A 72,089-nucleotide genomic window follows, 5' to 3' on the forward strand; every position below is an offset into this window, starting at 1 on the left:
GCGGCTTTAAGCTGAAACAAATTGATTTCTTAAACCATTTAAAACAACAACAATTATTTAAAACTTAAGAAAGACACCTACCTCCTCCGTACATCTTGTCGTGAATCAGCTGTACAAAAATGGCAATTAACTCACTGTTATGATCTAACATAGTTTAACAGACAATAGTGCATACTTGTTTTGGTTAACTTGCGCCCATATCAGATTGAGTGTTTGCTCTTAACCCCTTCACTGCGGCGGCTATTCCGCCGCAGTGCTAAGGGGCGGGGCGGAAGAGTGGCGGGCGCATGCTGGTGATGGAACCTCTCCATCACCAGCGTCGGTTGCGCTGTGCTTATGACGGAGCGGTTCCGTCATGGCCCCGCCCGCTCAATAGAACGCTCAGCGCAGGCGCGGAATTCACGCCGCGCATGAACGGCGGGGGCGGGCCATGACAGAACCGCTCCGTCATCAGCACAGCGCCACCGCAGCTGATGACGGAGCGGTTCCGTCATCAGCATACAAGGGGTTAATTACTGAAAATATATCTTTTGGGGGCAGTGGCGGCTCGCAGTGGGAGGGCTACGGGGAAGTAAGGCGGGGGGTCGGGGTAGTGGAGTCTCTTGATTTACTCCCCTGCCTCATCAACTGCTGGGCCATCCATAATTGAGCCGAGGGCAGGAGTGTTCAGAGAACAGCTGCAGGCCATCTGCTTGGAGGCATAAAGATGAAACATCCACAAAAAAACATAGGCACTGTAACACAGTGGCAGTCATGATGAGCACTTAAAACATAACATGTGCGCTAGCGGCATCACGAAGAGGCCGCCATGGTTAAAGATGAAGCTTGCACCACACTTATGAAGAGGACCATGTGTGAAGAGCTCTGAGCAGCTGTTCAGACCAAGGATGGAAAGTAAAAAAAAATTAAATCAACAGAGGCGGTGGGGGTACACCGATAAGAAGTGCCTGAGGACAGGAAGAATTGGAGGGCAGGCAAGCGGCACATAGAGTGGAACTGAGCACAGCACTCTGAGGGAGGAATAAAATTAAAACACTAGCTTGGGCGTTGTAAATGGGATGGATGAACCTTGATTTACTGCCCAGTTTACAGAAACATTGTTGCAGCGAAGCTAAGCTCATAGCAAGATTGCTCTGTAATGAAAGGGTTGAAGCTTTTGCCAAACACAAGCAGGAAAGTAAGAAGAAACAGTCCTCCAAATAACACTTAAACATGATAAAGCGAAATTAAATTGTAGTTATGCTCTGCTGTGTGGGAGGAACAAAATAGAAAAGGATGGACAAAGATGCAGGACTGACCACTAGTGAGCAATGACTTTTAAAAGACACTGAAACAAACAAATCAAATGGAGGGGGATGGCTTTGAGCCCACAGGAGAAGTATACTAAAGTATACAAGAGGTTGAACGCTTACGCTCGATCTAAAAAACTTAGACAAATAAGAAAGTGATGCAGCCAGTCTTAACTACGTCTCTCTGCCATCATTGTAAAAAAGTTACTGTGAGTTTGATGTGAGGATGGTACTGTTCGCCTGATAACTTATTCTCGGTAAAGTGGAAAAAATATGTGACATGGGTAGCTCTCCTGATAGGCCTTGAAATGCCTCACTACACTGCACTCTTTTAGCTTCACACACAAAATCCCTAATGGTCGTGGTGCAGACTATGACAAAAAATTTAAATATTAGAGCATTTCACTATTTTGTTTTTTTAAAGTCCAGAATTAATTTATTGTTCATTCTATTATAGTATACTTGGCAGCATAGAAGTAGGGGTGAGACACCTCGCCACCTAGTAGGGCCCAAAACAATCACTTGCCAGCTTCTACCAGGTCTTTAGCATATTGTTGTTAAATAAACAACCGTTCATGAACGGTTAATATGGAACACGGCTGAAAGGGACAGGGCAGGATTATGTAGACTTCTGCACTGTTACACCAAGGTAGAGGCAAGCAGAGGGTCTGCCTCCAACCTGAAATAGATGTAAAGTGTGTGCAATTGGATAGTTACCAATTCAATAAGCTGCTTGGGTCTGAAGCCAGTATATGCCTTGTACTGATTATGTCAATTAAGGCTTCATGGGAACAAAGAAGTATTCTTCAAGTCAGAAAATGTGTCACCAGGTGAGTTGTGGAGTGCATCATTCTTATGAAAAGTTTGCACTAGATGCAATCTGATGATTTTATTTTAAGTGTTACATAGCGCGAACAAGTCCCGAGGCATCGGGTATCAGAGCGCTTTACATGAGCACACCAGTTTCGTTACAGATGTACACATTCATTTTTGTTAGGCACGGGGAGATTGAGTGATTTGCCCAGAATCACAGGATGTTGAGCTTTCGTTGCTGAGACTCTAACTCCGTTCCCCAGGTCCGAGTTCAACTTCTCTAGCCGTAAGGCTACATCCTCTCCCCATTAAAATATTATTAATATATATGCTTTAAAAGGACCTGTTTTTATCTCTAATGCTAAACATTTTTGCTAATTTTGGCAGCACTTCATTGTAATACATTTTTTAAAACAATGACTCGCATAATTGCATGACTGTAGTACTTTTAGTTGCTGGCTGCTCTCATAACACTATTCCCCACGGTGCCAACCAGCTTGTTGTAAGCTAGGCCTACTTAGTGCAAGGGTTCGCCCTTCTCTGCACAGAGCCCTCAGACCTTAGGAAGAAGTTGGTAATGAAACTGGAAAATACAAAAGCAACGTTTATTAAACCTTTAAAGGTGGTACTACAACCCACACAACACCCTTCGGTATTGTATCGAGTAGCACACCGGACTAAAGCACAAGGCCCCTTTTATACACAATGAGGGGGCTCAAGAAAAGGCGGTACAAAAGACAAGAGCAGATTTATGACCATACAAGGACATTTTGGAAGGCACAATCGATGAGTGGGCGGAGTTAACAGTCTCCCATAACTGGTAGGCACCAATTAATAACGGTCACTGATCCTACTGCGCATGTCTGGGCATGCTGAAAACGGAGATTACTAAAAATTGTCTGTTGCAGGGCAGACTCCAGGCGCGATGAACAAGAAGGTAGGACCAAGCACATGACGAGCACATGGCAATGTATGGCATACAAAATGGCCTCTACAAATACAAGATGGAGTCAGCACATTTATCTACAATAATGGTTAAAACCGAAGCATGTCTTCTGCTAATGCTTAATCTAACCGCTGCTGATTTACAACAGACGACCCTTTCAGCATTAGCTGAAGACATTCGACTTCCTAGGAAAGGCCAGATATTCATCTCTTATATCAATGGACATCATACTAGCTGTTTCCTTTTTCAGATCATTTCACATTTTGACTTCTGTAATATTATTTTTTTTTTGGTATACAAGCATTGACACACATAGAACAAATCATCAGGCTGCATTGTATACAGACACAACAGGTAAACATTATTGCAATTATTATACATAGAACTGTTAATACTTTCCAGCCCCAAGCAGAAATCAAAGTCCAAAGCCACCCTGTAAAAGTCCATGTACCATTTTCTGTGTGAATGTCTGCAGTGATTTTATGAAGTTTATTAATTGCTTTATACACTGATGGAGTATGATCAGGGATACACATATAGCAGCTACTACCTATAACACAGCATGCACCACCTCTATCTGCTAACATCACGTCCAGAACCATTCGGTTCTGCAAAGCTACAATTCTTGCAATCTGCAATTCTTCAGTAATATTTCCTAAAGCTGCTGCTGTTTGATCGGTAACAGCTTCCACTACTCTAGTCAATCGTCGCACTTTCCTGCTATTTAATGCAGAACCTACAAAAAAGAACAATCCTAAATTGAAATCTATATATTGTTGTAGGCTAGTGTCAGTCTGATCAACATTATCAGTAGTCAATGTTCTTTTATACCTGTTCACAGTAATATTATTGAACAATTTAAGATTTCTGTGATACAGTGGAGGGGCTAAAAACACAGGGGGCAACAGAAAAGAAACATAACAGATACCAGTCCATCCGGCTGGCAATCGATAATATCCACGATTTCCACATATAAAATAGGTGTTATGTGAAGCTAAAAAAGTACTATTATTTAGACCATCTATATTCAATACAGTGATACAGTCACTAATTCCCACAGGGATATGTCCAATGCTCTGTACACATAGTTCTGCTTGCGTCTGAGTAATAGAAATAACAAAATGTTCAGCATTAGATGAGAGTCTCATGTTGGTATAGATATATGGTGTTGAAATATTGTCCGGTCGATATTCTTCCCACTCCCATTTTGTTCCATTCGCTTGGGGGTACCCATTGTTGTCCTGATGGCACTCTTTATTTAACCAGAAAAGCAGTCTGCCCACTGTAGGCTTCCTAGTCGCAAAGAGCAAAGTATACCAGGCTCGACAAGAGCCATTATGCCAAAAAGGGAGAGGTATAAACGGTGTACCTCCTTTCTTTTGGTGTGCAGGCATCATCCCACAAATCCAACAGTTTGTCGCATTAGCAGCGATTTGGGTAAGATGTAATATTTTAATGAATGTGTTATTTAGATACGATTGTCGATGTTTCAATTCTGGATATGGGAGCGTAAAGAAATAATGCTCCTCTGGTGCAGGCGTAGAAATTGTTTCCTCAACAGACCATGTTATTGTTGCCACAATCATCAAGGCAACAATGAACCCTATAACACAAAAAATCTTCTTCTTCTTCTCCATTCTCAGTCACAACACAAAAAAAATTCTTCCTGAAACTAAAGTAGTTGTCAGAGCTCTTACCACTGGGTAGCCATTGATTTCTTCACCACGGGCCAAGACGGGTGTCACTACTCTAATGCAGGGCTGATCACCCCCCTTGCCACATCGGCTCTCCGTTTCACTGACCCAGTGAATGCTCAGACAACTTTCATAATGCTTCAGATTTCTCGCTCGGCCTCAAATTATATCTTGTTGCTCCAGGGACTGTTTGGTCCGGGAAGAACTCCTCAGATCCATCAGGCGTCACAACAGGACCTCTTTCTGCAGTCAGAACCTCTCGGTGGTCGGTCAATACAGCAGGCTCCACCAAAGTCAGGAGTACTCGGCGACAATGGGTTCCGTGGACCCAGTTCTTCCGATTCGTGACTTGAACTGTTGTTCTTGTAGCAAGTAGCACCTGCTCCGGCCCACGCCACCTCGGTTCCAAACTGCTTGACCTCTCGAAAGATTTCAGAAGGACGAAGTCGCCAGGTCGGAGGTTATGACCCTCTCCTGCGGATCTGTCGGGAAGTGCTTCTCGAACCTGTTGATGAATAGAAACCAAATTATCAGTTAATTGTGCCAAATAGTCATTCATTAAGACACAAGGTACATCATACACAGAACTTGGTTTAGGAATTCCCCAGACATTCATGGGTCGGCCAAAAAGAATCTCATAAGTTGTGAGACCCGTTCGAGAATGAGGCACTGATCTGATTGACAACAATGCCAGTGGCAACGCATCTGGTCAAGTCAGAGAAGTAGACGTCTGTATTTTAGCTAATTTTTGTTTCAGAGTTGCATTGTATCTCTCCACCAAACCAGCTGATTGTGGGTGGAATACTGCATGAAACTTCTGTTTGATCCCTAATCCTTTCAAGACAAACTTTATAACGTCCCCTACAAAATGAGGTCCATTGTCGCTCCACAAAAATCTGCAAACATCATAGCAAGGAAAAAATTCCTTCAAAAGCACCTTTGCCGTAGTAATTGCAGTATTGTCCTTGGTGGGGTACGCCTCAATCCATTTACTAAAGGCACATACCACCACCAAGACGTACTTCAAATTATTACAGCGTTCAAGATGGATATAATCCATCTGTAAAACCTCAAAGGGTGCAGTTGGTGTAGCAAATCCTCCTGCTGGAGTTCGTGTCCCTTTTCCAGGAATAAATTGTAAGCAAATCATACAGGACTGTACTACTCTCTTAGCCGTGCTAGCAATTTCTGGATGCTCCCAAACTTGTGTAAGCAATTTCACTATTGCTGAAGCTCCAACATGTGCTAGCCCATGCGCCATCTGAACCATAGGTTGTACAAAAGCTATAGGCAACTTCCATTTATCTATCTGTTTGTTTCGCCAACAACCTTCATCATGCAACTCTCCATCTATGGACCATTGCTCCCGTTCTTTGTCAGAAGCGGTCCTTTGTATCTCTAATACTTCTTTCCTGGCATCGTGCCACCGCTCAGCTTGCGATTTCACTACATACATAGAAGTAGTATCAGGCTGCATACCAGTCTCACGTGCCACTCTGTCTACAAAGGCATTTCCTTGTCCCACATTATCAGTCACTTTCTTGTGTGCACTATATTTTACTATAGCTATTTTCTTTGGATATGTTAATGCAGTCAAAAGATTATGCACTAGTTCTCCGTGCATTATCTGCATCCCGTGTGATGTCAAAAAGCCTCTTTCCTTCCAGAGCAGGCCAAAATCATGGGCCACTTCAAAAGCATAGCGGCTCAAAAGCATAGCGGCTATCTGTATAAATATTCACACACAATCCTGTACTAAGCTCACATGCTCGTGTCAAAGCTATCAGTTCTGCTGCTTGAGCTGACTTCTGTGGTATACGAGCTGTCTCTACTATCGTGTGAAGTGTAGTAATTGCATATGCGGCTGAGGTTGTACCATCCGGTAACTTCAGACAAGATCCATCAACCGACAGTTCTCCATCCACATCTGGAAGGGCCGTATCTTGCAAATCAATACGACCCTTTGTCTGTTCCTCAGTCAGAAAAATACAATTGTGTGTTTCCTGCGCCTCAGGGTGAGTCGCCGGAAATGGCAACAACGTGGCTGGGTTTAGCGTTGCACATCTCTTCAATGTAATATGAAGAGCCAGCAGCGTCAGCTCATATCCTGTCAGACGAGCACTAGTTAAATGCTGCAGCTTTGTTTGATTCAAAAGAGCATCAACAGCATGAGGTACCAACACCAACAGTTTATGTGACAGGACTATCCCTTCACTCTGGCTTATTGACACAGCTGTTGCTGCAACCGAGCAAAAACATCCAGGCATCGCTCGAGCAACAGGATCAAGTATTGCTGAAAAATATGCACATGGGCGTTTCTTATCGCCGTGTGTCTGTACTAAAACTGACAATGCACATCCATCCCTCTCATGTACATACAATGTAAAGAGCTTTGTGTAATTTGGAGTACCTATCACTGGCGCTGAACAAAGGGCTTGTCGTAACTGTCGGAAAGCATTCTCACATTCATCTGTCCAGGGGAGGGGTACTGGCGTATCTTTTGTCAATAGTGCTAACAAGGGTTTAGCAATATGTGAAAATCCTAATATCCATTGCCTACAAAAAGAAGTAAGACCCAAAAATGCGCCAACCTCTTTCTGTGTGGAAGGTACTGGTGTATCTAGAATTGCTCGAAGAAAAGGCGGTACAAAAGACAAGAGCAGATTTATGACCATACAAGGACATTTTGGAAGGCACAATCGATGAGTAGGCGATAACTGGTAGGCGCATTCCTATCTAGAACCAATTAATAACGGTCACTGATCCTACTGCGCATGTCTGGGCATGCTGAAAGCGGAGATTACTAAAAATTGCCTGTTGCCGGGCAGACTCCAGGCGCGATGAACAAGAAGGTAGGACCAAGCACATGACAAGCACATGGCAATGTATGGCATACAAAATGGCCGCTACAAATACAAGATGGAGTCAGCACATTTATTTACAATAATGGTTAAAACTGAAGCATGTCTTCTGCTAATTCTTAATCTAACCGCTGCTGATTTACAACAAGCTCTATGACTTCCTAGGTATGCACAGGAATCTACCTTAACCAAATGAGTGTTTGAGACAATTTAATTAGAATTTGTTTCCTTAAAAGTGTGCCCCTATAATTTATATGCCTTTACCTTTCAGCTGATTGGTCAATAATATAGTGTTAAAATAATGCATTAGCTGCATCTCTAACCCCTTGTACATTGTACTCAGATACACCATACTTTTTAAGGACAATAACCACTGGGCTTTAAGGGAATCTGCAAAAAGCTCTGCAAAAATACCTCTGTTAAGCCTCTTGCTTTGGGTCTCTAAAAGTTCAGTAGGGTGGGGAACACAGTTCATCACATGTCAAACAACCAGGCTATTTCAGCAGCACTGGGCTATTTCAGCAGCACTGGTCTATCAGATTTCTTTCTGACAGCCTGAGTGCACCTTGTGGTTTATATTACTGACTTGTTAGATCAGATAATAAATCAATTAGCAGCTTGAGTAAGCCTAGATGTGGAGCTATATGACAACATATTTAGGTTAATGTCAGGAACTCAGAAATATACAACAAAAAGAACAAGAATATTGACCACCTAACATAAGACAAGTAAATAGATCTTTGAGTATTTGTGCACAGTGAAGAAGAGAAATCTTACTTACAATCACAGGAGTATTTCAAATGTTTCCTAGCACTTTATACTTCTGCAGTCCTGTAGCACTGTTGCAAACCCCAAAGCCTAAGTCACAATATTTGGGCTATGTCTTCAGTATGCATGGCAGTCGGGCTCACTTGTAAGCAAACTCACCCACAACTTTTACTCCCTGCCACTTTGAAAAGTCACCAGCCACTACTGGTCTCCGCCATCAAAATATTGAAGATTGCCCGGACTCTAAACGAGGATGGGGGATCTTCATTTTGGCAGAGAGCATACACTGTCGCCCCTGGAATGGTGTACCATCTCTACCAAACTATAAATGAAAAACTAAAGACTTTAAGTCCTGTACGTCAGTGCTAATTTATAAAAGAATAAGTGTAAATGCCCCAAGATTTGCTCAGAAGCAAGTGGCTGGCGCTATCAAATGTCGGGGTTGATGAATATCAAGGCCTCATAGTCTTGATTTTGACTCATGCCTCTTTATCCCACCAATGGACACTGCCTGCCACTTTATCTCTATCCTGTAAGTTCTTATTCATCCATGCTTCTCCCTTTGACAGTGTTTTTAATCCTTCTCTTCCTCCTTCATTGCCCCCTTAGTCTCTTTCTCTCTCTTGCTCTAGGTCAAAGTCTGATGAGGAAAGTGAAGTGCAGGTTCCCAGAAATGCGAGCTAGTGGAACCCACATACAACCACCACCTTAAAGTAAGCACTGGCTGTACTGTACATACATTTGCTATTTGTAATATAGCAATAAAATCCCTTTCATTAGCAAAGAAGTCCAAAATTTAATGATATAGAATATTTTTTTCTGTATTTAAGTGCATCAATCTGATCCTATTTCCTAATTGTTATTTAAGAAAACCCCACAGCAACTATTCTCTGGACAACAGTATTACTAATACCTATGTACCACACAAAGTAACTTTCCTCAGTGACAAAATGTCCCAGTAATTAACATGGATGATTTTTGACCCTTGATTGAAGAGCCTACATTTGCATATATTTTCACAAACAGTCAATTTTTCTCTAGTAATGCCTAAAACACACATGTTATGATTTGACTACAAGTGAGTGACTGATGACAGCGGAATCTTCCGATTTGCTCTTGGCGGTCACTATTAAAAAAACGTGCTTCCTCCACACTATATATAGGAATCATATAGACCTCTGCAGTAGTATGTTGCCGCAAATGAGGATGGTACTCATTGGAAAAGGTTAAAGCTGTGATCAGAAATTTTATTTTTAAAGGAAACACTACCTAAAACTTAACTACACAGTCGGTATTGCCACAGTATAATATCTAAACTGTGTACTTATGTTTGAGGCATTGTTGCCATTGAAAAGGTAGCTTTTGATTTGCTTATAACTTTTGATTCAGTTGACAATTTCCACTAAACTTGGTAGTCTACTTTCTCAGTCAGCTAAGTTTTGTTGGTGGAAAAAAAAGTTAATGAGAGATTGAAAAAGCTTAACGTTAACACATATTTTGCCGAAACATAGAGCAACAAACATTGAACATATTTAAATATGCCATGAATATAGTACTTTACTCAAAAGCATATTTGATATATCTCCATATATATATATTTATACTCACAGAAAATACCATAGGATTCAGGGGTGTTATAGTTAGCTGGACATTTCACTCGTACAAAACCATAGAAATACTTCTGTTAAAGTTAGTTCTGTTGTAATATGTGACATCATCATCAGTGCATTTCGGGAGCGCAAGTTATAGTTAGCAGAACTAACTATAACGGAGGAATTTCTATGGTTTAGCATGAGTGAAATGTCTAGCTAATTATAATACCCCTGAAACTTACGTTTTTCTGTGAATTTCTAAGGTTTTTTTAAATGCTAATTTCAAAGTATAACGTCTCTGAAACCTATGGTTTTTTCGGTAAATTTCAAAGCTTTTTTAAATGCTAATTTCTAACTATAATGGCTCTGATAATTGTAATATTATTATTTTTTTAAATCAAACTGAAATATTGTTACATTTTTTTTTTATTTTTTCATGTATTTATATTATTTTCTTTTATAATAAATTTTTTTCCAAATTTTTTTCTGAGTCACCCACCCAAAGCGTACACATCACGGTGGGTGCACGGATTCTAGCCACCATTTTAGAAAAGTCCTGAAGGGTCTGTGTACGGTGTCCGGCTGCGTGTTTTTCAGTTACATCATATACATTCAATATTACATGATGTGCGCGATTGGTATGTGACCAGTCCGCGACTCCTGCTCCGGCACATTCGTGACCCATGCGCATTACGGTACGCGACGCTTGCGCGGTGGTGGGTCCCGCGTGACGTCATATACATGCTGGGGCACGCTCGGTGCGCGACCTCGCACATTTTTTTATGTTCTAAAATGATATGTATGTGTCTTTAATATACATATTAGGGCAGGAGATTATCTAAGATATTCATAAAATGATATATTTGTACTTATAATAAACATATTATTTTTTAATATATTTTCAGGAAGTCGCGTCGGGTGCGTGCTTCATGAGTGCAGAGTGTGCGGATCCCATGTGACATAAAAAAAAAGATTTCATTGGTTCATAACATTTCCCACTGTAACTATTGAAAGACCCCACACATTTTCATCATTCTTGTTGAAGCATCGTTAGAGAGACATCTCTTTTCCCACAAGAATCCTTTTTGCTTTTTTTTTTGGTGCTTTTCAAAACATATCACACAAAATGGCATCTAGACAGCAGCAGGAGGAAGTATCTTCTAAAGAAGAATTCTTGCAGGAGGCATCACGTCCACAGAGGCCGGAATCTATTGTGTGGAAATTCTTCACTTTTCCACCTGGAGAGAAGAAAGTATATGCGAGAAAGGTGACGTGCAAAATTTGTGACCGAGTACTGTGAAGAGGCAGTAAAAAAAAAAATACTCTTGTGGCACTGCTTCTATGTACCAGCATCTCCAGACCAAACATCATCTCAAACTTGCTCTGGAGGAAATGAGGCGAGCTGCTTTGAACCCCTCACCTGGTCTGGCAACTACATCTGGAGCGTTCTAAGGAACACCTGCAATGAACATTAGGCCAGAATTCGCCTTTCTCGAGCAACACTGCGTGAAGTGTAAGAAATGTATATGCTTCGGTGAGCAGTCGGTGGATGCAGCTTGTGCTGCACAACGCAACTATGGTTGTTAATTTTGTTTTTGGAATGATAAATAATTCCAAAAGTTTCCTGTTTTATTAGTTCTTTTTTTTGTTCATTTTTGAAAAACACCAAAAAAATATATGTTTACAGCATGATTGACTGAAATAATGCATTAGTAGTGTATGGTGAATTTATAGGTGCAGAGTAAGTACTGCAGCATGACACTGCAAGCTCTTTAGCTGCACTGCAGTGTGGCACTTCCGAAACACAGGGATGTGACATATGTACATGAATATGTTGCAACTCTGTGCTTCCCTCTGCACTGCTGCACAAACTGCAGCCATGCGGTGACACAGGCACCCTTGCACCTTGGTGCAAGGAAGTCTGTGTCGTGCAGAGATTGTTTTTGTGCAGGAAGGGATACCTTCCTGCACAAAAACAATTAGTAAAGGCATTTTTCTCTTTCAATGTATGCTGTGGAATGGAGCATGCATACAAAAAGAGGAAAAAATGAGGAGAAATGAAAAGAATTCTCCTTGTTGTGCCTTCACACACATCTCTAGATTTATAATTTCTCATAAATCTGGAGATGTGTCTTGTTCTATGGGTGTTGCCTGGGAACACCCACAGCAACACCTATGAATCGCCCCTTCAACACAAAATTCTGTGTATGAAGGGGCCGTATTTACAAGGAGAGGAAAAACCACGCAGGGTGGCTTTTCCTCTTCTTGTAAATATGAAGGAGTGCCTGGCACCATCACTGCGTTACAAAAAGTGATGTACTGGTGGTCCAGGGTGCTTGTAAATCTGCCCCATAAGTGCTTAGGTATTGGCAGACTGATACAATAAGAACATAGTGCCGGATGGGGGATTGAAGTATTGCATGAGACTGACAGGAGGTATCCTATGCTGCATGGCTACTACTTCAGTATTTGATGGAGTGGACCAATAGTATGTATCTGCTTAGAGATTTGTAGGGATTATGCACAGAATATTTTATGTGTACTTGTTTTGGCGCCTAGGTCATCTTATAAGAATACCACTAGTAACTGGAATGAATACAGTGCTGCAAACAGAGTGAACACTTAATTTATACGTGCTTATGTATTGGTGGAGTGATAGGATAAGTAGATAGTGGTAGATAAGTGATTATAGAAGTGCATTGAACAGACTGGATGATTCCTACTCTGCATGAGTACTAACTGAGTATTTAGAAGAGTGTATCAATAGTATGTAGCTAGTTAGAGGTCTGGTTGGATAGTGCACAAAATATTATAGCTGTACTTGTGTTTGTAGCTAGGCCATTCCATAAGTTCATGACTAGTAACTAGAATAATTACAGTATTACAAACAAAGTTTATAGTGAATTTATAAGTGCCTAGGTATTGGTGGAGTAATAGGATAAGTAGATAGTGCTGGATGGGTGATTGGGGAAATGCATGGGACAGTCAGGAGGATTCCTACACTGCATAGGTACAAACTGGGTATTTAGAAGAGCATATCAATAGTTTAAAGCTGGTTAGAGGTGTGCATGTATAGTGTATAAAATATTGTACCTGCACTTGTGTTAGTTAATACGCCATTCTTTAAGTATACGACTAAGAACTGGAGTAATTTCAGTGTTGCAAAGAAAGTGCGTGCTGAATTTATAAGTGCTGATAGGTAGATAGTGCTGGATGGGTGAATGGAGAATTGCATGGGACAGACGGAAGGTTACCGAGACTGCATAGGTACTAACTGGGTATTTAGAAGAGTGTATCAATAGTATGTAGCTGGTTAGAGGTCTGCATGTATAGCGTACAAAATATTGTACCTGCACTTGTGTTAGTGGCTAGGCCATTCCTTAAGTATATGACTAATAACTAGAATAATTTCAGTGCTGCAAAGAGAGTACATGTTGAATTTATAAGTGCTTAGGTATTGCGGAGTGATAGGATACGTAGATAGTGCTGGATGGGTGATGGGAGAAGTGCATGGAACAGACAGGAGGATTTCTAGGTTGCATGGGTAGTACTTTACTAAGTAGCTGGCTAGAGGTTTATATATATAGTCCACAGCTGAATATAGTTGTGCATTGATAGTGTTTGGATTACTTAATCTAACCTTGACAGTAGTACATATCAACAAAATATGTGCTTGTGTGTACATGTGGTAAGAAATATGTAGGCTCGACAATTCATCCAGCACACGTATGGATCTTACAACATTTGCGAGCAATCGCGAATAATGACCCGGCGTACCCTGTAGCCAGACACATACATGAGGCCCACAATGGCAATGCTAATAACATCCAATATTTTGTTATTGACAGCATTCCGAAAAACATAAGGGGAGGTAACCGCCCATTGGCGTTACGCCGCTTGGAGTCAAGGTATATTATACTTTTGAACTCTAAGATCCCATTCGGCCTGAATGCGGACGAAGCCTTAAGTGTTTACCTCTAAAAATAGCATCTCTGTCTGTTTCCTTTTTCCCCTAGTACCATTCAGATAACATCTGTAGTTCACGTACTACACCACTCACGGGTTTGCACATGAGCACAATAGAGCACACTACAGACATAGGATTATGCCAGTAGTACACATCACCTAGTCATATCGATATCTATCACACTCACCAACACAATAACACATACCTAATACCTGTCCCCTAGCCACTCACTCCATTAAGAGCAATACTCTATGCAGTATGTTCCGAACAGGTCCTCGCAGCATGTTGTTGCCTTTACTTCGTCTTAGCACTGGTTTCCGTTAAACGGCAGGTCACCACAAGTCATATTAGCCCTGGGGATCCTTACTCATACATGTAGTATAAAAGGTTTTCACTACCGCGCAATCGAGTTCCTGAGCCATACCTGGCTGAGCCCACTTGGGCAAACACAACATCAGAGAGGAGATCTTTGCAAACACGGGAGAGAGTATTACGTTTCCCCGTACTTTGTCTAAATCACATCGTGGTAACAACTCACCTAGGAGCACTTGTCCGATGTAGAATGTTTCTGGCTCCTATGGCCCCTCTTGGGAAAGTACATGTTTTCCCAACACACGCACACAATGTCCGCTTGAGGCTTCAGCGAGACAATAACGCACAGGCAAACCAGATGGGCTACTATGGCAGGACCTTTATTTAGGAACATCCATGGCAGGAACTCACGGGAAAATGTAGCATGTTGTGTTAATTATTATTTTTCTATTCACTAGTGCACTGATGGTTACAAGACGACCTAAATTCAGCTGTGATGTTAACATGCTGTATGAAGAATAGGTTATAATTATTTTAACATTTATTTGAAACACATGGTTTTGGTGAAATACAAAAAAAAAAAATTGTAAAATGTTTCTGGAAATAATTCTGAAACAATGCTCGCTCTGGGTATAAAAAGTGTGAAAAGACTGTTTAACACAGGTTCAGCCACAATGTAACCATGGCAACATCTGGATCGAACCTGTACGCTAATTGAATGACACACCCAGTTCTTTGTGCATATATGTACGTCCTCTACTCAAATGCAGATGTAGGGAACAAGGCGGCAACGCCGAAACGCGTCTAAGCAGACACTGATCTAAGAATAAAGTTTGGATTCAGAATCACGGAGTCAGCGCCTTCTTCAATCGTACGAGTATGGTATGAAAGAATATATATATATATATATATATATATATTACCTACTGATGGTCGCCAGTAGGTATATATAGTTAGGATTTTTTGAATAGGGATTTCTGAAAATTCTATGTTGAATAACTTTGGCGTTGATGGACGGAATTGGCAGAAATTTTCAGGAAAATGGCACATTTTGTTTCTGAGCGTCCCCTGAAAGTTTGGGGGGGTTTCGTGAAGTGGGGGCCGAGAAAAAAGGGGGGTCCCAAAATGTGTTTTTAACATTGAGTTTTCCATAGGGCGGTTGGACTCACTTTTAGCTCGAACGGCTGAATTGATTTCTATGAAACTTGGCAAAATGGTAGGGACTGGTAGGCCGATGTGCCTTTGCTAGGTCTCAAGATATGTGCTCCAGTGGATTTTGAGTATTTTAGGTTAAAAAATATATATATATATCTGTGACAGCTTCCCGGTTAGCGCCCTGGTTCGCGTACCAGACGCGTAACGGAACTTCGCGAGGAGAAGCGGATTGGCTCCCCGGTGACTGTGAACATTGTAAACAGTTCGGAGCGGCCGCCATCTTGTCTCTCGGTAGGAACGAGAGACAAGAGGTGGAAATAAACGAAGTGGGAAATGAATAAAAGGGGGCAAGGTAGACCCCTCCTGACCCCCTACAATTGTTGTGGGGGCTATTAAAGGGCCCCGCGGGGCAAAAAAATAAAAGAATTTTTTTTTCCGATTTTTCGCGGTGGAAGCGCTACCCGGTACGCGAACCGGGTAGCTTACCGGTAGCGTAACGGGAGTCCGTCATCATATGTTTCGGACGAATTTAGTCATAAGATGGAGGATAAACAATGCTGGGAATGGTTATAAGGGGGGACGGGAGACATATCGTGACCCACTAGGTTTTCTGAGGGTGGCTGAGGAGGCCCATATATGTTAAAAAAAAAAAATTGCACGGTTAGCGCCCGGTCCGCGCACCGGGTAGCGTACCGGAAAGCGTAACAAGGGGAAAAGCAAGGGAAATAGTAAAATAATATTTTAGAGTGCTTTGAGGTAGGGTAGCTCTGAATAGAGCTGTTGTGTTGTGTGGGTGATGTAAGTACCAACATGTAGGTACCAATGAAGAGTCTAAAATTCAATGTACACCGTCTCCTCTGTAGATATCTTGCATGTTCTAATATGGAATCCATAACATAGTCTGTCATGAAAGTAGAAACAGATCCTTTGAGCACTCCCTGAGCACATAGTAATATAAAAATGTTGTACTCTTTACCATTAGTCTGACTTTTTTTTATAATTACTCTACTATTATATCTTAAATTTTGAAAAAAAATGAATAATGTCTTAAACAATTTTTAATTTATAAATAACATTTTAATGATATTAATTTTAATAATCTTTGGAAATTTCAAGTATTACTTCATCTGAAATTTCATGATCTTTATTTTCATAAATTGTCTCTTGTTTTTCAAAATTGTCCATAAATTCCAACAGTTGTTCGTCTACTGTCACATTAAAAAAATCATCAATATTGTCCTGTATTTCTGATTGCACTTTGGGTTCCTGTGCTTCTTTATCCATAATTGCTGTTAAGGTAGAATAAAAAGAGAGAGAGAAATAGAGTTTAAGTAAGAAACTTCAACATTTTTATTTTTAACTTAACGTGTACAACATAGTTCTGAGTTTTTAAGAGTGAATTTATGTTTGGGCAGTGTATTGTACAAGGCAGGAAGTAGAAATATAAAGTACTGCATGTGATGAAGTCTAACTCAATCCATGACTACAACAGAGAAGCCTAACTCAATCTATAACTATAACTGAGGGACAGTAAATATCTAACAGGAAACGTTTTTATAAAAATAACTTTAGGTGCACAACATATTTCTCCTTAGAAACTATTAACTTACCTTTGGAAAAGTGTCTTATGTTTCTCAGGAAATGCTCTGTAAATGTGCCTCAGGGAGATCCAGTCAAAATGGCTGTCTTTCCCTCTTATTTTTCATATATATTCATGTAGCAAACCAATCAAATGTCAGCACATAAAAATACAACTTGAAAGTAATGTTATCATTGGTTGAAAATGTCAACTCTTTCTAATGTGTTTTTGCCATCTAAAATTTACCTCAGGTTATTTAGACAGGGCTACAACTTGAATGGCTCTAAGGAATTCCATCAAATTTGGGAAAATGGTAGGGACTGGTATGTAGTAGAGACTATTCAAAATTTGGTGAAAGTGTCTCCAGTGCTTTTTTGGTACATTAACTTCCCACATTTTTTTAGCTGCGTGTGCTGTTGCGCGCCCCGGTTTGCGCACCGGGTAGCTTACCGGCAGCGTAACGGGAGTCCACCATCTTGCGTTAAGGTCTAATTTGGACACAAGATGGATGATAAACAATGCTGGGATTGTGTAAAAGGGGGCAAGGGAGACATATCCTGACCCCCTAGGTTTTGTGAGGGTGGATGAGGAGGCCCATATATGCCCCAAAAAAAAGAAAAAAACATTTTTCAAATTTTCGCGCGGTTAGCGCCCGGTGCGCGAACCGGGTAGCGCTCCGGAAAACGTAAATCGTGAAAATTAGAAAAAAAAAAGTTACATTCAAAATTTATTTAGAGTGATCATAGTTAGGGTAGCTCTGAAAAGAGCTTTTGGGTCTGTGGAAGATTTAGGTACTTATAAGTAGGTACCAATACACAGTCTTAAATTCTGGATGAAAACTCTGTTCCCCTCATCTGAGAAGTGCACACCATCTCCTCTGTAGATATCTTGCATGTAGTAACGCAAGTTATTGTTGTAGATGGAGCCCATTCCATGGTCTCTCATGTAAGCTGAAACAGACTTATTTACATGCTTCCTCGCTTTCTCAATTTGTGGACAAAATTGATTGGACCACCTCCATTTCTGTCTTTGGCATATATTTGAATATACCAAGGCAGTTTGAGGAAAAAAGTGCCATCAATTGCTCAAAGGTGTCCTTGAAAAGCATTTCCAGACCTACCCCAGTCAAAGTGCCCAAATCATTTCCTCCACAGTGCACTATTATGAGGTCAGGGTTTGGCAAATGCAAAAAGGTTATCACCAATGGTATCAATTGGTGACATCTCAATCCTCTTTGGCCAATCCAGTTGATTTCCACATTTTGTAAATTGAGGTTGTGTAAATTTCTGTTATCAGCATACCTGTGAGCCCAGTGGATGTAACTACGTCCAAGAATCCAGACAGAAAACATGGTGAGAGGAGGTTCTGCTGCAGTCAGATTAAGTGTGGGAATGAAATGGCAGTTGAATCAGTAGGAGTTTGTAATGAAAAAAACTGTGGAGTTTCAGTGCTAATAACCAATAGTAGGGAGGTTGTAGCAAACACACCAAAAGTCGATGAACCCGAAATTGTAAGCAGAAAGAAAATGGATGCTGTTCAGGATGTTGTTGGTTTTCAATTTGAAAATAGTTCTGGTGTCCACTGCTATGCTAATGTAGTGGTTAATGTTGTCTTTTCTCTAGAAACATTAAAAGAACAGATTGTGGTCAATTCGGATCAAGGATTTTGCTCTTTGTTAAATTCTGTGTTAGAGAAATGTAGCACTGATAGAAGAAAAATAGAAAGTGTGTCTGAAATTCGAAATCTCTTGGAAAAATGTTCAGGTCAAACGCAATTCTCTCAAAATATTCAGCAGGATTGTCAGGAGTTTTTAATGTATATGCTTGATGTATTGCAAGATGAAGGTGTAGATGTAGATTATCTGTTTGACCTTTCTTATCAATGGCAGCATGACTGCGAGAACTGTAGGCTATCAAGTACTACTAGTGTAGACTCAGAAAGATTTATATATTTAACTTTGCCTGACAGTAAATCAGTATCCTTTAATAAGCTAGTAAAAGCAGCCGATCAAAACATGGAGTGTATCCAATGTAAGTCTGCAATGATGTCCACATTATTTATACGGGGTGCTGCACTTCGCGCCTCGGTTCGCACTCCGGAGCACTTCCGAGTGCGCTAACGCAGCGCGTCATAAGACGCATTACGCGGCAACGCGATACGTCGCGCTTACGCGATGCGTCACGATGTTGTTTTAGAACGCAGCAGTTGCATTAACTATTCCCGGTGCGCGGAGCGGGTCGCGGCACCAAATTGAGCTAAAGGGAAGCTACCAGGTGCGCGGACCGGTAGCGAAACAAAAAATAAAAATTAAAAAAAATTATATACATAAAAAAATTATATTAAAAACATATAAAATATATTTTTCCTTTAAAAGAAGAATACATTTTACAGCTTTTGATATTTGCTATTAAAAAACCATTGAAATTCACTGAAAAAACCATAGGTTATAGTCCATATATAGTTAGGAATTAGCATTTACAAAACCTTGAGAATTCACTGAAAAAAACATAGGCTATAGACCATATATAGCTAGGAATTAGCATTTACAAAACCTTATTTTACTCAAACAAAACCATTGAAATTCGCATATATAGTTAGTTGCACTAACTATATATCGCGCACCCGCAATCCACTGCTGATGATGTCACATATTACATCATTCATGACTGATGGCATCATCCAGTGACTGTATGTTTCTGAAAAGTTAAAATATGTCTTACATATTGAAGAATGAGTGGATGTATAAGTGTCTGGATGAAGGATTTAGTAGGTGCATGACTGACTGTATGAGAGAGTGATTAAATGTGTCTCACTGAGTGCATGGGTTAGTGACTAAACTGTCTTAATTTGTGCATCATTATATCTGTTGTTCTGTAAACTGCTGCATGTGTTGATCAGTAGCTATATGAGTAACTATATGGGTTATTGATTGGTTGCCCAAGTATTTGTATGGGAGAGTGAGTGTGTGTGTGTGTGGGTGGCTGGGAGGTGTGTGACTCTGTGCATAGATGTGTGAACAGTTGATTCACTAGATGCATGGGTTCAAAACTGCATGTGGAAACAGCTGTATGGGTGGTTGACTGTGTGCATGAGTGTATTGGTGAGTGAATGGATATCTCAGTGCTACATGTCAAAGTAAGTACATTTGTAAAATACAGTACATGTGAGAGTTGACATATATAAATTACTGTGTATAAGAACCAGTGAATGTGTGAGTGACTGCATGGATCATTGAAAACTTGTATCAGTGATTGTATAAGAGAATAAATATGTGTTAGAATATGTTTGAATAAGTAAGGTGTGTATAATTGTATAGTTGAGGAAATGGAGGTGTGATTGATTCTTTGCATGACTGACTAGGTGTATGAGTAACTCCATGGATGAGTGACAATCTGTGAGTGTCTGTTTTCACTGAGTGTATCTAAGGTTATATTAGAGTCTGAAGAGGTTCATCGTATTATCACATGAATGATGTCATCAGTGATGTTGTCAGGGATGTCATTTGAGTTGTCAACAGTGATGTCATCAGTGATGTCACTGACCATGTCATGAATGATGTAATATGTGACATCATCAGCAGTGGATTGCGGGTGCGCGATATATAGTTAGTGCAACTAACTATATATGTGAATTTCAATGGTTTTGTGTGAGTAAAATAAGGTTTTGTAAATGCTAATTCCCAACTATATATGGTCTATAACCTATGGTTTTTTCAGTGAATATATATATATGTATATATATATATATATATATATATATATATATATATATATATATATATATATATATATATATATATATATATATATATATATATATATATATATATATATATATATATATATATATATATATATATATATATATTTCCTTTAATATCTAAAAAACTTCTGAATGGATTTACACCATTTAACAAAAAGGCACGACTCTGAACCGAGGGCTACCTTTTTGTCAAATTTGGTGTAATTCCGTTCAGCAGTTCGGGTTGTAGCTGCGGCTAAAGGTTCCTATGGGAAATAGCATGGGGAAAACACGTTTTGGGACCCCCCTTTTTTCTCGGCTTCCGTTTAAACAATCACTGTGAAACGTTCAGGATAGAAGCCGACCGGAGACTGCCATAAGTTTTGAAAATTTCTTGAAGATTCAATTGGCGTCAGAGTTATTGGAAATAGAATGTTGCTGATTTCCTATGAAAAATAGGTCCTAACTATAACTACCTACTAGCGACCGCAGTAGGTAATAGGCACATATGTATACACATATATGTGTGTGTGTGTGTGTGCGCGTGTTTGTGTGTATATATATATATATATATATTCACTGAAAAAAACATAGGTTTCACACATGTTATAGTTAGCTGGACATTTCACTCATACAAAACCATTGAAATTCCCCCGTTATAGTGAGTTCAGCTAACTATAACTCGCGCGTCCCGCAATGCACTGCTGATGACGTCACATATTACATCATTCATGACATGGTCAGTGACATCACTGATGACATCTCAAATGACATCACTGATGACATCACTGATGACATCATCCAGTGAATGTGTGTCTTTCTGAAAAATAAATATTTTTTATATATGTGTATCTAAAGGTAGATGGAAGAATAAATGGGTAAATAAGTGTCTAAATGGATTTTTTTTGTAAAATTGATTGTATAACTGACTTATTAAGTGTATCTTAGTGAATACATGTATTAGCGAGTAATGTTTAAATATGTAAATATCTGTATCAGTGTCTCACTTTGTGTATAAGTGGCTGCATGGGTTGGTGAGTAGCTACATGAGTGTCTATATGGGTTTTTAGTTGGATTTTTGAGTATCAGAATGAGTGTGTGTATGGTTTGGTGGGGGTATTACTTAGCGCACAGATGAATGAATGACTGACACTGTTTGTATATGTTTTGAAGACAACATGTGTCCAGGACTGTATGGGTGGATGAGTGTGTGTATGGGTGTGTTAGTGAATGAATGACTGTCTCAATAGTATCTTTATGAGTAACTACATATGTTTTAAACTAGTATATGTGAGTATTGATGAATATAAGTGAGTATATATGAGAGCGAGGGATTGGAAGAGTTCCTGTAAAAATAAGTATGTGTTTCTATAAGTGATTGTTTAAGAGAGTAAATATGTGTATGTTGCTGTAGAAGTAAGTATAGTGGTTTGTGTATAGCTGTATATGCAAGTAAATGGATGTTTAATAGTTTATTTGCATGTGTGAGTATGTGTGTGAGTAACTCTATGGATGAGTATTGGTGTGTAACAGGATGTATAGGTGTATGATTACATATGATGAGTGAGTACATGATGAGTGACTATATAGAACTGTTGGTGAATGAGTGGATGTGTATGTAGATGAAAATGTTAGTTTCTATTTTTGAATGTATGTATCAAAGGTTATATTAGGGTGGGAGGAGGTCTGCCACTCTTTCACAAGGATGATTTCATCAATGATGCCATCAGTGATGTCATTTGAGATGTCATGAGTGATGTCATGAGTGATGTTACTGACCATGTAATGAGTGATGTAATTTGTGACATCATCAGCAGTGCATTGTGGGCGCGTGAGTTATAGTTAGCTGAACTAACTATAACGGGGGGATTTCAATGGTTTTGTATGAGTGAAATGTCCAGCTAACTATAACATATGTGAAACCTATGGTTTTTTTCAGTGAATTTGCAAGGTTTTTTGAATGCTAATTCCTAACTATAACATGTGTGAAACCAATGGTGTTTTCAGTGAATTTCAAAGGTTTTGTAAATGTTAATTTTTAAATGTATTAATTAGTGTATTTCTTTCTTCTTAGACTAATTCCCTACATTTGTATTATAAATATTTATATTTATTTTATTTTGTAAGTTATATTTCATATTCTTAATGTAAAACAATACCAAAAGTAAATTCTATTTTTTTTTATGAATTACATTTTTTTTAAATATATTAAAATTAGATTCTATATAATTCCTTTTTCATTTTTTTTGGTAATCGTACTGGACGCGTACGGAGATCGCACCATCCTTTGTACATCTAATCCTACTCTGCGCGTACCTGTGCACACGCTATAAATGCGATTTCACGTTACTCGTCGCATCAACCCTTTTGTGTGACATCATGTACGGCGTCCTGTACGCGTATGGCGCGAAAGTTTCTAATTGTTTAAAAACATATATATATATATGTGTATTTAATGTACATTCTAAGGGAAGTCCTTATCTGGGATAATCAAGAAAATAGTTTTTAACTTTTAATAAATGTATATTACTTTTAAAAGCAATTACACAATTCGCGGCAGTACGTCGTCTGTACTCGCATCGTAAGAGCACAGTAAGAGTATCGCAAGCATACGCAAAGCCATGTGACTTTAAAAGAAGAGATTTAATTGGTTCACAACACTTCCTATTCCAACTGTTGAAAGACCTCTCCCATTTTAATTTTAACCTGACAAGACAGTGGGTAGTTTGAGCGTGTGCAGCCTTTCTTATTTTTCACCTTATTCATCTTCCAAGCAATCATCACATACATACACACCTACTTGCTGCCTTTTTTGGCTAGGGTTATCAATTATTCTTCAATTTCATATTCTGATTTAAAGTCAAGACCCTTCATCGAGCCTTTTTGTTAAAGCTACTACCCCGGCCGAAGGTTGTGGGAAATGTGTGCACTTGCTACCTTTCTTGGCTGGGGTTATCAATTATTATTTAATTTCATATTCTGATTCAAAGTGAAGGCCCTTTATCAAGCCTTTTTGTTGTAGCTACTACCCCGGCCGAAGGCAGCGGGAAATTTGCACACTTGCTGCCTTTCTTGGCTGAGGTTATCAATTATTCTTGAATTTCATATTCTTCTGATTCAAGGTCAAGGCCCTTCATCAAGCCTTTTTGTTGTAGCTACTACCCCGGCTGAACACAACACGAGATGGCAGGACTATGGAAAGCATCCTAATCTACAGCACTACATGCCAAAAAGAAATGCTTACTGTGTAAGTGACATTTTCCATCTGGACGCATCTGGAGGGTGCATCACATTGTAAAGCCCTGCGCCAGAAGGAGGCTTTCCTGCACAGGGAGGGGTGGGGTGTTCTGACGCAGGAACGCCTCCTAAAAGTGACTGAGCGAAATCTATAAAATTTAATTCAGTCACTTTTGAGTTTATGCTGCATCAAAACCCTATACCTGCTTGAAGCAGGTGTAAGGATTGACACAGCATTGTGAGCATAGGGCCCCAAATGCATTGTTGGAGCTGCATTACGCTTACAACGCAAGTCAAGCGATGTGCGGCCTTCACAGCACAGATACATCACAAATCTGTGCGGTTTTTGCCCAAAGTGCACCACATTGTAAATATAGTGCATCCATGGTGGTGATGTCACAGTACACAATAACTGGCATATCTCTAGGAATGTACCACTTATTGTACATCTGCTGATTAGTGTTTTAATGAAGTGAATTGATTCTTTCAGAACAGTGTATAGATAAGCACATAGTGCTGTATGGCTCACTACAATACTGAAACAGAAGTGTGATAGTGTTTGCTGGAAAATGAAGGATACAGACTGGGGAATTGAAGGTATAAAAGACAAGTTTGCCAGTGCATAGAACACTACATGTATAGTCTATAGGGGTTTAAAGCAGTCCATACCCTAGGGCGCACTTTGGACCATGAGTACTTAGGTAGTGGCTGAATGATTACAATTCTGCAAGGAGAGTGTGTGGCTGAATGCATAGCAGCTTTACTTTTACAGCAGTGTATATATGAGCACATACTGCTGTATGACTACTTAGGTACTGAGTGGATGATTACAGTTCTGCAAAGAAAGTGCCTGACTGAATTTATAACAGCTTCAGTTTTACTACAGTACATAAATAAGGAAATACTGCTGAATGGCTCACTAAAATATTGAAACAGTAGAGTGAGAGTGATTAGTGAAAGTCTAATAATACAGACTGGGGAATTGAAGGTATAAAAAACAAGTTTGCACGTACATAGAAGATTGCAAAACAGTCCATGGTCTAAGGCCTACTTTGCTTCATGATTACTTGGGTACTGACTGGATAATTACAGTTCTGGAATGAGAGTGTCTGGCTGTATTTAAAAGAGATTAATTTATAGTACAGTGCATACATGAGGACATTCTGCTGAATAGCTTAGTACAATACTGAATCAGCAATCAGAGAGAGTTTGCTAGAAGTGTAAGGATATAGACTGGGAAATAGAAGCTATATAACACAAGTTTGTCAGTGCATAGAAGAGTGCATGCATAGTCTATAGTGGTTTGAAGCAGTCCACGCCCTAAGGCCCACTTTGCACCATGAGTACTTGAGTACTGGCTGAATGATTACAATTCTGCAAGAAGAGTGTCTCAAACCATTATTATTATATAGTAATACATTTATTCTTGTAACATCTCATAATTTAATAGAGCTTCTACAATAATTTCATCAGGTATTTAATTTCCCTGGTTATTAATTTCAAAAGTCATATGATCATACTCGATGTCATCTAATGCTTCCACAAAATCAGCATCCAAGGTTTTGTCTAGGAAATCACAGCTGATATCTGCAGCACTCATTTCTTCCTCTTCATTCTCAGTACTTGTAAAAGGTATGTTCAGTTCTTCTATGGCACTGTTACTGATTTCAAAATTGTCTTCCAAATTGCTTTGTTAATTTTCCATACTGATTCTTTTATGATGTAGATCCTTGTACAAAAACATAAACACTTCATTTTATCATTTTTCCTAATACTGAACACAAAACTAGCTTTATCAACTATTTTGCCCTTAAAAAAAATATTATACAAAAACCATTCTCAATTACTTTATAAGATTATATAAATACAATTATTTATATGAATGTTCAGTTTTTAAATTTAAATTTTACCAGAACATATGTCTAAAACATTCCGAATATCAGAAACACTTTGTATTTTACTTTTATCACTACTACATTTCTCATAATCAGAATACAACAAGTAACAGAATCTTTCTTCCCCATTTCCAACAATTTGCTGATGCAAACTTTCAAGAAAAAAACAACATTAACAACTACATTAGCATAGCAGTTGACACCAGAACTATTTTCAAACTGATAACCAATATTCTCTTCAACACTGTCCTTCTTCTTTTTGCTTGCAATCACAATTTCAATTTGTTTTTTTTCTTTCTATACAGCTTCACTACAGATATTCTCAGATCTTCTCTTTCTACCTACCAAACGCTTTTCAAATACTGGATATTTACCTTAATTGGGTGCATATTGTCTTCTTAACCTATTATACTCTTTCACACAATTCGCATCTGCACTAATGTTTGTCTCACCAAAATCAATGAAGTACTATCCAGATAAAGTTCTGACTCCAGACAAAGCAACATATGCCATACCTTCTTTAAACACACTACTTCCAATATTCACTAAAGCACTATCTACACTTAAACCTTGAGAATTATGAATGGTCACCGCATATGCCAAAGAAATAAGAAACTGTTTTTTGCGTACATACAAATCTTTTACAAGCAAAAACTCAGCTGAACAACGACTAAATTGTTGTACTTCTGCAATCTCATCAAATTTGATTTTAAAAAATTCAATACCATCTCTATTTACATAACTAACGAAATCAACAATTTTACCCATTGCTCCATTTACTAAACCTTTTTCCACATTCAAATTACGTCGTAAAATTACCCTACAGTTTACACATACATATAAATTCTTTTCTAAACCAGCAGTTTTACTTATCGATTTCTCTAAAGAATCCAATTTCCTCTCAACTTTTCAGTCAAAATAGTAGTGATTCCTTCATGTTCTATTTTATCAATAGCTTCCAATTTTATAATTTCTTCATTTTCCAACATTAAAATTTCTTCATTGAATATGGAACATTCACGCAGTGTTGGCATTAAGCAGATTACAGATTTGTTTTCTGCAATTCTCATATATATTTTCGCAGGAACAATATTTTCATTTGGAAACAAATTGGAAAGTAATCGTCTCTGTAAAACGTCTTTGCCATATTTAGTCACTTTTCCAATTCTTATATCTTGAAGAATAGTTCCATAATCAGCATCATTTGCCTGTCTCATATTTGTAATAAGTTCCTTATACTCAAAATATGACCAAATGTTAACATTTCCCATGCTCTTCAAAGACTTTCTGGTATCTTCATGCGCCAATGTTTTAAACACTGGTTGTCCTTTTACAGGAGTAAGTTGTAGTAGATCTCCAAAAACTATGCCGTGATTTCCTCCAAATAATACATCACACTCTGTTTTACGAATTTGCCGCATTCTTAAATGCACAAAGGCAAGCATTAAGTTTGATACCATGCTTACCTCATCAATAATAAGAAGTTTCATTTTCTTCAAGACTCTTGAAACTTCTCAATAAGCTTCTCCAGATAGCTTGTGGTATTCCAATGTGTTTTCATGCTCTACCATGCTCTACCGGGAGCATTAATAAACAATGTAAAGTAATTCCTTTAATATTGTGTGCTGCCAATCCAGTTGGAGCAGTGACAGCACAATACATATGCGACTCAGTTGTTTTCTGTCGAAAAGTTGTGATTACTTTAATTAAAAAACTTTTGCCTGTTCCAGCTTGTCCTCTCATGTACATTCGGATAGGTTCAAATGATAATCAAGAGCACTCTTTCTTCTCATGAAGTATTCCATGGTCAATCTGGTCTCTCACTTGCTCATATATTTCTTTCTGCTCAACATTGTTGTTCTTCCAACTTTCCTAAGTTTGTTACATCTTCTTGAGCTTGATACATTAATGTTTCCACCTCTTTCATAGCAGTTGCTGCTTCATTTTGAACAATTGGTTCTCCTAGTGGATCCTGACTCAACGGAGCAGAAGTTTGACTGTCTTGAGAACTGTCTCTAGCAAACTCAGCTGCAATTGTAGCTTCTTGCTCAATTTCGTCGTTCAACATTTTCACATAATTAGCAAAAACAGGACATTCTGTAGTATCTTTACTTGCGTTGAATAAATCTTCATAGCTCTCAAAATCTCCAATTAATTCCAATTCTGAACGCCATGGCTTTAAAAGTTGAAAATAGCTAAATAGTAAAATTCCCTTTTGTCAGGAGTTAGTTTACAGTGATTAATCAAATTTCCTTTTGTTTGTTTCACCAAACCTCCTTCAGAACCAACCACAGCATATATACCATTATTGATGTTTTCGGTAATATTCTGTTTGAAAATATAGTTCTGCAGCACTTCATAGAGACACATGTTCTCAAGATGGATAATATGTATCCAACATATTTGTTTTTACAATATCTGTACATTCTGGATCTTTTTCAGCTAAATATTCAATTTCTTGTACAAATTTAAGTACTCGATTTCGTTTTGCAGCAAGACCTAGACTCACCCAAATGATTCTTCTAGACTTGTAGATCATAAGCGATCCGAACATTCATACTCTCCAAGTTCTTGATGTGATAACATCTTCAAACTGTAACTATATCATTTCTTACTTAGAATCTTCTTGTGGAAAATCTCTTCCCATATTTCCTTCAATTCTGTCTTTTCTGATTTGGTTATGTAGGATGTTACATATCGAGCAACAGCAATGGAATTGTCCGCAACGTATTGAATCTCCATGTTAGCATTCCAAATGGACAAAATGACTTTGGTATAGTCATTTATGTATTTTGACTCTTCATTTCTTCTTAAGTTGTAGGTATTTTTGGGAGACTTTCTTGTGAAAGTATGTCGCAAAGATGACATAAAACTATTCACTCTTCCTTTTGATATTACAGGACGTGGAAATGCAAAACAACATTTGGTGTAGAATTTGTCCTTTGATTTGTACTTTCAATGACAGTATTTGCCACAATGATGGCTTTGGAATCGTAAGACTTGTTGTCTTAAGTTCTTATCTAGTATACTTTTGGGTATATCACATGTAGCATATTCTTCAATAAAAGACAACACAGTATCATCTGAGTCTGTTCCAAATTTGGGAGCATCTTTGATCAATATTAGCATATGTATGTGAGGAGCATCTCTCGCTTGATACTCCTTTATCCAAAAGAAATCCAGAACCTTTCCAAGAGGAGGATTTTTTTTTATTGGATATGAAAGACATCATAGCTTCAAATCTATGATTGAAATGCCAGCATACATTGGATCCAAAGAGCACAATTCTTCAGGTGTCTTGTATTCAATATGTAGTATATTTGGATATGCTTCTCGAAGAAATTGAAGTAAATCATCCCAAGCATATTCAGCACAGCTTAGAGTAAGGAACCATATAGGAGTTCCTAAGTTCCTTAGCATACATTTAAGTTCTCCATGATGACGGTACCAGTACTCATTAGTACCACGCTGACATGCCATGAGATTAATTAGCTGAGATTCCAAAACATTATCTTTCTGCTGTACTTTATCCATAAATTCCTTTGCTGAAACATTTTGCAGATGTACACCGGTTTTCAATATATGATTCACTGCATAAGAAAGTCAAGACAAGTTACTCTCAAACAAAAGATGAAACAAATACGGAATACAGTGTTGAAATCTTGGATCCTCTGCATACAACCTTGTTGTTCGGTATTTAGATGCAGGAATCTGCACAGGTCGGTCATCATATCGTCCTCCTTTCCCTTTTGGAAACAACTGAGGGAAACAATGAACTTCCAAGCTTTTTCCCATACTCTAATGGGACTTCCCTTTGCTTCTTTCATTTGGAATAACTCTATAGTATTCCCCATCACTTCTTTGGAATGAATTGGATGAACACTATAATGTTCGTAGATTTCTTTAGTTCTGGACTCATCTACTTTTTCAATATGTCCAGATGTCGAGTCACTATCTTCTTCTACAGTTATTTCTTCTTGTCCCACATACACATTTTTATAGTATTGATTATTTTTTACCAGTTATAACGTTGCCTTTTTCACTTTCCTAACATAATTCTTGCCATATTTCTTACTCTTAGTAGGAACGCCATTAACTAAAACAACTAGAGGTTCATCTTAACATTTTCTACACCAAGTGTTTCAATATTTTTCTTTAAATCTAAAGGCAAATACACAACTCTTCCCTTTAATCCTCTCTGTAAATCTGAAGGAGGCAATTTCCCTGTCTTAGGTTCCATACGAACAATAGCCTGAAATGGATGCACACATTGAATAAAAATAGACTCATAGGTATTTAAACCCATCAGTTCAGAAGGAATATTTGCCAACTCAAAATTATTATGCACTAGCAGTCATTTTGTTCTCGTCTAATTTGTTATAACAATATTTACAAATACGCTGATCAGAACCCAAATCAAAACAATTCTCTACCAACAAATAAGTTGCAAAATCCTTCCACTCATAATTATTTTCATTTTCACTTTTTAAATACAAATCAGCTGTCCTGGTCTGATTTTTTTAATGAGTTCTTCGGCAACAGATACAAGAATAATTTGGCCTTTCACCTGAAATGACCTTAAACTTTGTAATTTCTTGCTCAAACTTTTCTACACTACAACGTTGTACATTCTCTTCCACATTTCCTTCTATTAATGTCTCAGTTTCTGCACTGTCTTCCTGAGGACCAAAGTAACTAACCTGAATTTCATCACAAACATTTGTTACATCTGATACAGATCCACGCAAAAGAGCACTGTTCAACTTTTTTAACATTAGTGCTGGACTTTTTGCATAATACAATCTTCTGACTAATTTCCTCATTTCAGTATGATGTACTGCTAACATCCTAAAATTGTGAAAAACACTTCGACATACTTTTTTAGAAAGACAAGCCAGAGAATGACCTTGCAAAGCAGTATTTTCTCTCACTCTGCAAGGGTCTAGTCCTTGCAACATCTTAATCTTTTGTTTAATACTTTTTTTAGTATAGTTTCGTAAGAAATTGAGTAAAAAATAAATAAATTCTTACCGTACACTACAAATACTACTACAATTCCAAGTGTACACTGGAGCTTTATAACGTCTCCCTAAAACTTCATCAGCTAACACCTCTTCTGCATTTCTAGGAACTATTTTCTCATTCTCAATATGACAACCATTTCTAACCTCATAAGCACGACCACTAGTGTCAACTGCATGCAACAAATCATTACTCTGAAGATAAAAAAAAGGCCCAGAACTTGAACTATGTTTCCATTCACCCCAAAAAAACTCCTGTTAATTACTCTTCTCCACTTACTTTTAGCCTTTATTAAATGGATTGGCTTATCTAGTGATCGAATTCTATTGATTACTAAAACAAATTTTAAAAAATCAATTCGAAAGCCTGCTCAACTAGATTTTCTATACTTTTCTTCTTTTTATAAAATGCTGTTTTTTGTTACATTTTTTCACTTCCTTAATTAAATTAGACACAACTCTATTATAAAACATTTGTTTCCTAATTTCCTTAAATAGGCTTCTCCTCCTTTTATTATACACTGTTTTTTCAGAAGTTGATTTTCCATGATTATTCTCTAATACATGTACTCACTCATCATATGTACTCATACACCTATACGTCCTGTTAAACACAGCAAATCATCCATAGAGTTACTCACACACATAGTCACTCATGCCAATAAAGAATCAAACATCTATTTACTTTCATATACAGTTAAACACATACCACCAGACTTACTTCTACAGAAACTTACACATACTTACTCTTTAAAACAATCACCTGTAGAAACACATACTTATTCTTACACAAGAACTCTTCCAATCTCTCACTCTCACATATACTCACTTATATACACCAATACTCACATATACTAGCTTAAAATGTATGTAGTTACTTATAAAGGCACTATTGAGACAGTCATTTACTCACTAACACAGTCATACACACACTTATCCACCCATACAGTCTAGCACACATACTGTCTTTAACACATACAAACAGAGACACAATCATTCATGCATCTATGCACTAATTAATACCCTCCACTAAACCATACAGATATTCAGACACTCATACTGATACTCGAAATTTCAAGTAATAACCCATATAGACACTCATGTAACTACTAACCAACCCATGTAGTCACTTATACACAAAGTGAGAGACTGATACAGACATTTACTTATTTAAACATTACTCACTAACCCATGTATTCACTAAGATACACTTAATCAGTCTGCTATACAATAAATTTTACAAACAAAATCATCTATTTCAACACTTATATAACCATGTATTCTTCCATCGACCTTGAGGTGAACCTATATAAAACATATTTAATTTTCGGAAAAACACACATTCACTGGATTATGTCTTCAGGGATGTCATCGGTGATGTCATCAGTGGTGTTATTTGAGATGTCATCAGTGATATCATGAGTGATGTCACTGACCATGTCATGAGTGATGTAATATGTGACATCACCAGCAGTGCATTGCAGGTGCGCAAGTTATAGTTAGCTGAACTAACTACAACAGGGGAATTTCAATGGTTTTGTACGAATGAAATGTCCAGCTATCTATAACGCCCATGAAACCTATCTTTTTTTCAGTGAATATATATATATACACACATATTTTTTATCTATCTGTTTGTCTCTGTCCAACCCATTATGGTTGCCCAATCCTTACTGCACACAGCCTGTCATTTACACATTCTGCACCCTGCACAGCCTTTGGCTAAGCCCTATGCCCAACCACTGAGCCATAGAAAGTAGCATTTGTTCCAAACTTTTATTTACATTTTCTTAGTGTTCATCAATTTTCACAATACTTGATCAAGAATGCACTACAAATCAAAGGCAGCCAACATATGTTATGACTTTTTAAAGTAAAATTGTTCAAGAAGGAAACTAAATGATGGAAAAATTCAAGACCAATAATGTTACTGATATAAGAAACTGTTTTAGCCTATGTATGGATGTGTGAAAGGTCTAGTATACATGGTGTATGAATGTTTATACATGTACGTCTTTTATGATTGAACATTGATGTTTCTTTTGAGAACTGTGTTAAAAATATTCAGTACATATTGCCTGGTTGTATGATATTACTACCATTGCACGAAACAGATGATGGATTTAGTAATATGTTTGCAGTAACAATACGAGATGACAAGCAAAGTTTATAATTCTCTGGGCCGTACATTGATTTGTGTTTTTTATCTAAGATTGATTAACAGAACTGGAAGAAAAAGGTTGCCAGGTATTTTTGTTTCTTTTTATAGTTTTGTCCTGTCCTAAGAATTTTATTGATACGGGGGTCCCACGCATCTTTTTCAGGCAGCCCCAGGTTGGGCTAAATCCTGGGGGCAGTGTTTTTTAATTATGGGCACCACACACGCCCTGGGAATTGACACCTACCCGGGGCTCACAATCGTAAAATGATGCGGAGGCATGCATGGCTCCCCACAGCCTTGGGACCACCACCTGCCCGTGGCAAACAATAATAAAATGAAGTGGTGACCCACACACCCCCTGCAGCTCCAAAGCTATTTACTAAATTAGTGCAGGGGAGGCCCATATGACCTCCCCTGCAGCCCCAGGGATCACCACATCTCAGAGGCTAATGCTAATGAAATGGGGACCACGTGGACACCCCCCAGCTCCAGGGATCACGACCCTCTCCGGGGCTATTTAATTTTCGAATGGGGGCCTCACTGACCCCCTGGAAACCACCACTCTCACTGGCCAACATTTCTATTTAAATAGGAGTGAGAGGGGCAGTTATCAGCCCTGCAAACAGTCACCTACCCTGGGCAGGCCCTAAAACCAGGGCGCCCCCCTCTTGGAGCCATACATATCCCTGGGGATCACAGACTCCCAGGGTCAGCTCCTGCTATGTCCCGTGGTGGCCACCACCAGGATATAGCTGTTTGCTATGGCTTGGCAGGAGTGTTACCGCTCCTGCCAAGCCATAGCACAAATTGCTAGAAGCGGAGTACAATTAATTTCTTTGACAGAGAGGGAACTGCATGTTCAGCAGCACCTTCCTTTTCAAAGTAATGCAGGCTCCTGCAGGAGGTGAGTATTGGGCAGGGACTGGGGTGACCTTAAAGCTCCCCCATGGTCCCCAAAACTTCTAAGTGGGTACCCTGGGTGCAATGAGGGCACCCACCTTAGAGGCCCCTCTCCCCGGTTGGGGGAGAAAGTCCCCATGGATGCAGAGGGTATTTTGGGGCTAACAAGCTCTCCTGTTACCTCCAGTAAGTCCCACAGAGAGTGATTTCTAAGGGTACTACAGAGGTCATGCCCCCTTTCTCCCACACTCTGCAAAACATGCCTCCTGGCGCAATGCTATTTGGAGGAAAAAGTCCCTTTGGCTCTAGATTGTCCTTGGTGGCCAAGAAGCCCTCCTGTTACCTCCAGTAGGTCCACACAGCGGAATTGTTCAGAGATCTTCGAAGGCCACGCCCCCATTCTTCACCACTCTGTAAATGCACCTCCTGACTCACTGCTAGTTGGGGGATAATATCCTCTTGGATGCTGAGGGTTCTTGGGGGCCCAGAACCCCTCTTGTTACCCCCAGTAAGTCCCACACAGCAGGATTCCTGATATCTGGTTGGAGGCCCTGCCCCCTTTCGCCACCACTCTGCAAATGAGACTACAATGTAAAACACCTTGGAAATTCTCTTAAAAAAACCAAAGGCTACAGGATCTTCCTAGTTACCAAGTAGAATTTAAAAAACCTTTAGAAATTCATTGAAAAAAAACAAAGGTTCAGATTTTCAGTGAAATTCCTCAGTTATAGTTACCTGTGCTAACTATAATTTACGCCCCCGCAATTCACTGCTTATGACCTCACATAATATATCACTCATGACATGGTCACTGACATCACTGCTGACATTACTGAAAAAATTATCCACAGAAACACTCACACCACCCGTTCAAACCCTCAAATGCCCACTTACATACTCACATACCCATTCACATACACCCACTCACTTTTCCATACATCCACTCACATACTCACTCACTTTTACAGCCATTCATACAACCATTCACTCACCCCTATAGCTACTTATATAACCAGTCACTCACCCATACATCAACTCACAGAACCACATACTCACCTAAACAGCTACTCACACACACTTATTCACCTACACAGTCACTCACACACCAGCTCACTCACCCAAACAGCCTCTGGACACAGAGACTCATTCACCCATACAAGCACTCACACACTCACTCACACACCTATACATTCACTTACATACCCATTTATACAAGCACTCACACATCTTCTTACTCACCCATACAGCCATTAACACAGCTACTCACTCTCCAATACAGCCCCCCATACACCAACTCACTTAAACAAACACCCTCTCAAATAGCCACTGACTCACCCACAAAACCACTTACACACCTAGTCACTCACTCATATAGCCATTCCAATACCCACTCACTCACTAATACAGTCACTACACACCCAGTTACCCACCTATAGAGCCACTCATACCACCACTCACTCACCCGTACAGACACTGACACACCCACTCCCGCACCAATTCGGCAACTCACACAAGATGTCACTCACCCACACAGCTACTCACACACCCACTTATACACCCATACAGCCACTCACACACTCATAAACACAAGGATATATACAGTCACATAGCCACTCACATAATGTATGTTAGAAGCAGAATCACTCAGTAGTGCACCTAGTATACTAATGTAACTTTTGTATATGTTAGTATATATGTTTAACACCCATAAACACTTACACTCACTTGATGATGTCATCAATTATGTCATCTGAGATGTAATCAGTGATGTCACTGACCATGTCATGAGTGATGTAATATGTGAAGTCATAAGCAGGTCATTGCTGGGGTGTAAGTTATAGTTAGCTCAGGTATATGTAAATTCGTTGAAAAAAACAAAGGTTACAGTGACGTTATAGTTAGGCTCAGATTTCACTTGTACACAGCCAGTGAATTATATATATGCATAAATTCATTGAAAAAAATAAGAGATATCGGGATCCCCCTCTCTGGGCTGATTTCGGCCCCGGGGACAGCATTCATAAGTACCGGAGTGTCACGCCCGCTCCCTAGCCCCGCCCGCACTGTTGCGGAATTCGGGGCGCAGGGAAGGGGTTAAAATCTATTTGTTTTCATAGGGAGAGGATCCCATAGAGCTCCCCTCCCCGAGTCAACTTTGGCCCGGGGAACCCCATCTCTCCAGGGTCTTGCCACTTTGATGGGGACGCGAGGGGAGCCTGAAGGCCCCCGTGGTCCCTGCTGGCTCCCCGCCTTCTGCGGGAGCTGGCAATGCTTTGGGATCCAGGGAGCTGCTGACATGCAGCTCTCTCGGTCCCAAAGCAAAGTGTCTCTTTCCTTGCTCACCTCACAGTGGGCAGGGAAACAGACACTGCTCTGCTTTCAGCAACCAAGAGCATTCTTGCTCTCACTTCCTGAAAACAGAGCTGAATTTGCTATGTCATGGAGAGAGCATGCCCTAGCAAATTCAATGTCCCGGGGTGGGAAACCCAAGACATTGCAGGAGCCGGCCCTGGGGGTTGCTGACCCCCAGGGCCATGTAAGATTCCATAAGGGGGGCCACACAGCCTCCCTCACTTGTTAAGTACACCCCAGGGGTCTACAACCTCCTCAACATTATTTACTCCCTCCTATATTTTCAAATGCTCCTGGGCTGCCCGGGTGCCTAATTAAACAAAACTCAGGAGTCTGCGCTTCGTTTTTTTTTTCATTCTTCGTGGGAGTTGTGAATCCAATGTAACTTCTGCTGACTTTGTTTGAAAAAATGCTTTTTGGGCCATGGGGGTCCCTGTGGGATCCCACAAGAGGCCTAGGGGGTCATAGCATTTCTACCCTTCCCTCTTCTTTTTTTTATCTTCCTGGTTTGAAGTGTTGACAATTATAAACAACAAGACCTGGTTTATAAGGCACTTTTTGTCAAGCTACACAATTTCAAAATGGAGGCGAGGATTCACAAACTGTAAATTAAATGTATTCCTCTCGTTCCTACTATGGGGTAATCGCCAACCGTTTTCCACCTTTACTTAACAGTGAAATTGTTTTTACAACTGGCAGTCACCACTTCAAAGGGAAAAGTGTGAAAAGACAAAATGACTCCTCACGTGCGCACCACCAACGGGTTCACTGGTTGGTACTCATCAGTTGTGCCCACTTTTCTCATCATCGGTGGTCATTTTGTCTGAAAAAATGAAAATTAGTGTCCAAAAGAAAATAACCTGAATGCAGTGAAGTGAACAGAACACATCTCACGATGTGACCGCCTGTGAAAAAACACACTATATTCGCAACCACTTTATTATTCAAATGTGTATTCTTTCAAATTAAAAACCTTGTTGCTTATCATGCATACCGTTTACTGTGCCAACATGTTTCTTTGCCACATCAATGTAAGGCAAATTCTTCAGGGCAAGCCACTTCGTCAAGGCACCAGTATTGGACACACCATACATCGTTATTATGAGAGAGATAGAGCAAAAGAGAGAGAGATATAGAGCTATAGAGAGAGATATAGATTTAGAGATATATAGACAGATATATTTGGCAGTAGGTACTTGTATTTAGTACCATGTTTTCATAGGAAAAGAGTTTTTTGACTTGCCTATATATTTGGCACCATTTGCCAAATCTTCACAAATGTTTCTAAATAGTGCCTGCCCAGTGAAAAGTTTATAACCAAAAAAATGTTTCTTCCTTATATGTGAACGAAAAGATTTGAATAATTGTTCTACATTGGTTTGTTTGAATGTGGATATAGTGTAAGAAGTAACATAACAGTCTTATCTATTTGTGAAAATGTACCGTCTCCATTTGCAGCAGTCTCCTTGAGTACTCAGGCTAAAAAACAGAATGAAGTAGAAAGTATAACCAGGTTGAGCAAAAACATATCAGGACAGAACTGCATGGTCACTTCCTCCTTCTACATCTCAAGGAAGGTACAATCCAGTGGGGGTTACAGGTTAAGAACACACCAGTAATCTTTGATGATGATCCCGAATACAAGAAGGGTTTCAGTTGCATTAGCACAAAATGCAATAGAGATCTAATGGTCCATACTATAGAGACTGCTCAAAGAATCTGCAGAAAAGAGTTAGAAGAGTTAGAAAAACTTACACAGGAATTGAAAGGTAATCACCTAGAAAGTGAAGCGAAGACACTGCTTGAAAAAATCGAGAAGGAGATACTTATTTTTAAAGATAATACAATTGTCTTTAAAACATCTACATTTGAAAAGGACAGCAAAACCTTCAGTTTGGAACAGGCTTACCCATATTTGAAAGAAGATTACTATTCCTCAGCTGAATCGCGAAGAGCATTAACTATCTTCCAAGGGCGTTCAAGAAATAGATTTACGACCTTTTCAGAGACATCTTCCTCTGGATCTTCTAGTGATTCAGACTCACGTCCAGGACCCCAAAATAGACAGGGCACTTTTTTAGACAAAGGCGAGCCAAAGGGGAAAGATTCAAACAACAGCCGTGGGAGATGAGGACGAGGAGACAATATTACAAGTCATAAAGAAAAGTTCTATTGTCAACTTGTCCCAAAAAGTTTTAACCAAAACTGAGGAATCTATCTTAGAGTTGGGCTTAAAGTTTGTTCCAAACAGAATGACTGACTACATGAAATTGAAAATGGAGGCAATTGAATTTTGTAGGAAATTACGACTAAAAGCGTTTTTTTCTAATAAGGAATATAAGGGTAACATGGAAGTTACAGGGGTGGCCAATAAATCTAAGTTTATACCACCAACGGCAGGGATTCCAAAGGAGATTATTGCCTATGAGCAAGCGATAATGTCGTCACTGATGCAACTTGAAAAAAAGAAGAAGTATTTCAAAAGGAACATTACACTCAATCAACAAAAAGCCTTGAACGACTTAAAGAATGACTCTTCTGTCATTTTCAAACAAGCAGACAAAGGGGGTGCCTTAGTAATCTGGCCCCGTGAAATGTATGTGAAAGAGGGCAGATCTCAGGTCATGAATCAAGAATGCTATCGGAAAATAAATACAGATCCAACTATGGCGATACAAGGGCAGATAGAACAAATTTTGAGGGAAGGTTTTGATCAAGGAATGTTGGGCCCACGAGAACTTGATTTTCTAAATAAGAAACACCCTAGGGTCCCGGTAATCTAATTTCTCTCGAAGATCCATAAGCAGCTGCTAGAACCACAGGGACGTCCAATCGTCTCCGGGTGTGATTCTATTTTAGAGCCCATATATAAGTATGTGGATATATTCCTGAAGCCATTCTTGACAGAAATAGAATCGTACCTGAGAGACACGACTGAATTCATAAAAAAAGTTGAGGGAGTGGAGTTTGAGGGCTTGGAGCAGTGGATGGGGACCCTTGATGTCACCTCTCTGTATACCCAGATCCCCCAGGATGAAGCGCTTGAAGTGATTGAGCTATATCTGGACAAAGGACCAAGACCTCATAGGGTCTCTACTGAATTTATCCTAAAATTGGCTGAAGTTGCCCTCAGAAAAAATTATTTCAAATTTGAGAACGAGTTCTATCTCCAAACAAAGGGGACCGCCATGGGATGTCCTTTCGCACCGGAGATGGCGGTCCTCTACATGGATCAATATGAAGATAAATTTATCTTCAATGACAATCCCTTCTCGAGTAATGTGAAGCAGTGGTTCCGCTATATTGATGATGTCTGGTGCCTGTGGTCTGGCCCTGAGGAGGTCCTTGAGAGCTTCTTCGGGTGGCTTAACTGCAGGCACCCAGACATCAAATTCAGTTACACTAAAAGTAAGACCAGACTAACATTCCTAGATGTGGAAGTGGTCCCTAAAGAGGGGACTTTAACAGTAACACTGCACCAAAAAGCGACTGAGAAAAATTTGATTTTACATTATAACAGCGCTCACCCAAAAAGTTTGAAAGATAACTTACCTTACGGTCATCTACTATGAATCCGTAGGAATTGCTCCAGAAAAAAGGATTTTGAATACCATTCAAAGAATTTTTGCCAACAGATGACAGTAAGAGGCTACCCCAAAAAAATGTTGAAACACGCAAAAAAGCGGGCATGGTCCACACAGCGTGAAACATTGCTCCAAAAAAAGATTAAACCAAAACTAGAGAGACTAGTGTGTGTTTCAACCTTTGGACTAGATACAAATAAGTTCAAACAAATTGTACTAAAAAAATTGGCATTTGCTCGAAAATTTTGAATGGGGTTTTCCTAGACCCTTATTTGCCATGAAAAGAAATAGGAGTATTGGCCAAGAAATAGTGCGAACTGATGTTTCCCTAGAAGAAGCCAGAATGGACTTGCATAGCCAGTTGGGTCTTAAACCAGTAGAAGGTCACCACAAATGTGGGAACTGTGTCGCAGGTGACTCGACAATTGTAGGCATGGTTTATGTCCACAAGGAAGTGACATGGAAGCATACCACATTCAGTAATTGTAAAATCAAGAATGTGGTATATGCTGTAATATGTCCATGTGGTAAATTATACATCGGGAAGACGAACCAACAGGTGAACCAAAGGATAACGCAGCACAGATCTAGAATTAAAAAAAAGGTGTTGACCGCCCCATTAGTTGAGTACTTTTTAAGTGCGGGACACTCTGAAAGGGACCTTAAATGGACTGTGCTAATGGTACTAAATACATCAAAGAGGGTGGCTGATGTGGAATCTCTTTTGCCTAAAAAGGAAGCTTATTTAATCATGAGGTTCAACAGTGTGCAAACAGGGTTGAACGAGATGTCAGAAATGTCAAGGATTTAAAAATTGGTTTCAGTAACCATGCACACAAACTGTCCAATACCAGTATAGGCAACACACTGTAACAATCCCAAGGATTTTATCCAGGCGCACTACCTCTTTTTTTTTTTTTTTTAATGTTCTCACAGCCTATTGTCCTGCTCCAGCCTAAGCAGAGCACTCGCCCCACGATGGACACTAAAGTTTTTCGTGCTCAATTGGTAAACTAAAACTTCCAGCATCCACCACAAATCAGTTAAATAAGAAGGTGTTGAGGCATTGTGGGAGATTTAACTACAATTCCTATCAACCCCCGAACTGTATATTGGGTGTAAACATCCGCGCGACTCTTGCAGATCAAGCGCACACAAGGTTGAATGAGGAGAGAGCTGACATTGGAGAAGAGAGCCGGTGAAGGTAAGCGGATTTCTCTGCATTTCAAACATGAGAACGAGTCATATGTGAGATAACCTGGCGGGAACTGAACGGTACCTTTGCCGTTACAGGAAACGAGAGCAATGCGAAAGTGCTGGCCAATTGAAAAGAAAGCAGGCGTAAGATAAACACGAACGCCCACAGGTAGGACGAAATACATCCTCCCCGAATAATAGAACTTTGAGTTAGTAAAAGTTGGTACTTATTGGGGTTGTCCATTTTTGTTTTCCATTTCCAAACAGAATTCGAAATCGAAAAATTCTATTTTCAACCCATTAACAAGAATTCAGGTATGTTCGCTAGCTATGACAACAAGGGATAATCGAAACAGGAGCATTATTTATGCCTCTATCCTTAAGATAAAACTTTATTGATTACAGACGTGAACGCTGAATTGTGTGTGTACGCTCACCATCCAAAACAGGAAAGAAAGGAGGAATTAAAAGTTTTTTACCATATTGGCAGGTATGTATAAAGAAACGCCAAAGGTAAAAGCTGATAGAATTCGAGGTGACAGCACAAATCAGTGATAGGTGTCTCAATTTTTATTCATAGATAAAGGCCAATGTGGGAGATTAGGATGCCCTGATGAGAGCCCACAGATACAACAGTGAGGCTCGAAACGCGTTGGCTAGCAGCTATTGATCTAGCTGGATGAAATAAAGCATCAAGACTTAGGAGTAGAATTTATGCTCTATAAGCGTGGAAGGATTATATAACCAAAAAAAATGTTTCTTCCTTATATGTGAACGAAAAGATTTGAATAATTGTTCTACATTGGTTTGTTTGAATGTGGATATAGTGTAAGAAGTAACATAACAGTCTTATCTATTTGTGAACATTTATTGTGTCTTGTAGTGATATGTGATATTTGTGATATATGTAAATGTGTACAGTATATGTCAAAAACTTTTAGTGTCCCTGTCTGAAGGCCATAGTCCTTTAATAAAAAAAAGATGAGAATATGAAAATAAACAGGGTGAATAAATAACCCGATCACGAAAGGAATATAGCGTGGTTTATTCAAAATTAATAACCTGAAGTGACAAGGATACCAAGTATTTCATTGTTTAAACTATGTATAAGGGCCCTATTTGGTTCCTGTCTATTGGGCCCATCCCCCTATTTGTAACTTTGCATATGAGTCACAACACAGACCAATTCAATAAAAACGACTTTGCGTTTCTGTGCCTGCAGGCTGCAGAGGAGTGGCTCCTCTACTCCAAAGGAGTTTCTCGGCCATTGGTCGAAGGCTGGAGATGCGCTGGGGTTCTTGGAGGCCTCACAGTTGAAGGACAGGAGCACACGGTGATTGTTGAGTCCTGGAAGCAACCGACTGGGTTTGGCACCAGTGTCCTGCAGCAGGTCTTCGGTTCTCAGGTCAGCAGCTCTTCTTTGTCCAATGCTCTTATTAGGTCCATCAAATCTAAATTCAGGGTACAGGGATGCCACCTAAATACTAAATGCAGGGACCTTAAAGGAGGTGACAGCTTGTACCCAATGGGCTACCTACCTTTAGTGTGTCTACACTAACCCTGGGCGTAAAACTCTGCTCTGCTTCAGGAGTTTGCGGATTTTTGGCAACTCTGTGTTACGCGTAGAATGCAGAGTTGCTGGAATCCCCCAAAATCCGCACTGGAGTGGAGTTTTTTTTTTGTTTGGGTGGCCAAAATGCATTTTGTTGAATGTAGGAGCGACTTAACAGGTGCCTGCAATCCCCGATGAGATTTCCCATCTGCCGCGAGCACCATGAGATTTGCTAGGTGGCAGCCTGGTCCAACAAGAGTTTGCGATCACGAACACGTCATTTGGGCGCGCCATTGGACTACCGGCGGAAGTTTTGTGAAGATTGCATTCCCAAACACACAAAATTTGCAATTTACAGAAGATTCTCTCTCGAGCAGCATCAAAACCTTCTTGAAATGATGATTTGAATTAAAAAGACTCCTCCGATTGACATTTGGCTGTACTTTTTTGTGCAAGGAGTTCTGTTTAATTTTTTCCTTTTATTGAAGAGGAAGGAAGTGCCCTAGAGTCTCCAACTTCCTGTTCCTGTCCAGCAGGCTCCTCCCAGTGCTTTGTCCATATATCATTGGATTTGAGGACTTTTGAATTTCAGATTTCACAAGTTAGTTTGAAAATTGCTGTTTGTTTTGGGGCATTGCACCTACATTATTTTGTACTTTTCGCCTTTTTTTTAATTTATTGTGGTGGGTGGCCTGTAGTTTCACTAGGGGCCTATTTGTAAGTAATGTTTCTTCTTTTATAAAGGAAACATGTTGCACAGTTGACTACATTTTCTCCAACTTTTAAAATCAATTTACAATATTTATTTAATTCACTAGTCAGCCAGTTGTCTGCCTATAGGCCTTTTGGCCAGTAGGCCCAGAGCTACTCATGTGTGCATGAAACAACTGTTACTGTGGTGTCTGTTGAATTTAAACATCATTTAGGGTATGGATGGCATTGGATTGAAATGCGGATTTTTTTTTCTTCAGTATTTCACTTTTTTATGTGTGTTAAATAAATACCTTTGTTGGATGTGTGTGGTTGTTGTTCATTGGCCACATAGGGACGACATTTTATTTGGAATAATACCCCACCCAACACCTGCTATATGTACTTGAACACTGAGGGAGCATGACATAGATATTAATATTGGCTGTTTTGCAACTTCATACATCTTGAGAATTGCTGATTGGTACCAATGGCTGCAGCAAAAGCATCTACACATGAAGAAGATCCTGTTGTTCTTCGGGAGGAGGAAGAGCATGATGCACAACCACCCAAAAAGCAGAGTTAAGTTTGGAGGTTCTTTACAATACCATCTGGTGAAAACGTCACTGTGATGATAATGAAGTGCACCATCTCTTGGAAGGAACTACCCTGAAGAACATGCAAAAAATATAGCCATAGAACATCTTCAATGTGGAAACATCTCAAGACCATTCAGAAAATGGTCAGTGAAAAAGAAGCTAGTGCTTGTCTCTCCGTATCTTCAGTAACTCTGCCAGCACCTTCCACCTCGGCAACTATAACAGTAGCAGCTGTCTGTCCAGATTTGGGGCACATGACAACCCATTGTTTGCGCTGCCACATACTGGTTGTCTTGAAAACTACATTGGTTGCTTTGGATGCAGTCAGCAATCATCCCTGCTACTTCTTTTTTGGACTATTGCATCCAAATTATTATTTTTTTTCAATTTGAAAACATTTTTATTTTCATGCAAGTAGTTTTACAACATTTATGTACCATGTTTATTTGGGTACAATTTAAAAAAAAATCGTTTCTTTTTAGAAACTAAACTAGTAATAAAAAAGAGCTGTATTTCTCCTTTCATTCCTTTTTCATATATATAGTTTGTACATTGGGCTTGGGTTTGTTAGTGTATGCACCAGTGTGTGTCCAGGTGTGTCAGTGAATGTATGTGTGTATCCCTATGTGTGTATATGAATAAATGTTTGTATGGGTATGACTGTGTAGACATAAGTGTGTTCCAGGGTGTCTCAGTGTGTGACGGGGTTTGTCAGTGTATGTATGAGCGTGCCCTCCTCTGTTTTACTGCATGAATTAGTGTGTGTGTGTGTGGGTGTGCTAGTGTACGCATATGTGCTTCTGGGTGTGTCACTGTATGAATGAGTGGGTGCCTGGGTATATCAATGTATGCATACGTGTGTCTCAGGGTGTGTCAGTATCTGTATCCCTGTATATATGGGTGTCTCAGTGTATGCATCAGAGTGTGCTTGTGTGTGTCAGTATTTCTATAAGTGTGTCCCTATGTGTCTCAGTGTGTGTATAAGCATGTCCGTGGGTGTCTAAGTGTATATATCAAAGTATGTTTGGGTGTGTCAATGTATGTATCAGTGTTTTTGTGGGTGTGTTAGTGTAGGTATTAGTGTGTCCCTCAGTGTGCCAGTGATTGCATTAGTGTCTGCTTAGGTGTGTCATCGCATGTATGTGTGTGTCCCTAGGTGTCTCAGTATATGTATAACTGTGTACCTCTGTGTGTTAGTGTTTGCATAAGTGTGTTCCAAGGTATGTTACTGTATGAATGAGCGTGTGGCTTGGTATGTCAAAGTGTGTGCAAGAGTGTGTTAGTATATGTATGACTCTGTCCATGGCTGTCTCAGTGTATGCATCAGAGGGTGCTTGGGGATGTCAGTATATATATATATTAGTGAGTCTATGGGTAGGTCAGTTTATGAATGAGTGTCTGCTTTAGTGTGTCTGTGTATGCATTAGTGTGTGCCTCGGTGTGTCAGTGCATGTATAACTGTGTGCATGGGTGTGTCACCCTTTGCAAAAGTGTGTTCCAGGGTGGCTCAGCGTATTATTGAGTGTGTGCTTGGGTATTTCAATGTATGCACACGTGTGTAGTAGGGTGTGATAGTGTATGTATCACTCTATCTGTGGGTGTCTCAGTGTATGCATTAGAGTGCATTTGGGTGTCTCAGCACATGCATGAGTTAGTGCCAGAGTATGGCGGTGTATGGATCAGTGTTTCCTTGGGTGGGTCAGTTTATGTATGACTTTGTCTTGGGTGGTTGACTGTATGAATAGGTGTGTGTGGGGGTGTCTCAGTATATGCGTAAGAGTGTTCCAGGTTATCTCAGCATATGGATGTGTGTAGTCGGGTCTGGAAAAGTATGCATAAGTGTGTGCAAAGGTGTGTCAGTATTTGTATCACTGTGTCCGTGGGTGTCTCAGTGTATACATCAGACTGTTCTTGGGGGTGTCAGTGTATGAATGAGTGTGTGCCTGGGTGTGTCAGTGTATGGTTCAGTGTGTGCCTGGGTGTGTGAGCATATGCATTAGTGGGTCCTGGGCTTGCAACTGTATGATTATGTATGTGCGTGGGTGTCTCACTGTATGCATAGTATGTTCCAGTTTGTCTCAGTGTATGGATGTGGGTGTGGTTTGGTGTGTCAATGTATACATAAGTGTATGCCAAGGTGTGCCACTTTCTGTTGCACTGTGTCTGTGGATGTCTCAATGTATGTACCAAAGGGTGCTTGGGTGTGTCAGTGTATATATGAGTGTGTCCCTGGGTGTCTCATTGCATGTATATTTAGGTACCTGAGTGTGACAGTGAATGCATCAGCCTTGGTGTTTCATTGTATGTATGTATGTGTCCTGGGTGGTTAAGTGTATTATGTTCTGTGATGTCTTATGTTAGCATTTTGTAAAGCACCCGGTTAGTCCAAACTGGAGTTTCCCCGCACTGAATTCCAACTGACAAAACTAGTAACTGTTAATGGACAAGGCCATTTCTTGAAGCCAAGTTTTTAGGTGTTTCTGAAAAAGGACTTCAGATGGTTCTAATCTAAGATTGAGTGGGAGTCAATTCAATTGTTTGGCTTCCAAGAACCTAATAGAGCTCCCATCAAGACGTGTTCGGCAAAATTTTGGAACTCTGGTCAGGCCAGTTCCAGATGATCTCAGACAATAGATACCCAGGTCCTTTTTCCTTAAAGATCCTGTGTAGAATGTGCATGGCATTGAAGGAGATCCACTCCTCAATTGGAGGCCAGTGAAGTTTTGCCAAAGCTGGCCCCTTTGGAGTGCGTCTGGGAATGTTCAGCAGCAATTGCGCTGTCGCCTTTTGTACCCTCTGGAGAATATGTAGCCTGCCCTTAGAGGCCCCCAAATAGAGTACATTACAGTAATCCAACTGTGATCCCACAAGGGCCTGGACTACCTTTCTTTTCGCAGAGTCAGGTAAGAGCTCCAGAATCTTCTGAACCATTTTCATGAGCCAACATGTGCCAACAAGAGTGGAGATTTGATCTTCAAAGGATAGGGTGGAATTGAACCAGATTCCTAGATTTTTCAGCTTAGGTTTAGGAATCGGCATAAGACCTAGCTCGTTTGGCCACCAAAAACTGAACGCGATGCAAGGTTGTTTCCCCACCAGCAGGATGTGTCTTTTATTTGCGTTTAGTCTCAGGCAACTGTCATTCATCCCGTTGGCCAGGTCTATCAGGCATAGTTTGAAATCGTCCGCAGCTTTGTTGTTATCCTGAGACAACGTTATAATCAATTGGGTGTCATCAGCATAAGGTACTGTCTGCACACCATGGCCCTCAATAAGTTAAGCTAAAGGTTGTATGTATAAATTAAAAAGGATTGAACTCAGAGCAGAGCCCTGAGGCACTCCCTGCTGCAGTGACTGTAACTTAGAGTTGTAGGGATGTTGAATGACCTGAAAAGTACGGCCCTGCAAGAAGTCTGCCAACCAACCCAACACAGTGCCCCTCACCCAAGTTCTGGAGCCTTTCTAATAGCAATCTATGGGGGACTGTGTCAAAGGCTGCATTTAGGTCAAGCATGGCTAGTGCAGCTGCCTTACCTTCATCCACCGTGAGGCAGTGTGACTCTGAATCAATTAGGAAAGCTGATTTTGTGCTGAAGAGTGACCTGATCCCGGATTGAGACTCATGAAAAAGTTATTTTTCTTCCGCAAAATTCACCAGCTGTTGGTTGACGCATTTGTCAGCAATTTTTCCAAAGAAAGGCAAAAAAGATATGGGTCTTAAATTCTCAGGTGTTGAAGGATCTAATGTTGGTTTCTTCAAGAGTGAAAGCCCCATAGCATGATTCCACTCAGAAGGGACGTACCCAGATGTCAATGATAGATTGAGCAAATCAGGAAGGACAGGGGCAATCACTTCCTAGCTTCACTTTAATATAGCCGGGGAAGTGGGATCCAGTGGAGGTCCAGATTTTACTTTAGACATCAGGCTATAAGTCTCCGCCTCTGAGATGATATATAGGTTTGAGAAACTTCCTGGGGTGGTATTAGATCTTAAATCAGATGCAATAAACTGAAACTTCCTAGCGCTCTCAAGAAAAGTGGAATAAATGACCGATTGGATCACAAAGGGCAGTGGTGGGTTGAGTTGACACAGACTTGCGTTCCAACGATGTCAGAGATTTAACTATCTGAAAAAAGTACCCTTGAGGAGTTTTTGGACCGCTCGATTTTTTGGGCTTAGAAATTAGCACAGGAGTGCCTCAGGTCCGTATGGTATTCTTTCAAAGCAGCAAAGTAAATTGTTTTGTTGTAATTATCATAGTCGTTGTGCCATATGCATTCCAGCTGCTTGCATGTTTTCCTCTTTACTACCAGTACCTCCGTAAACCAACCTGCCGATGTTTTGGAGTGCATGCTAGTTATAGATTTCATGGGGACTAAAAAATCTAGGGCCAGATGAAGCCACCTAATTGCTTCTCTATTAGCAATGTGGGGACAGGAGTTGAGTGTTAAGGTTTTCTGGTTTATTGCTGCCCTGAAACCTTGTCGCATAATACGGGATCATTTACGTGATCTCCGTTTATAAGGTTGTACTGCTGGCAGGAGATATTCAGAAATACAAATAGGGACTATATAATTATACGACCAGGCCATCGGAATCGACACACCTGCCGCTGTGGTAAAAATAGGATCCAAGATTCGACCGTGCGCATGTGTGGGCATCAGTACCAGCTGATTGAGCGGGAACGACCTGAGATTCTCAACCAAGCATTTGGCTATTAGGCAGTTGGCATTGCAAATATGAATAATAAGATCCCCTATTATTAAAAAGTTAGCATAGAGATTGGCATCGTCAGAAATGATGTCCATTAACGAATTAACAAACCTGGTAGGTGGGCCAGGTGGACGATATAATAAAAAATCTGTTAAGGTGAAATGGTTTGTGAGGAATAAACTAAAAAGAGCTCCTTCTGAGTTAGTAATGCCTAACCCCATCAGGCCGCATCGTAAATGACGTTTTAAATTACCTTCAGGTCACCCCCCAATTTCAAGGTATGATCAAGTCTTAAGATAGTGTTGGTTATACCTTAATTGAAGTAGAAAAATAAGCAAGAGTAAGTGATAAAGTATAAGGATTTATTTTACAGCAGCTGGAAGAGTGATGAACCCAAGTAGGATTGCCACCCAACTCTCAAATTGACTACAGCCCTTTATATAGTGTATTTTTGCTGAATCATACATACTAATGATGTAACCGACAATGGTCATATTCAAGCAACATTACATAACTAAGCCAAGCCTCTCACCCTCCTTCATTCATTGGTACAATCACTCCCACCCACCTGACTACGTGTAAATAGTGCTATCTGCCTACGCGTTTGTTTCGTTTGTGTAATCTAAGTGTTCTAAAACTCAACTCAAGCAGAACACGTGATTTGACTGTGAGTTATTTGATTTGTGAAATCTGACTACGTGTCTATTCCTACAACCTCAGCATAAACTGAGTGTTTGATCTTGCTCTTGTTACAATGTATTTTGATCATCCCTGTGTCTTATCTTTCTCTACTAAATTGACCTCAAAGCTGATTGGTTTACTTGCCTCACTCCCCTGGTACCACCTCCTCATTTGCTAGAGGAACCTCAATTTGTTTGATGTAACAGGGACTTCTTGATTTGGTTATTTGATTAATTTTTAGATATCAAAGTATGTATCAAAGGTTGCAGAAGTTCTCTCTCTGAGCTCAGCAACTGTCATTTATCAACTTGAAGCATTGGGTACATACTGCTATCTAATCACATATAATCCTGTTTTGCTAAAGATGAGGCTTTTTTAGTGAGATTTTCGCTGGGTCCTCAAGTCTGTTCTAAAACTTTCTATACTAACAATAGCATAGTCAGGAGGAACCGCATCAAGAATATCTGGGGTTGAAGAGGCCAAAAGCCATGTTTCGTCTAAGAAAAGCACAGTAGGCTGATGTAACATGGTTAAGTCCGCAATCTCATGCCTGTGTTGCAATGGACACAGTGCAAAACATAATCTCTTCTGCAGTTTCTGGTCAATTACATTTAGGAGATGTTAAAATTAAATAGTACATTAAGAACAACATTTGCATAGCAGTTGAGACCAAAAGTGTTTGACAACTGGTAACTTCAATCTCTCTCTCAATCCCTTTTCTTAAAACCTTCCTTTTTCTCATATGGCTGAGATACCCGCCACCCCCTCTCAACACAAATCCCCAAGGATGGGAAGACGGAAACGGTTCTGAACTTTTGGAAGGCGGGAGGGAGTTACCCTTCCCGGACGTATTTATTAAAATATGAAACAAAATTAAAACATTAAAATAACAGTTTCATATCATGTACAATTTCATTTATACAGTACGATGTTCTTGGCTGACCTTAACACATCTCTAATACAAAGGTTCTCCTAGCCGATACTAAACATCCTGCAAATGCATTTCTGAACATTGAAATTGTACATCCTAACGTTACGGGCCAACGGCAAGGTCGTAACTGGTGTCAGATCCCCAATACCAATTCCCCCCTCACTTGTGAGGGGCGGGCGCACAGAGGACTGTACCTCTGTGCCAACTTCCAATTTCCCTTGCCTTAGCGGGGGCCCCCTGTTAACTCGACGCCATCTTAGTGGTCGTCCGAGGACTCATGTGAGGTATCTAGAAGGTAGCGTAGACCCCCCTCCCACCCCACACAACTTACCACACCTGCCGTCGCAGATGTCCAGGCCCCGGGAAATTCCGAGGAGGGGTCCGTATCCCCTCCTCCCCAGTGAAGGGGCCTATGGACGCCTTCCCTTTCGGCGTCCCATCCTTAGATGGGACCGCCTCCCGTTTGAGGGGCCAATGGCTGCCTCCCCCCGGGCGCTCCCATCCGTAATGGGTGACGCCCAAACCTCTAGGGATCTTCCAATTACTGCTCACCGATCATGACCTTACCGCCACAGGCCCGGATAGTTGACCGGCTATCCGGACCCCCCACAAAACTCCTACTTAAAGGTCATGGCTACAAATTCTTCAACCAAGCTATGAAGTCTCCTATGAGTAAATCATTCCCCACCGGGACAAATGAACCCCGTCCTCCAAATACATCTGATCCCCCCTGATACACCCATGCGGAATAGAATGCAATGTATTTGTACGAAACAATCTACCAAGTTTGTTATTTACTTTCTTCACAGAATGATTTAAAGCAGACACAGAATTAGCCCCCCGCCACACCTTCCGTGGGATCATGTGGGACCATGCAATTGTGCACCCAGGGACCCTTTTTGCCAACCAACTTACAGTGGATAATATTACCTCGAGAAGCACTCGCCGACCAATGGTCACCAAATCATTGCCCCCAAGATGCACTATGAGTATAGATGGCGGTGACCTCGTCCGCCCTAACAAACCCTCCATAAAAAACCTGAAACTGGTCAATACAGAGCCCGCCCCTTCCGTAGAAGGTCACCCTGTACCCGTATTCCCCAGCCATGTGAATCATGTCACCTGCTTTGAATACGTCTGCGGCACGCCTCACGTATGAGTGGCCCACGACCCACACCACTCTGTCCACAGCCGGTGTCCTTTGACCGCTGGTTCCCAGGTGTCGGGTCGACTGCACAGTCTGCCCCGCCTCGTAAGCATGCGAAACTGTAAAACCAAACAAAAACAAGAAGCGTGAGTTCATGATATTAGCTTCACAACATGTGCAACCGCACGTACCGTTTATAACAATTCGAGGACCAACGCCCCAACTGTTTCACTTTATCAACACTCAGACCCCTGGCTGTGGCCTCAGTAGCAGCCCCTATCCTGAAGGAATGGGTCCCAAACTCGCACGGGTTTAACCCTGCGGCTGTAATTGCCATCGCAAGCACCCGTTGGAACTGAAACCTCGTCAGCGGGGTGGCATCGGCGTGCCTCAGTAAGCTTCCCCCCCATGCTGCCGCCCTCTGCGCCAAATATTCCTCAACGCAGGCTACCGGGCACATGGGCGATCCGGGAATCCGGCGGACTACTACACAATCGCCGCTTGCTCCCTGATCGGTCTTGGACCTGGCAAACGAGACTACCATTGTTTCCCCTTTAATGCGGATGTGCTCTCGGCACAGTCCCCCCCGTATCCTGCTTATTCCTTGCTACCAGCTCGCTTACCCTCATAGCCCCATGGAATGCTAATGAAAAAGCGGCTCTAAACAGTACTGTCTCAGATTGAGATGAACATGTTGCAGGGAGTACTGACATCAACAGGGCCAACCTTTCCAGACCTATCGGGTGCCTGTCGTCCACTCTGCGACCCTCAAGGCGTTGCCACCCTCGCAGCGCCTTCTGAACCACAAAAGACGCTGTGGGGTCCTGGAGACCATGAGCTCGTGCCATGAAAGAAATAGCGGCCCGGTGCCTCTGTGCCGTGGCTACTGATTTGCCTGCCTGACATAAGGATAACAGAAACTTCAGGACATACTCCTCTTGGCCCCATAGCTCCCCCCCAGCAGAACCCAAAAAGGACCAATAGGAACGGAACGCCCCTTCGTATGCCTTCCTTGTTCTGGGAGCTAGACTCTCTCCCACGAGGTCTTGTAGTCCGGGGCACCGAGAGACCAGAGAGCTTCGGGAAAAGGTGCCGCCACCGGGTCCGCTGAGGGTAGGAAACCCCAGAAGGCCTGCATACGGGAACGAGAAAGCGCATCAGCTGCCTGATTTAACACCCCTGGCACATGTTTTGCCCCAAAGTGGACGTTTAGCCTCATACACAGCAAAACAATTTCCTTCAGCAATCTCAAGATCCATCTGCAGCGGGCAGCCTGACTATTGATACACTCAACAACGGTCATATTATCAGACCAGAACACCACAGCGCGGTCACGAAATCCCTCGGGCCATGTTTTCAAGGCCACCAGAATAGGGAAAAGCTCAAGAAATCCTATGTTACCTGTGAGCCCATTCTCGTGCCACCATGCCGGCCAGGTTTGTGCTGACCAGTGATTACCAAAAATGGCGCCAAATCCAACACTCCCTGCCGAGTCTGTCCACAACCCCAACTCCTCCGAGGAGACCCCGGGTTTGCTCCACACGACCCGACCGTTGAAATCCGCCAGAAATGCCAACCATATGAGCATGTCCTGCCGGACCTCTGCCGAGAGCCTTGTGCGGTGGTGGCCTTCCTTAAGGCCAACCATGGCCTGCGCAATCGAGCGGGAAAATGGGCACGCCATTGGGATCACTCTCAGGGCAAAATTCAGTTGACCCACGACCTGCTGTAACTGATGTAATCTTACTTTGGTCGCGCTAATACATGCTTTAAGCGATGCCTCGAATTTCGCCACCTTTTCTTTGGGCAAGCGGAAGCACCCCTCTTCGGAATCGAGCTCTATTCCAAGAAACTCGAGCGAAGTAGACGGCCCCACTGTCTTACCGGGTGCCAATGGTACGCCAAAGCGCCTCATGAGATCACAAAATTCATTCAAAGCTCGTGCACACTCTATGTCCCCAGCTGCCCCCAGGAACAGAAAATCATCAAGATAATGCATCACATGAGTAAACCCTGTAATTCTTGTGAAGGCCCATTGCAAAAAACAACTGAATCTTTCAAAATAAGCACAAGAGATGGAGCAACCCATTGGCATACATTTATCCATGTAATAGCGACCCTGAAACATGAAACCAAGGAGACGCTGATCGTCTGGGTGTACCGGGAGCAACCGGAACGCTGACTCGATATCTGATTTAGCCATCAGCGCTCCGGGCCCTAGGCGATTCAAAATGGCGACGGCCTCATCGAAAGATGCGTACCGCACCGAACAAACTCCCGGGTCAATCGCATCGTTCACCGAAAGACCCCTTGGAGCTGAAAAATTATGTATCAACCTGAATTCCCCCGGATCTTTTTTGGGGACTACACCGAGGGGTGAACAAACAAAATTAGCAACTGGCGGGTTGTCATATGGTCCAGCAACCCGACCTCGGGCCACCTCTTTACCAATCTTTGCTTGTACCACCGCCGCATTCTGCTGCACCGATAGTTGATTCTTACATTGTGCTTCACCCTGAAAATCCCCCGCCGGGATGCGGAAACCATATGAGAAACCATCTCGCAACACCCCAGCGGAGATATGATCTGGGTATTCGTTTAGCCAAGGGATCATTGCCATGATATCAACCGGGGTCGGTAGCGGCGCCCCCTGGACCATTTCAGACCTGTTTGGCGCTACCCCTACTCCCCGTATCACTAGTCTTGGCTCTGCACATATTCTCCGGATGGGAGGACTGGCCACACCCCGAACATTCGTGCCTGAATTTACAAGAACCCTGTGGCCTAGTACATTTTCCCCTGTTAAAGCTCCAGCAGACCCCTTTTTTCCCTGTGCTGCCGCTAGTCCTTGAGTTCCGGTCATTGCTGGAACTTGCTCGAAAGGGCGTCCCTGACGAATGGCGGGAATACCCGGCCATCTCACCCCCCAATGCTGGTGACTTCCCCATTTCCATATTTTGCCATGAAATGGAGTCAAAACAATCCCATGTCAGGGATGAATCATGTTCCTTGGATTTACGAAATATATTATCATAGGCAAACCATTGATTTCCTCCATAAGTTTCATAAAAACCCATGATACGTGTCTGATACACAGCCAATTCCCCCAACAAATCGGGCCTACGTTCCCCCATAATTGCAGTGAACATTCCGAACGCTCTGCCCCAATTGCCTTTCGATTCATCGACTCTAAAACCGGCCATCCTGGCTCGCCACACACTTGGATGCAGAAACTCTTTCTGGTTTTTTACATGCTCGATTTCGTAGTGATCGGTCAACAAGGAAAATATGTTTACATATTTGTCTGCCCATATCCTCTCCTTCACCTCCTTTGGGATATGCTGCACAATTTTCTCCCTCCTCGAAGGTACCGATCCCTCACCAACCATCGGCAATGGCTTACCTGAAGCGACCGCTGTAACTGTCGACCCCGCCGTACCAACGCCTGATCCTGGTTGACCCACGGGCGCCTGCGGGGAAACAAAAGGACAAGGTGGTTTTGCGGCCTCCCGTGATTGCCGCAACTTCCTCATTAATTGCTTGGCCTCCTCGGCCGTGTCCCCTGGAGCAACGGAGCCCACGCTGTTACTACCCAACCATGCCGCCAGCTGGGCGGCCAACTCCGGGGGCATGTCCCCCTCGTTCACAGGGGTAACCACAACAGGGATCGGCTGCCCCGCATCGGGAACCGGCACAGGAGCCTCCACCGGTCTGGGAGGGCTCGCCGGGGGAGCCTCCGGAACTGGGACCTCGTCTTCATTTGCCCCGTTCCTGGCCCTCTTTCTTCTCCCGGCAGGGACCGCCCCTGGGATGGTTCTTTTTGGCCATCCTGTACCATCCCTGGCCGCCATTTTCCTCTTCATCTCCGCCATGTCTTTCATCAGCATACGGAGCATTTGGTCGGTGCTAACCTTCTTTGCGACCCTTTTGCCCGGCATTCTCCTCACGTAGATGGAAGGTCCTGGACAAGACTTGTAGCGCTAGAAGAGAAAAAAGAGAAATTACAAATTTCTAAATTGGCTCTTCGTTCCGTCTCGAGCTCACGTGCAACGCGGGGGTGCAGCTTCAGAGCACAGGAACAAGAGGATGCTTCCTTGGCTTGTCGCTCCTTTTATCCTTCTTCGGGCGGGCGTAGACCCTCCTCCAATCCGCCCCCCGGGAGTGGCTGGCGGTGTCGGTGTCTAGGACAACCCCTTCTTTGGCGGGAAAAGGCGCGCCCCAGCTACGCCGCTTCGGGCATACCAGCCGGGACACGCCTCCCGCCCAAAATGGTTTCCCGGGGAGATCGGGGTACTCCACCATACGTTCGGGGGGACCGAGTGGTCGCCCCTTTCCAATATTTTCCTTCATTTCAGCATCATCCATGGATTCGTTTGTGAGCTTCCACTTTGGTCAGATTATCTGTTTTTCATAAATAGGATACTGTCCTAAATATGGAGCACAAACACTTCCCAATTGAATGTACTCTCTGGCACAACGTGCCTCAGAACTAATTTGCTGGTCATCAAAATCAACCAAAAACAAACCAGACAATGTTCTTCTTCAAGATAATGCAACACATGACATACCTTCTTTAAATATACAACCACCAATATTAAGAAAAGCTACATCTACACTTAAACCTTGAGATTTATGCATAGTTACTGTTGGAACTGGCCCTTCTTGCAGGGTCATCCTCAAACTTTTTGCTTCTTCCCCTCTGATTTTTCCTGACCCGTGGCTGTTGGCAATAGGACTCTGTGCACTTTACCACTGCTGATCAGTTCTAAAGTGCATATGCTTTCTGTGTAAATTGTTATGATGATTGGATATACATGATTGGCATATTTGTATCACCAAGAAGTCCCTAGTAAATTGCACTGGATGTGCCAGGGCTGGTGATGACAAATACTACTAGTGGGCCTGCAGCACTGATTGTGCCACCCACATGAGTAGCCCCAAAATGGTGTCTCAGGCCTGCCACTGCAGTGCCTGTGTGCAGTCTGTGAACTGCCATGTCCTCCTGGTCCGTGTCCCCACTGACCAGGCCTAACCCTTCCCTTTTTGTGCACATTGGTCACCCCTATGGAAGGCCCAAGGTAACTCCCCCCCCACCCCCCCCCCCGCCCCCCCCCCCCCCCCCCCCGGGCAGAGTGCAGTGTATGTGAAAGGTAGAGCATGTACTGGTGCAGGTGACATGCTCTGGTAGTGAATGGCAGCCATTTTCGTTTTCACTATTGTAAGGCTATCTTGCTCCATAGATTAACATGGGGATGCTGGCTACAGTGGCTACCAGCATTTCTTCTCATAGGAACACGATAGGAAATAAGAGTCTAGTATCCATGAACTCAGAATGTAATAACACATCATTTAGGAAAGGTTGTTTTTAAATCTGTGTTTGAGAACAGCACTTTTAGAAAGTTGCTGTTCTCTTGTCTGACCCTTCTGTGTGCCTTGGCCTGTTTGTGTATTGACTGTCTGGTTTGAGAGTGACAGGGGCTGGGGATTCCCCAGGAGGCTGGCTGAGTCAGCCCTAGGCTGAATGACTGCATTTGCAACTTGAGTGGTGGGAGGAGATAGCACCTGGGCCTGAATAGGGCTGTGCCTGCCTTCCACAATGCTGGCTCCACCTCCTGCTGGGTGGCTGACGGCCCTGCCCCTCACTCTGAAAGGAAAGGAGAAGCCAGGAAAACAAAGTACTCAAGAAACACCCATAACAGGTTCATACCGGGCTCAGGGCCCACATGCACAAAGAGAACAAAGACTTTTAGGGGTATAAGTACAGGACCCCTGACAACAGAAAATTAGATCATCCTGGAATCAAGAAGGAACCTCTGCCAAGGAGAAAGCTGAAACTGAAGAAGGAAGATTGCCCAACTGTTGCTCTGCTGGATTGCCCTGCTGTTGCTTGCTGCCAAGGAGAGGGGAAGGACTTTGCTGTGCTGTGTCCCCTTGCTTGAAGGAATCTCCAAGGGCCTGAGAAGAGCTGGCTGCCTGTTCAGAAGTCCCAGGGACAAAAGGACTTCACCCCCAGCTTCCCCTGAGCTCTACTGAGAGAGTTATGTCCTTCCTGGAGTGCTTGGCCCATATGTGGTGCCTCTGGAAGTTGTACCTGTGTTGGGAAGCTGGAAGCTAAGCTTGAGAGACTTTGCTAAAGAAAAGTTATCGCATCGCTCGCTGCGGAGCGCATCCCCGACAGTGCGAGAAGTTTCCCGCCGCTACGAAGGTCGAGATCGTCACAGCGCCTGTTGCCGCTGTCTGAGCCGTCGCATCCTTCGTTTGCGGGACGCACCTGATCGGTGTGGGAAGCCTAACATCGTTGCGAGTGTCGTCGCAGAGCCTGTCGTCGCTGGGTGAGATCGCCCCACCGCCTGCTTGCGGACCGCATCACTTTGCGGCGAGAGTAATCGCTGAAGCCATCGCATCGAGGAGCTGCGAGAGAGAGATAACCGCTGGACCACGCATCGTCGCCCCGGAGATCGTCGCCGCCCCTACGAGATCGACGCATCGTGCCTTTGCGAGAACATACTTCCTACGGAACCTCCGCACCAGAATCCATACACGTGGCCTTCCTCCCCATTCAGACCGGATTCGTCGCAACACGCCCGCTGCTGCAGCGGGGCTGTCGCAAACGCCTCCCCAGGGTCTCAGGAGCAATGCATCACTTATTTTCCACCGCACCAGCTTCTTCTTTTGAAACTTTGTCGCAACTAAAGGTACTGTGTCTGAAACCTGATGCAACTGTGAACTTTTCACACAACTGTGAATTATTTTATCGCAAACTAAAGAACTTTTATTGCAACCGTAGGAACTCTTTTGAAACCATGTTCTTGAACTGTGTATGTTAGAGTTTTGTTGTTTTGGTCTTGTGTAGTTTAGATTAAATTCCTTTATTTTTCTGAACTGTTGTGGAGTCAGTTTGTGGGGTTTTCACTGTGTTCCTGTGAGTGTTGGTACAAATACTTTACACATTGCCTTCTGATTAGCCTTGACTGCTCGTGCCAAGCTACCTAGAGGGTGAGCAGGGGTTATCCCAAAGGGTTTCCTCCTTACCCTGACTAGAATCAAGGGTCCCTATTTGGACAGTGGTACCTACCTCTGCCAACTAGAGACCCCCATTTCTAACAGTTACAGAGCATGCTAAAGACACAGGTAACTGCTGGCGTCACACATATAAGTCTTTTAAAATCATAAAGATTACCGTACATTGGCCAATCTGCCACACACCATCAATCTGATCACAGTTTTACAGCTAAATATTCAAACTCATCCCTAGTTGGCAAATGTATGAAATTAATAACTTCCATCAGACCATTTCCTAATCCATCATCAACATTTAAATAATGCTGCAAAATTAATTTACAGTTTTTGCACACACATAAAGATCTTTTTAATCCTGCAGTCCTGGTTATGGATTTCTCCAATGAATCCAATTTCGTCTGTAGCTTCTCACTTACCAGTACTGTTACTAGCTGGTATTCCATTTTGTCAACAGCTGTAATTTTCAAAATTTCATCTTTCTCCAGTTTTAGTAATTGTTCATTAAAATTGGGGCATTCTTGAAGTGTACACTTTAACCAGATTATGTAAGGATTTGCCTTCTTCAATGAAATTTAACATTATCTGTGCTGCTGTGTTCTTAGAGAAGAATATTGTTGTGATAAGTCGGCTTTCTAAGGTATGTTCCATTCCTTTATCAGAACTCCTACTCTAATATCCTTCAGAATGTTTCTGTATTCTTTGCCAATGCTTGACCTATATTCCAGAGTAGTTCCTTATATTGGAAGTTTAGACAAATGTTTACATTGCCAGTACTTCCCAAAGAATTCTGAGTTTCATCATGTAGAAGTGTTTAAAAAACAGGCTGTTCTTTGATGGGAGTAAGTTGCAATAGATCATCAAAGACAATTAAATGCTTTTCGCCAAACAGCAAATCATACTTTGCTTTGAAAATATGTTGCATTTTCAAGTGTACAAAGGCAAACATTAGGTTTGAGACCATGCTCTCCTCATCGATGATTAAAAGCTTTAATTTCTTCAATACTCTTGATACATCATGACAAGCTATTCCAATTTATTGTCATGTTTAACAGGAAGCATTAGTAGTTGATGGAGAGTAATACATTTAATGTTGTGTGTAGCCAATCCTGTAGGTGCCGTTGCTACACACAATAACATTGATTCTGTAGTCCTCAATAGTTAGGCAGTGAGGACTTTAATTGAAAAGATTTTCCCAGATCCAGCTTGAGCACTGATGTGTAATAGTATTGGCTTAAATGATAAACATTTTGCATTTGTCCTTCTCATGAAGAAATCTGTGCTCGATTTTCTCATTTAACTCATATACATTTCTTTTATTTCATCGTTCAGTTGTCCAGCTTACTGTTCAAAATCAACAGTTTTATGTCTCACTAGTTTCATTGCACTTTCCACCTCATTCATGGCTATTGCGGCTTCACTTTCAATAAAGTATTGTCCAAGAGGAGTTTGAATCAGAAGTGCATATCTTTGACTGCCTTTGGAAGTCTCCATAGCTACCTGAGCAGCAATCATTCCTTCCTGTTCAATTTCTTCATTTAACATGTGCAAATAGTCTAGGAAGACTGACCACTCAATGCTCTCTTTCACATTATAGAAAATATTCGTAGCAGTCATAGTCTCAACGTAATTCTGGTAGCTTGCCAAAGGCTTGAAGAGTTATAGAAGTGGCAAATAGAAAAGCTCTTTTCTTTCTGGAGTTTGCCAACTAAGTTTTCTGTGGTTGATTACATTTCTTTTTTCATGTCTCACCAAACAACCATAAACGATATGGCGGCATTTTACCGACTGGCGGTTGCCACCGACCGGCCCTCCTCATGAAGTGCCACTAAAAATTGGGTAAAGGACCTCTCCTGACCCCATCTATGCTCCGATGTAGGGCCCAAAAAGGCGCACTACGAGCGGAATGCCCCTTCATAAGCTTTTCTTGTCCTGGGCACTAAACTGTCTGCCACGAGGTTTTGTAGTCCGGGGCACCGATTTGCCATAATGCTTCGGGAAATGGCGCTGCCACTAGCTCAGCTGAGGGTAAACAATCCCTGAAAGCCTGCATTTTGAAACGAGATAGGGTATCAGCTGCATTATTCAGTACTCCTGGCACATGTTTTGCCCTGAATTGTACATTTAGCTTCAAGCATTTCAACACAATTTCTTTCAACAATCGCAATATCCACTTGCAGCGTGCTGCCTGCTGGTTAATGCACTCGACTACGAATATGTTATCAGACCAAAATATTACCGAGCGGTTTCGGAACTCTTCTGGCCAGGCCGATAACCCTTCCCAGATGGGGAATAGCTCTAGAAAACCAATGTTGCTTGTCAAACCACTTGTTTCCCACCATGCTGGCCTTTTCTGGGCCGACCATCGGTTACCAAGGATCGCGCCAAACCCCACAAAGCCCGCAGAGTCGGTCCATAAACCTAATTCTGCTGACGAGGCCGGGGCTTCGCTCCAGACTACTCGGCCGTTGAAATCCGCCAAGAATTCCAGCCAAATGAGCATGTCCTGGCGAACCTCTGCCGACAGCCTCGTACGATGGTGCCCTTCCTTTAGGCCAACCATGGCCTGGGCAATGGATCGGGAGAAAGGGCGAGCCATCGGTATAACCCTCAATGCAAAATTAAGCTGTCCCACTGTTTGCTGTAGTTGGTGCAGTCTCACTTTGTCGTTCCGGAGACATTGCAACAAGGAGGCCCTGAATTTGGCGATCTTCTCTGCCGGCAGATGGAAGCAACCCTCCACGGAGTCTAGTTCGATACCCAGAAACTCCAGGGAGGTAGTTGGACCCACCGTCTTAACTGGCGCCAACGGTACCCCGAAACTCCGCATGAGCACGCAGAAATCCTGCAATGCCCGTGCACAGTCCCGAGAGCCCGCTGGGCCGAGAAACAGGAAATCATCGAGATAATGCATCACATGTTGGTGCCCTGAGGCCTTCGAGAATGCCCACTCCAGAAATGAGCTAAACATTTCAAAATAGGCACACGAAATTGAACAACCCATCGGCATGCACATATCCATGTAGTACTGCCCCTGAAATGCAAAACCCAACAAATGCTGATCCTGGGGATGCACCAGAAGCAACCTAAATGTGGATTCAATATCCGATTTTGCTAACATTGCACCGGGGCCTAGGCGATTCAACATTACCACTGCGTCATCGAATGATGCATACCTCACACTGCACATGTCTGCATCGATCGCCTCATTAACGGAAGCCCCCCTTGGTGCAGATAAATTATGAATGAGCCTGAATTCTCCCAGCTCCTTCTTGGGAACTACCCCTAATGGGGAACACACAAAATTGACCGTTGGAGGTTCACCGAACGGCCCTGCTACCCGCCCCAAGCGAACCTCTTTTGCGATTTTTGTGGCGGCCCCCGTCGGGTTGTGCGTAACAGACAGTTGGTTTTTGCATAAGGGAGCCCCCCGAAAATTACCCGCTGGGATCCTGAAACCATACGAGAAGCCATCTCGCAGGATCCCAGCGGACACATGATCAGGGTATTTGCTCAGCCAGGGAGTCAAAGCCAGAATATCCACGGGCGATTGCTTGGACCTCGGAGGCACCGTGTCAGTCCTGCTTGGTACCCCCTTTTACTCCATTAGTACTGCCTCTGGATCGGCAGCTAATTTCGGGGTGGGAGGTGTTACCACAGCCTGCGCAGGCATGCCTGAACCTGCATGTTCCCTGTGGCCTGCTACACGTTACCTTGTTAAAACCCCAACATACTCCCCGCTTATCCCCATTCCCGCCTGATCTAGACTGAGTATCACCCCCGTGAGCTGGTTGAAGGGCTGCAGATGTTTCTGCTGAAAGGCCCTGGAGCCGTTTGCACTCGACCCTGATCCACCCGCCGAGCCCGGCATGAACTGCGCATGCCAAGATACAGTATCCAAACAATCCCAAGTCAGTGTTTCATTAAACTCTTTCGCTTTTCTAAATGATACGTCATACCCTTTCCATGCGTTTCCTCCATACTTCTCATGGAAGTCCGTGATCCTGCTCTGGTAGCAAGCAAGGTCTCCCAACAGTTCTGGTGTTCGCTCACACATAATTGCTACAAAAACAGAAAAAGCCCTGATCCAGTTCATCATAGACTCTTCCACCCTAAATTCTGCCATTTTTGCCCTCCATTCACTGGGGTGCCATAAATCCTTCTGAGTCTTGGCATATTCTAACTCACGATTGTCTGTCAACAATGAAAACATATTAATATACTTATTCGCCCACACCACTTCTTTTGTGGCCATAGGAACATGTTGCGCCAAGCATTCCTGCCTTGAGGGTACAGCGCCCTCCCCCATTATTGGGAGCGACCTCTTACCGTCTTCTGTCGAACCTCCGGTCGTGTCCGTCGACTTATTCCGATTTTCGACCGCGGCCAGGTTCGCCACCTGCGGAGAAATAGAAGGCACGTTCGCTCCCGTAGCGCCCATTGTCTGCCTGAGCTGCTCGATAATCTGCCTAGCTTCTTCAGCTGGGTCTTCCACAGCTGCGGATCCCCCGCTCCCTTCTTCAACCAGGGTAACACAGCCGCCAACTGAATCGCTAGTTCGGGGGGCACTTGATCGTTATCCAGCGGTGTGATAACCACAGGGATTGGCAATCCCCCGTCCGGTGTGGGTACCGGGCTGGACGCTGGTGCTACTGGGACCAGCGGGACCTCCATCGGGACTGGGGCCTTGCTAGGAACCACTTTCCCCTTCTTCTTTTTCCCCTTATCCCCCCGGGGGTAATGTTTGGCAAAGCAGGCCCCACGATCCTCTTAGGTCGCTCTCAGGGCCCTGCTTGGGCCTCCACTTGTTTCCGGAGCGCCGCTAAGCCGCAACCCAGTTGGTCTACTTTACCGAATTTCCTGTCCATCGCCGACACTTGGTTCACCAGTGTGCGCAGCATTCGTTCCATCTCGGAGCTCTTTCCACTCTTCTTACCAGGCATATCTGCGTTCTGTTTTATCTCTGCCTGTTTTCCAGTAGCGACTCGGACTCCAGCTACGCCTTGATGAGTGAAACAGAAAAAACAACGATTACACGTTCAAAAACTGCAGCTTGTTCCCTTGAGGGCTTGCGAGCGACGAGTGGTGCAGCCTTCAGAGAGCAGGAACAAGAGGACGCCTGCCTGGATTCCCGCGCCTTTTATCTTGCAGTGGGAAGGCGGGGCAGCATCCCCATCCGGCCCAGCAGTGCACGGACTTCCGGGCGGGTGTTAGGACAACCCTTTTAGGCGGCGGGGGCCTGCTCCAACCACGCCACTATGGGCATACCGGCCGGGGACACGCCCCCCGCCCGCAAAGGTTTCCCGGGGGATCGGGGCACCCAGCCATACGTTCGGGGTGACCGAGAGGTCTCCCTTTTCCAATTACATTTCTTTTTTCATCTCTCACCAAACAACCATCACATCCAAGTACTGCATGGCATATTTACCTTCTAGGTTATATGTCCCATTGCTTCTGTCTCTGTAAAGATTAAATACTTCCTAAAGGCACATGTTTGCCAGATGGGGACCCCTGCTTGGATAGTATGTATCATATTTGATTTCACAATGTCTGTACTTTGTTAGAACTCTGCTAGGTACTGAATGTCTGGGAAAGACTTCAAGACTCTGGTGTGCTTGCAAGGCCTAGATTCACCCAAACAATTCCTCTTGACATCAAGAACAAACTGACCAAGATCAACTGGTCACATCACTCATAGGATCTCCTCTCTCTGTGGGAAAGCATTTTGAAGCAGAAGCTGTACAATTTTTTGGTTTCACTCTTTTCTGTCAAATTTTCTCCTACATCTCCTTCATCTCTGATTTTGGTATATATGAAGTGACATACAAAGCAACAGCAATTGAGTATTTTTGTGAAGCATAGGGTTATAGTCATTATTATACTGAAAGACCTCTGTTCTTTGCAGGTTGTATGTGTTTTTCAGTGATTTCGTGTCAGTGTTTGTCTGCCTGCAGAACAAAAGTATTTTACTCTTCCTTGGAAAAATCACAGGTCATGGAGATCCAAATTGACATCCTGTGTAAAATGTTCCTTTGCATCTGTATTTTTGACAGCAGTGCTTCCCACAGCTATGTGTTTGAAAGTGCAGAATTTGTTGTCTGAAACATTTCTCACTGCTGTCTTTTGGGAGGGGCATGTCACGCCATGAAAAAAAGTACAGACTCATCATTGTCTGCTCCAAATTTCAGTGCATCTTTTATCCATACCATCATGTGAATATGAGGATCATCTATTGCTTGATACTCTTTATGCTAAAACAAATTAGTTACTTTGCCAAGTGTAGGATTTGTGTTGTTGCTAATGAAAGACAGCATGGCATGGGACCTGTGGTTAAAATATCTACAAACATTAGCAGGATCCAATGAGCAAAGTTCTCATGCTGTTTCACATTGATGTCCTTAATGTTTGAGTTTTCTTCTCCCAAAAATTCCCATCCCATGAGTACTCAGCATAACTATCAAAAACCAAGTAGGTGCAGCTTGGTTTTTCAACATGCATTTGAGTTTTCTATAACATTGTTATTAATATTCGTTGGTGCCCCATTGGCATGCCATCAAACTAATCAAGTTATAGACTAACATTTCCTCCTTTTCATGAACATTCTCAACAAAATCATTTGCAGAGAGATTTTGAAGATACACTCTAGTCTTTAGTATAGAAAAGTCCAGACAAGCCACTCTCAAATAGAAGATGGAATATGTATGGAATGCACTGTCGTAATCTTGGATCCTTTGAATATATTTGGGATGACCAGTATTCAGCTGCTCGTATTGTACAGGACGGTCATCATAGTGGCCACCTGCTCCAGTGGAAAACAGCTGTAGAAAATAGCTTGCCTCTAATCTCTTCATCCACACAATCATGGAAGCTCCTTTTGCTTGGTTCATTTGAATTAGATCAATAGCATCACCAATTATTTTTTAGACTTCAAGGGATGGATGCTGCAGTATTCATGAATTTCTTCTAATCTGGATTGATTCACCTTTTCAATCTGTCCACTTCATGGTAATGTTTCATCCTCCATATATGTTATATCTTGAACAACATCAACTTCTTTAGAATAAATATCATTTTGTATAAGGTATAATGTTTTATTTTTTTCCCCTTTGTTGACATCCCCTAACTCTTATTAGATTATTTTGCTCTTCATAGGGACGCCATTCACAAGAATAATAAGTGGTTCATGAACATCTTTTTGTACACTAACTTTCTGTTTAAAATCTAAAGGTAAGTGCACAACTCTTCCTTCAAAACCTTTCTGAAGCTCAGTTGATGGCATCTTCCTTGCCTTTGCTCCATACAAATAATAGGCTGACATGGGTGTATATATTGTGCGCCAATTGATTCTCAAACATTTAACTCACAAAGTTCTTCTGGAATTGTTACTAGTTCGTACTTGGTATCTACAGCTCTTGCTGGCATTTAGTTTTCCTCTAACCTATCATAGCGGTATTTATATATAATTGTCAATCTGTACAAGCCAAAGTGTTGCTCTACAGATAAGTAAACAGCAAATTATTGCCATTTATCTCTGTTCTCCTGTTCAGTTGAGAATACAACTACGTTACGAGTTTGGCCTTTGTAGTTGCTGCATTGAATACAAATACAAACACAGTCTGGTTTCCCAGAAGAAACTGTTTTAAATGTCCTATTCTCTTCGGTAAAGTTATGCACACTAATAACTGTCTCATGCTACTGCACTCCTGCAAATACCAACCCTTCATTTTCCCTAAGCTCCTGTTCAGAACCAAAGGAACAATACTGAACATCTTCACAAACCTTTTCTATGTCTGCTAGTGTACCATGCAATAGACTTTTATTCATTCCTAAACATAAGGCGGGAGTTTTCACATAGTAAAGTCTCCTAACAAAATGTTGCATTTTAGAGTGGTGAACAGCTAACAGCATGAAATGAGGAAAGGTGCTTCTGCAAACTTTCCTAGATAGACATGCCTGTAAATAGCCCTGTGTACTTTCTCACTTTGCAATATTATAATCCTCGCAAAATTGCAATTTTCTGTTTCAAACCTCTACATTGAAACTCACAGAGGACACTTATTTCAAATCAACACATTTCTGGTGAATACTACAAATACTACTACATTTCAATTTGTATACAGGGGCCTGTTTGTGCCTTCCATGCACCACTTAAGCTATCACTTTCTCCACATTCCTAGGAACCATCTATTCTTTTGTAAAAATATACCATCTTTTACCTCATAACAACAACCATTTGTATCAACTGCATGCACTAGTGCGTTCTCTTGCAAACAACTTTCCTCATTAAAATAAGGTTCTGTACAAGATCTGTGCTTTCATTAACCCTTTAAAATCTTGCAAAAATGTGTTTTATTAGTAATGCCTTATGAAGGTTTTTCTATCTTTATACACAATGCTGTCTTGTCTAGGGTCCTCATTCTGTTCAATATCAAGATAACAACACTCTGAATACTTTGCTTTTGCTTAAGTTCAGCACTTCTCCTCTTATACTTCTTCATCCTTTGCAGCAAATTTTCTAGGTAAAAACATTTTAGCTAGCAACTCCATAAACTGTTTCTCTCCCCATGACAAACTGTCTGTTTTCTTAGAACATTTCCTTGTTTCAGAAAAATGTACTCCTTGCTTGTTTCAGTTGATTTCACAATGTGTTTTTTACTTAATACTTTTTCTTCATTCTGCATTTTCTGACACATTTTTTTCAGAACTCCTTAGCACTCCTACCAGCTTCTATTTTTTGCCTCTGCACACTCTCCACCTTATTTTCATGTTCTCTTTCAGTTTTAAGTAGGTAATGCTGTTTCCTCTGTTTTCTCTTCTTTGCCTCTTCTCAGGCATTGTAATTCACTGAGTAACTGGTGTATTCTTTACTCTATGTGTTGTAAATTGTTATACAAGTGATAGTTTCCTTTTCCTCTTTGCTTTGTTTCTTGTAGTAGGCACACCTAAATGTGTATCCATCTACCTCTCTTGCTTTTAGGTATTACTGATAGTCTGAGTATATCAGTGTATGTATTAATATGTGTATGTGTGTATCAGTGCATGCATTAGTGTTTGACATAGTCTAATATTATGTATCTCACTGTACACCTGGATCTCTATCTGCCAGTATTATTCTTAGCTGCCTATCTTTCTAGCTATATTGTTCTATACCTGGGTGTCTTAATCCCCGAATCAGTGTGTCCATTACTGATTCACCAGGTGTTCGGTATTTCAGTTGCTATATGCATGGGTGTGTGACTGACAATGTTAGTTTTCGCAGGGACTTTCAGTGTCTCAACGGGTTGTGTTAGTAGCTGTATCAGTGTGTGCATAGGTGTACTAATGACTCCATTACAATGTACTTGTGTGCCTAAGTGTGTTACTGTACACATAATAGTGTAGTTCAATGTGTCACTTTATGTTTCAATATGTCTGGATGTCTTAGCAGATGTATCAGTTTCTGTCTGGTTATGTCAAAGTACACTTCTGTATGTGACTAGCTGTGTCAGTGTATGTATCATTGCATGTGTTAGTGTACACATGAGTGTGTACCTGACCGTGTTAATGTATGAATGAGTGTATGCATGGGTATGTTAGAGTATGCATCGGAATGTGTCAATGTTTATAATTGTATCTATCAGACTGCACGTGGCTCTCACACTGTAAACACAGGTGTGTGCCCGTCTGACTCAATACATTTATAAATGTATATATTGGTATGTCAGGTTATACATGATAACATGCCTGGGACTGTTGGTGCATGCATTACAATTTCACTGCTTCTCTCAGTGGCTACATCAGTGTATACCTCACTTTTCTTGCTTTTAACAATTGTTTATTCTCCTTTACTGATCACTGTAATTTTCTTTAAATTCATCATGTACTCTTGTTTACTCTCTTTTAATTTTTCAAGACATCTCAGTCACTTTCATACACCTTATACCCACTCATGCCTTCTTAGTCAATAATGTTTAAATGCTACAACTTAACATACCTGTTAAATCTGAGTGTTCCTCTGTCTTTTTGTTTCTCAGTATCAGTTTGAATATCTTTTTTTTAGAAAATACACAAAAACCCACCACAAGAATGGTATACCAACAAGGGAACATGTAATGGCAACCTTTTCAACTATGCTTTCAAGGTTTATACAGGCTGTAAACAAATATAAACAATGCTTTCATATTTTACTAATAATACATTTCTTCTAAATGGTCAGCATTGTTAACCCTTTCTTACACTCCTCTAGAGAAAGCCCACTTCGGTAGGGGTTTTGGGCGGGTTCGCGGATCCACCAAGGCTTTCAGCACGGCCCCCATGTAACTTTGCAGCAGATTTGCAAATCCATGTAGGGCACCTAAATCTGTTTAAAAAATCTATTCATTATAATTTTCACTTATAGAAATGGTTACATTTCCACCCAAACAGTACTTTTTCACCATTAAGGCTATTAACTCTTTTTAAAAAGCTTACATTCTAATGTTTTTGCTTCCCTTCCCCCGATGCTCCTGTAGCTCTGTAACTATAGTGACCAAGTTTGAAACATTCTATGCTAGCAGTAGGTCATATGTTCACAACATTTTCTAGAGAAATACTCTAACTCATTAACCAACTGCAGCAGGTTTGTTGAGTGTATACAAATAGAAACATATCCCAAACACATTACTATTTGTTAATATCAGAAAACTCAATCACACATCTCCTTACTTTTATCTCAATAACACAACCTAGTTTTAACCACTAGCATATTTCTACTATCAAATTAAACGTAATCTTTTTAAAATTTTGCTTTCTAGGCTTCATTTTAACTGTCTTCTTTTTCAAATCAGGTGTCATTGTCAGCAGTCTTCTCCTGTGTGCTACTGCTCCTTGCTTTGAAAATGGTTAAAGGAGATGGTTGCTCTGCTCTGATAAAATCAAGCCATTTAGAAGTCAGTTACTAACTCTAGGCACTCTGATTGGCCTCGCGGTACTTCAATACCTATGGACACCCAAGAATCTTAAAGCACAAGAAGGGACAGGAATCAGAGCATACCTTTTTGCAAGCGCCGAAGGTGAAGCTGACCCTGCCATGGCTCCTAAGAATGCAGCGGCATTGGCTGCAGCCAAAGCTAGAGCAGCGAGGCTAGCACAACGAGAGACTGTTGAGCCGGCAGGCAAGCAAGGTGGAGGGGTCATGGATGAGACAGACCTGGGCTCCAAAAAAACCAAGCACGGAGGGGCTGCAGCCAGGAAGGGGAGTGTAACCGGCCCATCTGTGGCGGACCTGCTGCAGGGAACACCTGCTAAACTCCATATGGAGAAGTGTGGCTCAATGGTTAGAGCGGCAGACCCTGATGCAGAGGTCTAGCCCAGGACCAGGGTTCAATTCCCTGCCTTGGCGGGTCTTAGGCTCAAAAATTCCATGCACCTGATAATTCTCGCCTCGGTGCCTATTCCAATCATGGAGTCCCACTCTGCAACTCTGGGCAATAGCTTGCTTAATCTCCACAACGGCCCCCACAATGCTAAGGAAGCCTGGCCTTCACCCTGGGGGTGTCCAGGAGTGGACGCCTCACAGGGAATGCCAGGATGGGTTCCACAGCGGTATTCGTACAAGCGCCTTGAGACCCTTGCGGGTGAGTAGTGCGCTATACAAGTATCAATTTACATTTACATTTACATCCGGGTCGTGGAGGGAAGAGCAAAGCAGGAGACTCGGCCAAACTGGCTGCCGCTGCGTTGTTACTGGACAAACACCCTGACACTAGGGCTACATCGCCCAATGTCCCCAGTGTCTCTGGCACCCCTGGAGTCCCCGAATCACTGAGCCCGGGGGAGAATAGCTGTTTGGCACCGGAACTAAGCACGAGGGCCCAGTGTGACGGTGATCTCGGGGATAGAGATGGTATGTCTCCTCCATTGCTCCGTACGATGGCAGAGTCTGATATTAACATTAATATTAACATGGGAGATCAAGGGGGAGGCCCAGCATTGACAATAGGGCTGGAGCTGGAGAAGCCAATCAGCAACATGCTAGGGGAGGGTTATGCTCATAAGCCTCTAACGCCTAAAGTAAGCCTAGTTGACCCCAAGACAGCGGTCAATATCGATAAGACTATCGTGCTTAATCCGAATAACATAGCAAGTAATACCATTGAACCAGATAAGGACCCTAGTGATTTTTTTTCTTTTTTCGGAAGAACTTAAATGTTCTGATGATACAGTCTTGTCTGACTAATGAGAGTGTCAGTGGCGAAAAAGCGGAAGATCCCGGGGTCAAACCAAAACCTGTGTTGAAATGCAAAAAAAGCCATCATGGGGCAGCAGAATTGGCCTGGGACTATACTCCGTCTACTCAGCTTGCTAATCCATCTGGTTTGACAAGCTTACCACAGCACCCAGACCGCCCAGCATATTTAAATCCATCAATGCCAACCCTTGACACTGTGATCCAAGCCATCACTGCACACCGCGAAGAGACATCTCAAGATGGCTGTAAAGCTCAGGCAGCCCTACAAAAGGTGCAAGGGGTGGTGCGCAAATTGACTAGAACCATCAACTCATTTGGGGATCGAATGACCAATCTGCAATCCAGAATTGTTTCCAACGAATCTGAGATTGCTGTGAACCAGGAGCGGCTCGAATCCCACGAGGCTGAGCTGGCAGATGTCAGATGGAAGCTAGAGGACTTCGAAAACCGCCAGCATAGAAATAACTTACGCATTCTAAGGGTCCCGGAGGCAGCAGAGGGGGAAGATATTCGATCATTTGTGATGGATCTTCTTCGTGACCCTTTGCCGAAACTGGGCCACAGAAGTTTCATGTACCCCTCACTCTAAAACAACCGGCGCTCCGCCAGGCACATTTTGAGAAAGCTAGGCCTGAAGCTAAGCGTGCTAGAGGTGGGATTTCTTATTTTCTGCGCCCCGATTTTTGCCATTCCACCGTCGAAAGGAGGTGGAGGCTAGGCCAGCTAATTAAGCCATTCCAAGAAAAAAAGTGCCGGTTTATCTCAATAACCTTGCTCGGCTTAAAGTGATTTACGGGGGTCAAACTAAGTTCTTTCTCTCTGAAATCAAAGCTAAAGAATACCTTGATGGGATAAAATAAATCTAGCAAGTGCTGAAACATGGATAAACGTATAATGTATAGTATGACTAAGGTGATCAAGGTGAAAAGATTAAGAATGGCACCATACAGGGGATTAGTGCAATTCAGTATTTGTAGGTGTAAAATAGGCAGTTTCACTTTATCAGTTTGTTCATGTAGTTGATTGATTATATTGAGCACTGGTCATATGACGCATATCCATCACAAACAGACTCTAATTGAGTCTGAATGCCTCACTTCGGGAGTCGGGGTAGGGAGGAGGGTTTCGAGAGGGGGTAGTGGTGGTGGGAAGGCAGGGGGTAAAAGCAACTAAAAAAACAACTTCAATACTAAAAATAAGAAAATAACTAAATGGATGAAATTGTTAGCAGATATGCAAAAGATCAAGGTGCTGGAAATATTTGTAAAATTGAAAGGATTACAGATCCCTTGGAATTTACCAAGCAAGCTGTAATGGGGAAAATAAAGTTATGTTCTTGGAATGTGGCTGGACTTAATGACAGGGGTAAGAGGTTAGATAAAACTCTTTCGATATAATCTGCCTCCAAGAGAGTCACCTGCCTGGGGATAAAAGGAACCTATTAAAAGTTGTGGGATACAATCTGCTTGTCTCTACTACACAAACA

The sequence above is a fragment of the Lissotriton vulgaris genome, chromosome 12 (assembly GCF_964263255.1).
Source record: "Lissotriton vulgaris chromosome 12, aLisVul1.2, whole genome shotgun sequence".
In the NCBI taxonomy this organism is placed as follows: Eukaryota; Metazoa; Chordata; class Amphibia; order Caudata; family Salamandridae; genus Lissotriton; species Lissotriton vulgaris.